The sequence below is a fragment of the Humulus lupulus genome, chromosome 2 (assembly GCF_963169125.1).
Source record: "Humulus lupulus chromosome 2, drHumLupu1.1, whole genome shotgun sequence".
Lineage (NCBI taxonomy): Eukaryota > Viridiplantae > Streptophyta > Magnoliopsida > Rosales > Cannabaceae > Humulus > Humulus lupulus.
This window is the reverse complement of record NC_084794.1, coordinates 5,379,467-5,440,763: the sequence shown is the minus strand read 5'-3', so window position 1 is coordinate 5,440,763 and position 61,297 is coordinate 5,379,467. Positions and strand designations below refer to the sequence as shown.

Genomic DNA, 61,297 nt, shown 5'->3' with positions numbered 1-61,297 from the left:
GGGGTGAGGCAATGATGATGGTTTAATGAGGATGGTGAGGTTTGAGGAGGATGAGGATTAGAGTAGAATGTGATGACGTTTAATGGAGATGGGAGTGGTCTTTAGGGCTGAGGAGAAGAAGAAGAGAGTGGGGATTGTAAGATAGGTTTGTGTTTTGAGAGATGGGTGAGTGAATGGGAAAAATGAAAGAAAAAGGGGGTTTTAGGGATTTCTGGGCGCGTGCCGCGGCAGGGGGTTTTACGTGCCGCGGCACAGAACTCTCGGATTTGGGAGTTCTGAACGTACCGCGGCAGGGCTTTTCTGTGCCGCGGCAGAGGGGTCTTGGCCTGGGGGATGTGCATAACGTGCCGCGGCAGGCAATTTTCTGTGCCGCGACACAGTGGTCTCGGGTTCGGGCCTTCGTATCGTGCCGCGGCAAGGCTTTTATGTGCCGCGGCATGGTGCCTTTTTATGCATTTTCTTACTTCTTTTTTTTTTTTTTTTTTTCACGTTTTTCACGGTTTAAAGAGAGAATCAGAGTACAGAAAAAAAAATTGAAAAAAACTAAATGTTTAACTTAAAAATAAAAATAAAAATAAAGAAAATAACTAAAACTGAAAACAATAAAGATGGCTACGTTTAACGTCGCTAGCTCGACTCAGAACTTCAATCTTCATCAACATAAACTGGGTCTTCAAGGTACATCACATGAACTTGCTCCTCCTTGGCCATTGACTCATAATAAGGCTTCAGTCGCTGGCCATTCACCTTGAAAGACTTCCCCGTGCTTGGGCTTACAACTTCGACCGCTCCATGAGGAAAAACCTTAGTAACAATGAACGGACCTAACCAGCGAGACTTCAACTTCCCAGGAAAGAGTTTAAGGCGAGAGTGATACATGAGGACTTTCTGACCTTCCACAAAGCTCTTCCGAAGAATATGTTTGTCATGAAAAGCTTTGGTTTTCTCCTTATAGATTTTCGCGCTCTCATATGCTTCATTGCGTATTTCTTCTAACTCATGCAATTGAAGCATTCTTTGTTGTCCTACAGCAACCGTGTCCAAGTTACACTTCTTTACAGCCCACCACGCCTTATGCTCTAGCTCCACCGGTAGATGGCAAGGTTTACCATACACCAACCGATAAGGTGACATACCGATAGGTGTTTTATATGCCGTTCGATACGCCCACAAGGCATCATCAAGCCTTGTACTCCAATCTTTCCGGTTTGAATTTACAGTTTTCTCAAGGATCAATTTGATTTCACGATTAGAAACCTCCGCTTGCCCGTTGGCTTGTGGATGATAAGCAGCTGTCACCTTGTGAGTTACACTATAGCGTCGAAACAATGCTTCTATACTCTTGTTGCAAAAATGAGTGCCTCGATCACTAAGTATAGCCTTAGGTGTACCAAAACGCACAAAAATGTTAGAGCGAATGAAATCCACTACTGTTTTTGAATTGTCCGTTCTAGTGGCAATCGCTTCCACCCATTTAGACACATAGTCTGTTACCCACTCGTTGACAACGATCACATGCCTTACAATAAGCATAAGCATCTTTGAAAATTGTGGGCCAATAGAAACCGCTGTCAAATATCTTACGAGCTGTCCTCTTAGGTCCAAAGTGTCCACCACAAGCATAAGCATGACAAAAAGCAAGGATGGAACGAAATTCAGATTCCGGTACACATCTACGAATGATTTGATCAGTACAATACTTCCAAAGATAAGGTTCATCCCATATATAGTGGCGAGCATCATGCTTAATCTTGTTCCGTTGTGCTTGTGTGAGATCACTTGGTAACTCCTTTGAAGCAAGGTAGTTTACAATGTCGGCATACCAAGGAATAACTTCTTGCATGGCAAGGAGTTGCTCATCTGGAAACCGCTCATGCAATGGTAAGAACTCCTCCTCCCGAATCAACCGACTCAAGTGATCAGCCACTAGATTTTCCGAGCCGCTTTTATCTTTTATCTCCAAGTCAAACTCTTGTAACAATAAAATCCACCGAATAAGTCTTGGTTTTGCCTCCTTCTTTGCTAGCAAATATTTAAGAGCAGCATGGTCGGTATATATGATTACTTTCGTCCCAATCAAATAAGAACGGAACTTCTCCAAAGCATAGATAACCGCCAATAGTTCCTTCTCAGTGGTAGAGTAATTTAACTGTGCATCATTTAGAGTTCTAGAAGCATAGTAAATCACATGAGGAAGCTTACCAACCCGCTGCCCTAGGACTGCACCCACTGCATAATCACTAGCGTCACACATAAGCTCAAAAGGCAACTCCCAATTCGGTGGCTGGATAATAGGAGCTGTAGTCAAAGATTCTTTCAATATATTAAAGGCCAGTAGACACTTCTCATCAAACTCAAACTTAACATCCTTTTGGAGGAGCTTGCACAGTGGCGTAGAGATTTTAGAGAAGTCCTTTATAAATCGTCGATAGAAACCCGCATGACCAAGAAACGACCGTATTTCCTTGACACTAGATGGAGGTGGTAAAGACCGAATGAGATCAACTTTGGCCTTGTCCACTTCAATTCCTTTTTCTGAGATAACATGTCCCAAAACAATCCCCTGCTGTACCATAAAATGGCATTTCTCCCAATTCAAAACTAGATTGGTCTCAATGCAGCGTTTGAGAACCAAAGTAAGATTATGCAAGCATTTATCAAATGAATCGCCATATACACTGAAATCATCCATGAATACCTCAATAATGCTCTCAATGTAATCTGAAAAGATACTAACCATACATCTCTGAAATGTAGCAGGAGCGTTGCATAAACCGAATGGCATTCTCCGAAAAGCAAATGTGCCAAAGGGACATGTGAAAGTCGTCTTCTCCTGATCTTCTGGGGCTATGACAATCTGATTATACCCCGAATAACCATCTAAGAAACAGTAATAGGGGTGGCCAGCCAATCTCTCGAGCATCTGATCAATGAATGGTAGGGGGAAGTGATCCTTTCGAGTTGTCGAATTTAGCTTGCGGTAATCAATACACACCCGCCACCCTGTTTGAACTCGAGTTGGAACCAACTCATTCTCATTATTCTTCACCACAGTAATGCCAGACTTCTTGGGTACCACTTGAACTGGACTCACCCATTTACTGTCAGAGATTGGGTAAATCACACCCACACTAAGGAGCTTCAGAATCTCCTTCTTCACAACTTCCATCATTGGTGGGTTTAATCTCCGTTGCGCCTCACGTGTTGGCTTAAACCCTTCTTCAAGTAAGATTCGGTGCATGCACATGGAAGGGCTAATCCCCTTAATATCCGCTATAGACCAACCAATGGCTGTTTTATACTCTCGGAGTACTCTCATTAATTTGTCTTCTTGGCCTTGGTTAAGATTTCTTGCAATTATAACAGGAAGTGTCTCGTTCTTCCCCAAGTAAACATATTTGAGATGCTCCGGAAGAGGCTTCAATTCAAGTGTAGGAGCTTGAATAATTGATGGCTGCAATTTATCATTAGAAATCGGCAAATCAAGAAATGCAACCTTCTTAAAAGTCTTGTCAAAACCACTATTGAGTGTGGTTATGACATCCATGATCTCATGAGACAAATCTTCATCGGTCAACACAAGATGCTCCCTCAACACAACCTCCAAATCATCTTCACTATGCAAATCTAAAACTCGTTGAGAAAGACTATCCAACACATCAATAGAGTAAACAGCGTGCACATCACTTGGATATCTCATAGCTTCAAAAATATTAAATCGAATAGTTTCCCCATCAAATTCCATGGTCAACGTACCGTCATGCACATCAATTTTAGTTCTCGCAGTTTTCATGAATGGCCTTCCCAACAAAATTGGAGTGGAGCATGGAATAGATTCATCTTCCATATCAAGAACATAAAAATCAGCTGGAAACACCAATTCATTAACTTGAACTAAAACATCTTCTATTACACCCCTGGGATAAGCATTCGACCTATCAGCAAGTTGAATAATCACCCCCGTTTCTTCAAGTGGACCGAGATTCAATGAAGCATAAATGGAGAATGGCATGACATTGATAGAGGCTCCCAAATCCAACATACACCGCTCAATTCTTTTATTCCCAATAGTGCAAGGGATAGTAAAAGTACCAGGATCCTTACACTTTGGTGGAAGCTTCTTTTGTAGAACTGCGGAAACATTCTCCCCCACACTAACTTTTTCATTACCCCTCAACTTACGCTTATTAGTGCACAACTCTTTCAGGAACTTGGCATAGCGCGGCACTTGTTTAATAGCATCAAGAAGAGGAATATTCACTTCTACCTTTCGGAATGTATCAAGAATCTCCTTGTCAACCTCTTCCTTTTTTGTCTTTTTCAGTCTGCTTGGGAATGGAGGTGGAATGACAATAGTAGGCTTAGGCCTGAGTTGTGTAGGGGTGGTTGGCTTTGGTGGAACATCATCATTGACTGAGCAATCAACTTGTGGCTTGGATGACAATGTACTGGGCACTGGCGGATTAGGTGGATCATATTGCGTCCCACTACGCAAAGTTACTGCACTAGCATTCTCTTTGGGATTCATCTCAGGTTGTGAAGGCAATTTATTTGACAGATGAGCCTCCAACCGGTTATATGATGCCGCTAATTGTCCCACCTGATTCTCCAAACTCTTGATGGAAGCTTGGGTGGTTTGCTGAAATTGAAGAGTATTTGTGGCAAGAGCATTGATTAAATCCTCAGTAGAAGGTTTAGCATTTGGTGGTGGAGCAGCCTGCGGTGGTTGTGATGGTCTAGGTGCATAATTATTTGGAGACCTCTGTTGTGTAGTGAAACCAGGTGGTCTTGCTGCTGTTGGTTGTGGAGCTAGTTGTTGTTGATTCCCATATCGAAGGTTTGGATGATCACGCCAGCCAGGATTATAGGTTTGTGAAAATGGTTCATAATACATCTGACGTAATTGACCAGGAAAATTTCCTACAGCGTTAACACCCTCAGTTTCTCCCTCGACTAGAGTGGGGCACGTATCAGTAGGGTGCCCCACTACTTGACAGATTCCACATGGCCGCACCTGTTGGCCCAAAGCTAGTTGTTGTACCACTGAAGTCAATTGAGCTATCTGTTGACCAAGTTGATTATCAACAGTAGTTTGCACCTCGTTAACCCTTCTTGAAGTTGACATATGCTCCTGGCGAATACCAAACTGTTGGGAATTAGCTGCCATATTAGAAATCAAGCTCCTGGCTGCTGCAGGAGTCTTGTCCACTAGTGCCCCTCCACTGGCTGCATCAATCATACTTCTGTCCAACGACAGTAATCCCTCATAGAAATATTGAATCAATAGTTGCTCACTGATCTGATGGTGAGGACAACTAGCACACAACCGCTTAAAGCGCTCCCAGTAATCGTAGAGTGATTCTCCCACAGCCTGCCTGATGCCACAAATTTCTTTCCTTATACTCCCCACTTTAGACGCTGGAAAATACCGCTCCAAAAACAAGGTCTTCATAGTGTTCCAGGTCTCCACAGTACCAGGGGGGAGATAATACAGCCACTCCTTTGCTGAATCCTTTAGAGAGAAAGGAAAAGCTCGGAGTTTTATTTGTTCTTCTGTCACTGAGGCTGGCTTCATACTGGAGCATACAATATGGAACTCCTTGAGATGATTATTCGGATCCTCACCAGGCAGCCCATGGAACGATGGCAATAGATGAATGAGGCCCGACTTAAGCTCAAAATTCACATCAAGAGGTGCATATTGAATGCAAAGCGGTTGTTGATCAATATCTGGCGCAGCCAACTCTTTCAATGTCCTATTTTGTGCCATATCTCTGTAAGATGTAATAGAATCGTCTGAATCTGAGTCGTGAGATGGTAAGGGCACTTTCACAGGATCCACTTGATGAGCAAGACGTTGAAAGAGTGGATTATCAGTAATAGTCCGCGAAGTCCGAGAAGAAGATGAAGTAGCAAGATACTGTTTGATTGCCTCCAACCTATTCTGAGTGTCTTCGCCAGACATATAACTCTGAGATGCCAAGAGAAATCAAGTTAGTAAGCGTAAACCAATATGAATAATAAAAAGAATTAAATAGTTCCCCGGCAACGGCGCCAAAAATTTGATGCGTGTCGTATTGCGTACCAAATTTAACAAATATTTTATTTACTCTCAAACCAATTATTTAGTATAACGGCAAATAGAGGTCGAACCCAAGGGAACTATATTCAGTTTATTATTCACAAAAGCTTAACAAAGTTAAATTGGAAAGGGTGGTTTTGGAAAGTAAAAGTAAAAGCAAAAATTAAGAAAACAATTGATAGCAAGAAGAGATTAACAACGATTTTAAAGATGGTTAAGAATTATTCTCCACCTCAGACCGTCATGCAATTATATCAATAATGAATATTATTCCGATTCCCAATTAAACTATTAACCCTACAGATAACGCTTAAGCAGTCAATTATCTCAATCTCCCTATCACAATCAATTACGGCTAAGCGCTCAATAATTAATTCTTTTTACCAAACAACAAACCTATTAAGCATACGATTCATTTAATTTAGTAAAAGCATTAACAACAGTGGAGATAGGTTAATCTAGGCAATAAATCAATGAAGCATTTAATTCATTTAACCTAGGTTCTATTCTTCATCACAATCAACAATGTTTTTGACCACATCATCAATTGCAATTTATCACAAACACTTAGAATCCTAAACTATTAGGTGAATAGAAATTCTAAGATGACAGTAAATAATGCAAGCCCTAATTAGTTGTACACCCTAACAAGGAATCACAATATTTCATACAATAGGCATAGAAGAATAGAAGCAATTTAACATTATGGAAATCAAGAACAATATTCACATCTCAAATCAAACATTCATGTCTGGGTTTTGAATAACCCTTAACCTAAAAGAAACTTAGCCAACAATCATGATTAAAAACATAACCAGAATCAAAGAATAAAAGAGTTTAGAGAAGAAGAAAACTATTGAAAAGGTTGAATGCGATCCTCCTTCTTCTCCTCCGCTCTCTCTGTGTTCCTCCCTCTAAAATCGTGTATCTAAAACTTAATTCACGAATATGACCTAATCCCCCTTTTATTTCCCGTCTAAAAATTAAGAAAAATCGAATTTGGATTTGAATTTTAACGCGTGCCGCGGCATCCATATTTCCTTGCCGCGGCACGAGGCTTCAGATATGCGATATGGGCTTTGCGTGCCGCGGTATGCAACTTTCCTTGCCGCGGCACGAGACTCTCTGTTTCTCTTGTAGCGGCAGGGACTTTTCTCTGTAGCGGCAAGGACCTTTCTGATTTCCCTCGTAGCGGCAGAGACTTTTCCCTGTAGCGGCAAGCTTTCAGATTTCTGTACTTTTGTTCTTTTCTCGATTTTTCTCCTCTTTAACACTTTACTCCAATGGTTAGAATCCTACAAAATCATCATTCAACCAAAAATCATCAAAAATATACAATTATCCTTAAAAATAATAATTTAGATTAAATGAATCAAATTAACAAAACGATTCTAGCTATCCCCAAACACACTACTTATGAACACAAAATCTGATAAGTAGAAAGGTAAACTTTATCCAAAAATATACTTATCATCGTGCCTCCGGCTGATCCCCCTGTTTTGACGCGGAGTCAGACGAAAAAAAAGAAGAAGGCTGTGCAGGATGATTCTTCCGACCCATTTAGCGACACCGTTGCCCTTTCGTTCCCTTCCAATGCTGCGGCCTATAGTGAGATTGGGCCTCACTTAGGAGAAATTGATAAGTTGTTGTGGCCCGAAGATGATCACAGAATGGAGCAGGTTGGTACGGATGGGTCAATTGATACCACTGTTTCTCATTTGTTCCAGGTACGAATATTTCATTTAGTTTTGTTTGTGCCGACTAGCTGATTTCTCTTGTTGTCTTACATTTTCTTTTTTATGTGTCAGGGTTTGCAAGGGGTCATTTGGCTGAAGAAGAAAATCAAGTCCTTAATGGCAACTCTAAAGGAAGTAAGGAGTCAGAGAAATGATCTTCGGGGTGAAGTTAGTCGGCTGAAAGATTCCAAGAAGGAGTCTGATCAACTCATAGCTGATTTGAAGGCTCAACTGGAATCCAAGGAAGCTGATGCCGAGAAGCTGAGAGTGACTCTTGGTCAAGTTGATGATTTGAAAGCCGAGGTTGCTTCGTTGGAGAATCGGATGTTGGTCATTGGGCTGGAGGCTGAGATCCAATGCCGTGGCGTAATGGCTAGTGAGTTTCGGGATGGTAAGGCTGATAGCTGGGATGTTCCCAAATACATTGCTGATCTTGAGGAATTGGAGAAGATGAGGGCTGAAGAGATAACCCGGGCCGAAGAGTTAGCCACTTCTTTTGGCATCATGACTACTAATGATCTGGTTGTGGATGACTGATTCCTCTTCTACTCGTGTTCATTGTCGTGGGATAACAGAGTTTGTCGGGCCTTTTCTAGTTGTTGTATGAACTTTTTCTTATGTAGTATTGTATCCTGATCTAACTGACCTAGTTTTGTTGTATTATGGCTTGTTGTAGCTTCTGTTAGTGTTGTTTAAGTTATTGTATCGGATGCTGATTGGCTGAATGACTTATGGAGTATTAGTGTCTTATTCCCCCAATCTAAGTATAAAGTGACTTAGTCAATTTATATTTAGATTTGTTATTGAACTGTTCGTAGTATATATATAAAGAAAAAATGGTTGTGATAGGGGGCTGCGCTCCGTGGAGCTACCTACATACCCTTTGCAGGGATCAAGCCCAAATGTAGTTCTGACACTTCCTGCATTATAAGTGTCAGTATATTGCTCGAATGAAGATCTTGTGAGAATACTGATGAAAGAAAATGAAAGTAGACTGGGTTAAGTTAAGAGTGATACAGTCTCAAGTGGGTAGCATTCCAGCTGTTGTTGATATCGCGTCCCTCCTTTGTTTGTAGCTTGTATGCTCCATGTCCGACTACCTTTGTGATGAGGTAGGGACCTTCCCATGTCGGGGCGAGCTTACCTGCTCCAGCTTCCTTAGTGTTCTGGAAGACTCTTCGTAGAACCCAATCTCCTACTTTGAATGTCCGAGTGCGGATGTTCTTGTTGTAATGTCTGGCTATGCTCTGTTGATAGGCTGAGACTCTTAAGAGTGCTTTGTCCCTTCTTTCGTCGATGGTGTCGAGTTCATGGCACATGTTTTCCCAATTTTCTTCGTCTGTAGTTAGCTCATATCTGGCTGTCGGAACTTCGCTCTCAGTAGGGATGACTGCCTCCATCCCGTAAGCTAATGAGAATGATGTCTCCCCTGTCGCAGTCCTGGTTGTGGTTCGATAGGACCACAGGACTCCTGGCAACTCGTCAGCCCATCTTCCCTTAGCTTTTTCGAGGCGCTTCTTGATGTTGTTCATGATGGTCTTGTTGGATGACTCTGCCTGTCCATTTGCTTGGGGATACCTTGGTGTCGAGAAGCTGAGCTTGATGTTCCAGAACTTGCAGAAGTCTTGGAAGTCGAAACTGATGAATTGAGAACCATTGTCTGTCACAATTTCCCTTGGTACTCCGTACCTACAGATCACATTCTTCCAAATGAAACCCTTTACTTCTTTGTCTCGGACTTGGTGGAATGAGTCTGCTTCGATCCATTTGCTGAAGTAGTCGGTCACTGCAAGCATGTACATTTTCTGTCCTGGTGCGCTTGGAAGCTTGCCTACTATATCCATCCCCCATTTCATGAATGGCCAAGGGGACGTGATTGAGATGAGACGCTCCGGAGGTTGGTGGGATATCTGAGCGAACCGTTGGCATTTGTCGCATCGTCTGGCATAGTCAGAGGCATCAGCTCGCATGGTTGGCCAGTAGTAGCCTTGTGTTAAGGCACGGTGCGCCAAGCTTCGTCCTCCAGAGTGGTTGCCGCACTCTCCTTCATGCAACTCAGCCAGTACGTATTTGGCCTCTGCAGGGTTAATGCATTTCAAATATGGACCAGAAAATGAACGTTTATATAGTTTACCTTGTATAATAGTGAAGCGGGCTGACTGAGCCTTGACCCGACGTGCTTCGTTCTTATCTTCGGGAAGTATGTCATGTTCTAAGTACTCGACTATTGAAGTCATCCATGTTCGGTTGTTGGAGATGTCATTAACTTGCTCTTCTTCATCTTTCCAGACAGCTGGCCATTGGAGATATACTACAGGTATTGTCTTGGGGTCGGTTGTCTGGATGGAGGATCCAAGGTTTGCTAATGCATCTGCATGGCTGTTCTCCCCTCTTGGTACTTGGTTGATAGTGAACTCGTCGAAGACTGACTGCAACTCTTTAGTCTTGTTGAGGTAGGCAGTCATTTTGTTATCCCGGGCCTGGTAGCTACCTTGCATTTGGTTGACTACCAATTGAGAATCACTGAAGACCACGATCTTTTTTATTCCCATGTCTTTGGCTAGTCCGAGTCCTGCTATCATTGCTTCGTATTCAGCTTCATTGTTGGTAGCTTTGAACCCGCATCGGACTGCTTGTTCGATTATGTCACCTTGGGGTGAAGTCAGGACGAGTCCGAGTCCACTTCCTCTGGTGTTACTTGAGCCGTCTACTTGCAACTTCCAGATTCCGACTGATTGTCCCTCGGTCAGACAACAAAGTTCTTTTTCTGCCTGCACATGCATGTTAGGTGTAAAATCTGCAATGAAATCAGCTAATACCTGAGATTTGAGGGAAGTTCGTGGCTTGTATGTTACTTCGTACTCGCTGAGCTCTACCCCCCCTTGGTAAGTCTGCCTGACAATTCTGGTTTATGGAGGATTGTTTTGAGTGGGAAGGTGGTCAAGACCGTTATTGGATGGCACTGGAAGTATGGGCGTAGCTTCCTTGCTGCGTGGATGAGTGCTAGTGCAAGCTTCTCCAGCTGGCTATATCGGGTTTCTGCATTAAGCAAAGCTTTGCTTACATAGTAGACTGGAGACTGCTTGCCTTCCTCTTCCCGGACTAGGACTGCGCTAACTGCCGTCTCGGATACTGCTAGATAGATGAATAATGTCTCATTGTCTTTTGGCTTTGAGAGGAGAGGCGGGCTGGTCAGGTACTGTTTTAGCTGGCCCAGTGCCTCTTCACATTCAGCTGTCCACTCGAAGGTTTTTGATTTCCTTAGTGTGTTGAAGAAGAGGTGACATCGTTCTGAAGACTTTGAGATGAATCGGCTGAGTGCTGCAATGCGTCCAGTTAGTTTCTGTACGTCTTTTATGCACGTTGGGGAAGGAATCCTTTGGATTGACTCTATCTGTGCTGGGTTTGCCTCGATTCCCCTTTGGGTTACAAGGTACCCAAGGAACTTTCCTGCAGTCACACCAAAAGAACATTTAGTTGGATTCAGTTTCATATTATATTTCCTGAGAATGTCAAAAGATTGTTTTAAATGGTTGATATGGTCCTCTGCAATGAGGGATTTGACGAGCATGTCGTCAATGTAGACTTCCATCGTCTTCCCCAGTAATCCGGCAAACATCTTGTTGACTAGTCTCTGATATGTTGCTCCTGCGTTCTTCAATCCGAATGGCATGACCTTGTAGCAGAATATGCCTAAGTTGGTCATGAAGGCTGTCTTTTCCTGGTCGTCTGGATGCATCAGGATCTGGTTGTATCCTGAGTATGCGTCCATGAAGCTTAGGAGTTCATGACCGGCTGTGGCGTCTACTAGCATGTCTATGTGCGGTAATGGGAACGAGTCTTTTGGACACGCCTTGTTGAGGTCTGTGAAGTCAATGCAAACTCGCCATTTGCCATTCTTTTTTTTCACAATGACTACGTTAGCCAACCAGTCGGGATAATGCACCTCCCTCACGAACCCATTATCAATAAGCTTTTGAACTTCTTCGTTAATGGCTTTGTTCCTTTCAGGGGCAAATTTTCTTCTTTTTTGCTTCCTTGGTGGGTAGTCTGGATCAACCTGCAATTTATGGACAATTATTTCGGGGTCAATTCTAGTCATGTCCGCATGGGACCAAGCAAAACAATCATAATGGGCAGATAAAAAGTCAATGAGCTTAGTTCTGATGTCAGGATCCAATCGTGATCCGATTTGGACTTTGTGATCTGGAAAGTCCGGATGTATCTGGACTTCGTCCAACTCCTCCATGTCTGGTTGGTTCAACTGGGAGTCAGTCAGTCTGTCTTCCTGTAATTGCTATAACTGAGCGGGTTTGGGTTTCATGGTAGTCTGGTAACACGCTCTCGAATCTTTCTGTTGGCCTTTAATTTCTTTTACTCCCCACTTAGTTGGGAACCTTAGAACTTGGTGGTATGTTGAAGGGACTGCCTCCATTTCATGTATCCATGGTCGTCCCAGTATCACGTTGTAAGCAGACGGAGAGTCTACTACCAGGAATCTTGTGCATAGATTGACTCCTTCGGCATAGACAGGTAGCTCGATCTCTCCTAGTGTGTTCTTTTGTTCTCCACTGAAACCGATGAGGATTGTAGTCTTCTTTATAATCTTTGATTCATCTATCCCCATTTCCCTGAGAGCACTTAAAAATAAAATGTTAGCTGAACTACCATTATCAATAAGTATACGTTTAGTAAGACAATTAGCAATGTAAAGTGCAATGACAAGACATCATGATGTGGGTTGAGGAGTCTGGTTGACTCTGTTGTTGAGAAACTGATGGTTTGAGCTGGTAGGTTGATGGTATTCTTCTCTGTCTCGCCGGACTCTCCTTTGACCCAGTTGGTCTGCCTGGCATGTCTTTTGGCTGCTGAATGGGTGACTCCGCTTACCTCAGAGCCACCAGTTATTACGTTCACCGTCCGTTCATGAGTAGGTGGTTTCGGCGGGGTTACTTCTCTTCGGACGACTGACCTGTCTGCCTCCTGCTGGAATGTTCTTTTGCCTTTGTCTGTAAGTAAGTTAGTCAGGTGACCACGCTTTAACAGGTTGGATACTTCGAGTTTTAAGGCAATGCACTCATCCGTTCGGTGACCGTGGTCATTGTGGAATTCACACCATTTTGCTTTGTCTCGCTGGTCAGACGGAGTCCTCATCCTTTCCGCCCATTTCACTTTGTCTCCGAGTCCTTTCAGTACGCCAACGACTTCAGCTGGTGAAATTGAAAGATTGTATTCTGGTATCTTTGGTCCATCTCGCAGACGTGTCTCGGACGACCGGTTGTACTCCCTCCTTCTGTTCTCTGATCTGTTGGGATACGGGTATGGCTCGGATCGTCTATCACTCTGCCGTCTGCCTGCCCTCGAGTCTCTTCGAGTGTCTTTCCTCGGAGAAGAGTGATAATAGTTAACTTCATCCTCCTCCCACTTGATCTGTGCCCAGGCTTTGGCGAGAACGTCTTCCATCGTCTTGCAAGGATACTTGGTAAGTTCTTTGTATAGGTCTGAGTCGTACCGGAGTCCCTTGCGGAAGGCTGAGATGGCTGTGTCCTGATTACAATGGGTTATAGAAACCTTTTCTTTGTTGAAGCGGCCTACGTACTCTCGTAAAGGCTCACCCCGTCGTTGAACTATGATGTAGAGGTCTTCTGCAGACTTTTCAAGTTTCCTGCTACTAGCAAACTGCTCAACAAAAGTGTCAGTCAATTGTGCAAAAGTAGAAATAGAATTATTAGGTAAATTAGTATACCACTGGAGGGCTGGTCCAATCAGACTAGAACCAAACCCCTTACACATGCATGCTTCCCTCATATCACGTGGGATGGCAACGGTGAACATCCTCTGCCTATACTGTGCGATGTGATCATCCGGGTCAGACGTCCCGTCAAACATCTTCATATTTGGGAAGTTGAACTTCTTTGGCATTTCCACTAGTGCAATGTCGTCTACGAATGGAGAGTCTGCATAACAGCTTGCTGCACTCTTCTTAATCGGAGCCGGCATCCCAGGAATCCGTTGAATGAGCGCCTCCATCTCAGCTAACTTTCGAGCCAACTCAGGATCTTGGATTGGAAATGAGCTTGTGGTTGCTCGGCGGATTGGCTCGCTCAAGACTGGGTGATTAAATCCGATTGCCTGTTGCTCAGGTATATTCTGACCAGCTCCAATGATGATCTGGCTGGCTCCAATGGTAGGCTGACTAGCACTTGGAACCTGCTGCTGTCCGGGTCCAGTGGCTGGCTGACTGGCTCCTGGAATCTGTTGCTGTCCGGGTCCAGTGGCTGGCTGACTGGCTCCTGGAATCTGTTGCTGTCCAGCTGCACCGGCTGGCTGGCTGATTCCCGGAATCTGCTGTGATCCGGGCGCAGATGAATGTCCATGTTCAGTCATGGTTACCTGTTCGCCTGTATTGACAACATAATTTTGAATGTTAGACATGGTGGGTGGAGTTTGATAATTCCTTACCGAGGGTGATGGAACTGTCTGATTCGGTCCATCACTGTTAGAGATAGGAGTGAGGTCTCCCAGAGGTTGCATAGGGCTGACTGGGCCTCGGAAGCGGGATGGCTGAGCCTCGGTGGCTTGAGAGGACATGGCCTCCATTCGTACGAGCAGGTCAGCATTTTCAGCTTCGAGCCTCCTCATTTTCTCGCGTTCTTCATTCATCTGGGCAGTAAGAGCAGCGAGTTGAGCAGACAGATCGGGTGTCTCAGTCACGTCTGACATGGCTCTCAAGTGAACTTTTTGATCTCTTTGTCGATTGTTTGATTGCTAGGGCCCCACGGTGGGCGCCAAATTGTAGAGGTGATTTCCTACAATTGATTAGATGGGCACCAGCAACCTGTCAATAACAAAAAGAAGAGAGACGAGAGTTCAATTGGGAGCACCGGTGGGGTGTCAGCCAAAGGGACTCCGACGCTCAAGTCAGTCGGGTTGTAACGAGAGCTAATAGAAAGTAATAAAATTAAGATATAAATAGTCGAAATGATGATGGATGAAGGAGTCGTAAAATGGTCAGAGTGACGGTGGCGATGACGGAGGAGTCAAGCGACTAGGTCAGGTCCAATCAGACTGACTAATTAGTCTTGCTTGACTGGATTGCTCAGAAATAGAGTAGCCTTCGTTTCAATTAGAGAGTAAAGAAAGTTCAGTGATTATTTGATGCCTTTTCTCAACCTCTGATGGTCTTATTTATTGTCCTCCTTCTCGTTCCGTCCTCCTCCGTCTTTCTCCTTCGTTTGACTCGCTCCAAGTGGTTTTATTCCGAGATTCTTGGCGAACGTGATGGGAGCCTTGACAGTTTCAAGGTCCCTGGCTGACTGAGTGTATCCGAATTCGGGTCCGGGTATGGTTTTGGGTAATTGGATGGTACTTTGTATATGCGAGCCTATTTTACATGGGCTTTGGGCCTTCTTGGCTAGTTAGATAGCTTATTGGGCTGACTGACTGCTTGTTGGACTATTATTTTTCAAGTATACGAATTTTGTCCACTACATTGTCCGTTAACTATTTTTTAGTTTTATAAAATTGAATAATTTTTTGGTAGAAAATCTAAAAATTGAATATGTAATATATATATATATTTTATTTTTTGTATAATAATAATTGAAGTGAAAATATTTTTTTATTTATTTGTTGTAATTTTTATTTGATCAATGATTTTTTTCAGCAAATATATTGTAAATTAGAATTAAATTATATTCTGTTATATAATTTTATAATTAATTATTTTACTAAATTTATATAGATAAAAATTTTAAAAAGTAGATTGACTTGTAAAAATGACAAAAGAAAAAAAATCAAGACTATAAGAAAAATAGCAAGAATTTTTTTTTTTTTTTAAATAGTAAGATTATACTGAAAACATTAAGGGGCTAATTGGTAATTAATTCAAAAATATACTTTTAGAAAATTATTTTCAAATCAAATGATTTGAAAATAAAGAAAACAACAATTTGTTGTTTTCTCTTTTGCTGAAGGATTTTAACTTAGTTTTCAAAAACGGTTTTTTTTATTTTCTAAAACAAGTGTACCAATCAAGTTTTCATTGCTGTTTTCACTTTTTAAAATAAGAAAATGATAAAACTGATTTTGAATCCCCTACCAATCACACCCTTAACTACTCAAAACAAATACCCTTAAGAGTGTTGATATGTGGTATTTTAACACCACATGAGATGATACTCTAGGGTTGGTTAGCGATACTGCATAATACTTATTAAATTTAAATATGTGAGACTCAATATTAGATTGTACCAATAACAATAGCAGTATATCACTATCTTATGATGTTGGTCATCACTGAGTGCCCCTTAGCAATAACCTAGTCAAAACAATCAAAATGAACGACTAAGCAACACACAATCTCTATAATGGTTTGATTATAAACAAGGCTTAAATTCAGTCTTTCTCCTTGAGGATCTTTCACTGTCAAAAGCAAAATTCTACACAAACACCTCGATGAACCACTTTTTTGAAGCTATTCTATGCTCTCTTGCTCACAAACATTTTTATCTCTTTTTCGAACTTTCTATAGAAGTGACAACTCTCTCTAATCTTATCAATTTTCGAGAATGCCTCCGAGTCACTAATATTTATAATGCAACAAAGTGAGCAAAGTTTATAAAAATAAAAAGAGGTGTAAAACAATAAAAAATAACTTTCTAAGTGAGGAAAGATTCCTAAAGATTTGAGTGATTATATCCCACAATACCTTTGAAATAGAGCATGATGAAGAGATTGAAGGCCTTGACAAAACATATTGTCAATGAAGATATATGTGTAGATACGTTGTATTGGACTAGTTTGGTAGATTTGTAGCTTTGGTGTAAATTTTTTAATAAAATGTGATGGTCATTACATACTAGACTAGATTTATTATATGCTCTTTCAACTGTGTCTTCATTTTCTGCCTAAAAAAATAAATGAAATGGGATAGTTTCTACTCTCTTTTGTACACTATTGAGATAAGTAGGGATGCACATTTTCTCTATGGGGATGGAGTCCCGTGAGGACCCGTCCCTAATGGGGCGGGGAATTCCCGTCTAAATTGGGAACAGGACGGGGATGGAGATAATTTTCAATCCCCGAATATTAAATAGGGCGGAGATATTACTCCCCGCCTCGACAGATCCTGCTTAAATTTTTATATATTTTTGTAATATTTTATATGTATTTTATATATTTCTTTATTTGTTATTATAGTATATCAATAACTTTTTTAATATTTTAAATAATAAATATTGTGCAATATTTTAATAAACATATAATTTACGAGTTTTATTTTAAAAAATTTATTAATATTTTTTTTTAAATAAATAGGTTCTCCGTGGAGATTCTCCACCCCGCCCCCGACAAAGAATAAACAGGAATGAGGCAGGAACAGAGATTAAAAATATAAATAAAGACAGGGACGGGGGAGCACTCCCCGTCAATTTCCCGCCCCATATGCATCACTAGATATAAGATTTGAACTCACTCTTTCACACGTGTCAAATTTGAGATACAAAAATTATATAAATAATTTAAATTAAACAAAAAAGTATACCCGAATAAACTAATTAGTTTTGTTAGATATAATAAACAAAAACAACTGCAGTGGTTATAAACAAACAAAAAAAAAAGCAGTGAAGGCTACTGAAATAGACATAAAAGTTTATTATGAAAATCATTCCATATAAATTAAACCTCGTAGTTTTTCTAATTGTTTAATGCAACTAAATAACCAAATAATAAACTAATTGATTATGTTTGAACCTTGTAAGCTACTCTAATAAACAATTTTGTTTCAATAACTTAACAAGCACCACAAAAATATTGTTAGAATGTTTTTATTTAAAATAAAATAGATAAATACATTTCAAGTTTTTTTTTTTTTTTTCGTTTTTCTTGCTGAATTGTTTAGTATATTTTACTGAAACTAAACATTTAATTTATTTTTTACAAAATAGTATGACAAACATGACCATTTACTACAATATTTTATTCATAAAAAGAAAATTATATATTAAAGACATTTTTTTTTACACAACAACTGGAGTTTTTTAAGTGTGAATGGGAAAAACACTAATTAATGATATAATATTTTAATACACCTCAATCAATTTAGTTACTATAAATATACCACATTATCATAATTTATATAGTCTATTTTTTATATTTATATTAAAAAATAAATATTAAAAAAGAATCTCAATAATATAAATTACAAAGCGGTATAATATAGTATTAATAATGTAATATGAATTCATTGTATTAATATAGTATTTCTTAGTATAAATGTAATCCATAGTGTAATATTCCCTTATATAAAAAAGAATAGAAGAGAGAATTAAAAAAAAAAACTTACAACAGTTATTCTATTCAAGAATAATATATGATCATTTCAATTTAGTAACATTTTTTTTTACTAGTTCATTGTAAAATAATTTAGCTATTTTGGAGTTATTTTAGAGGACTATTTTAGATTAACTAATAATAGAAGCTTATCAATTGTAAGAAAAGAAAAAAAAAAACTTCAGACATAAGTTTCAGTAAAAAAAAAAAATCACGGGGTTAAACAAATATATTCCTTTATAAATATGTCGAGTGACTTATTTTGTAATGTGATATAATGTAATAAAAATTTATTCGCTAATAAAAGGAGTAATAGAAATATTGTGATTAAAAAGAAAAATTAGAGAAATTTACATTTTAGTATGAATTAGAAAAAAATTATTAATTTTATGTAAAAAAAAATATTCCTTTAATATTTTTATTTTTTCCATTTTTACCACATACGTAAATATATATAGTCTATGTTGAATCTAAAAAAAGTAAAAATTATACTAAAAATTCATTAAATTTGAAAAAAAAAATAAAAAAAACTCTAAAAAAAATTACAAGGCCATCCCTGTGGCCCATTTTGATTGAGATGTTGAATCGTGTAACTGGGCCTAATGGGAAGCCCGCGAGTTTAAAGGCATTAAGAACTCAAACGTACAAAATTGACGTGTGATGAGTTTTATGATATACATTAGCCCAAAGTTGTACCTTTGAAAGATCCGACGGTTCTCGTTGCAACTTGCATGAATCAATAGCTTATGATAGATATCGGTATTCCAATATACTATTTGTAGGGTTTATATATTTTTTGAACACGTGTTTTGTCTTATTACCTGTCTATACCTTATGTTTTGACAAATTAATTTTTAGACTCTGTATTTTGTAAAATAGTTTAAATAGACACATAAACTCAATTTTAATGAAGACAAAAATTGAATATAACAATACAGTTGTTAGACAAAATAATTTTATTTTTGTTTTAAATTGTTAGTTTAATGAATTATTTATAATTTTAACTCATAAAACTTTGACCAAAATCAAGTTTAGGGTTCTATTTGAATCATTTTACTAAACACATGGTCCAAAAAGTTATTTGTCAAAACACAAGATTCAAACAGATAATTGAACAAAACACATAGTCCAAAAATGTATAAACCCTTATTTTTATTATGAAAAACAGGTTTTCTATCCTCAAATTATGGTTTTTGTAGAGTTGTGGAGTTTTGCCTTCCGAATTTTTGGCATGTCAAAAGCCTCTCAAACTATAACAACTATTGAAAATATATTCCTTTTGTTATATTCTATTAATTTTTTATACAATTTGATGATATGGTCATATGTCGCAAACATAATTACAGTACAAGAATCTATTTAACTAACTAAAACTAATCAAAATTATGTTTATTGGTACTAAACATACTAACATTAGCTCTAAGTAAATAGATGCAAGAGAATGAGAAGGTAGATAGACACCTTTTGCATGCCTTGGATGAAAATGTTAGCTAATCTTAGTTTGTGATAAATACTTTCTTTCAGAAAACTACTTAAGGGCTTGTTTGGATACAATTATATAACTACTAGAGTAGTAATTACATATCTGAGTAATTACACTTTATTTTAAAATACAAAATGTGTTTGAATGTCAAGTGGTAATTATTTATGAATTCATATTGTCATGTTTTGATAAAATAGTTAGTAATTATACAGAAAAATAATATTATGTAATAAATACTATTTGAATTTGATAATAAATAGTAATTACACTCATTCTCATGTGTCTGTGAGAATTAAAAAGTTGTTATTGAGACTCATTAATTACCTCAAATTACATAGTTACTCTGTAATTATATGGTCAAACAAACATGCTAAATCGAGTAATTGCTCCGAATTATACCAAAATCTAATTAAAAAGTAGCTTTCCATACACAATCTTAACAAAAAAAAAATGATTTTTACATAAAATACTAATTTTTTTCTAAAAAATTACGTTTTTACATTCAAACATTTTTTTTCTTCAATTTTACGGTTTTAAGGAATTTTTTTTTTTTTTTTTGTTTCCAAGTTGTTTTTAGTTATTTTTTTGTGTTTTCACGTTATTTTTAGGTTTTTTTTTTATGTTTAGTTGATTCAGTGAGTTGTTTTCAAGTTATTTTTTAGTTGTTTTTTCTAAAAACTGTATTTTCGTAATTATGAAATTTTGAAAATCATATTTTTTTTAACTTGAGTGCGTATTTTTGAAAGAAAAAAAATAGGAAATGTAAGAAAGTAAAAAAAAAATAATAACAAAAAAAAAATGTGTATTTAAACAAAATTCTAAAAAAAATGGTTTATAACATAAAATGGTTTTTACATAAAAAAAAAGGTCTATGAAATCGAAACGTGTTAGAAGGCCGTGGCCCATCAAGGACCACTTGAAGTAAAAAGGGTTAGAAAGCCCAAATCACGTTATGGAATATATGTGGGCCTTTGCCACACTTCATGGCTGACGAAAGAATGACAAGACATTTGAGATATGTCGAAAAATGACAAGATAAAACACATGTCTTCGTAAAATCAAAAACCTAGGAAGCAACTATGATTGGAAGTAGGGGTGAGCATCTAGACCGGTGAACCGCGGTGACCGATCGCACTGCACCACACTACACTGCAAACCGCGATGTCAAAAGTGTAATGGTTTGGTATAGTTTGTATCTTAGCTAAACCGCACGGTGCAATGCAGTGCGCTGTTTGGCGGTGTAAAATTCTGGTTTGCGCCACACCGCACCGCATATTTACAAATATGTTAAAAAAATTAAACTTTACATATAAACCATTTTTTAGTAACCTAATATGAAACTAGGAGCCCATTTAAATTAGGGTATAACATTATTCTCTAACACATCATACACGACAATAACTCATTCCTCTCATTTGCACCTCCTCCTTATCACCATCTCTATCTCACGCATATTTTTAACACACTTACACCGTGGAAAACCACCCAAACAACACTGCAAAAAATGGTCTGGTTTGGTCTGTTTGGTGCTACAAATTACATCGTACGGTGTGTTCTAGCTACTACACCGCACTTGTGGCGTGATATATTAAAAAGTGTTCAAATTGCCCAAACCACACCGTGCACACCCCTAATTGGAAGGAGCAAGAAATAAAGAAAATGAGATTTGTATTGAGCAAGAGAATGGGAGGCATGTTTTTAAAAAATGAGAATTGATTATTGTTCTATGGGGGATGATACCCGTTGGTACCGGATTCAAAGATGATATTTTTTAAAAAAAGCCCAAAGACATAAAAAGGGTACAAAATCAAACCATGTTAGAAGGCCGTAGCCCATTAAGTAGACAAGCCCATATCTCGTTGGGTGGGCCTTTGCCATAATTGCCTATAAGAAAGGATGGTTGTTATTTAGGTACAGTATATGTCAGAAAACGTAAATGATAATATGTTTGCATTTAAAATGACATGACATGACAACACGACATGCATATATTTAGTTATTTTAGTTTTTTTTTTAAAGGAAAATCTTTCAAAAAATGATAAAATCAATAATGTCTTTTTTAATAGAATAGGGCATATTTACAAACTTGTATAGTTATATAATCTTTTGATCTTCATTGTGTATTTATTTTCTTAATAACTTATAAAAATAAACTTTTTTTGCTATTTTTCTCACTTGCATAGTTATAATTCTACTTTTTTTAATATAATAATGTATATTATAAATATAAAATGCATCACACTAACTTTTAGAAAAATATTAAATAATTTACGATATTAAAAGTTAAATACTTACTATAACTACAATATATATTATTATATATAAAAATTATAATGATCAAAATATAAAAACACAAGAAATACAACTATAGTCCACGATTCTACCAAATAATATTTCTATACAATAATAATATCATTTATGTGACAATAATAATACGAGGAAGTATTATTAGCTGTTGTAAACTACACACAAATTTTGTCAAAACAAAAAACTTAACACACAAAAAAATAGGGTTTATACATTTTTCGATTATGTGTTTTGTCAAATTATTTGTGTTGGACCTATATTTTGACAAATTATTTTTTGAATCCTATTTTTTGTAAAATTGTTCAAATAGACGCCTAAACTCGACTTTGATAAACAAAAAATTAAGTATAACAACACATTTGTTATATAAAATGGTTGTGCTTTTATTTTGAGCTGTTAGTTTGTTGAATTATTTGTAATTTTAGTTCAAAAAAACTTTGATCCAAATTAAATTTAGAGATATATTTAAATTACTTTACAAAACATAAAATTTAAAAAATTAATTTGTCTAAACACAAATTACAATCAAATAATTTGACAAAATACCCAAAAGTACAATCCCATACACCATGTATTTGTTAAAAATAAAATAAATAAATATATAAGAAAAAGTAACATCAACATATTTTTTTTATTTAAATTAGCCAAAGACCACTACTACCAGTACGTGGGTTCAAAAGCCTATGCCACTACCCAAAAAAAAAATTTCAACGTATAAAGATTGATTGACTGCTTACCGCACTATAATCATATTTTTCCCTCTAAATCCGCAAACCCAAGCCCATCTCCATTCTAATAACGCGCCAAAACCCCAATTACTCTCCACGCGCCGCCACTGCTTCTCCTTCCTATCGTCTTCTCCGATCGAAGAAGCCAAGGTAAATTCATTATCTTTGAGTCTTTCTCTCTTTGCATTACTCTGTTCATTTTATTTGTATGAAAAACCGGTTACCGGAACCCATTGTCAATCCGGATCGGATCTGGATTTGCAATTATCATGCCTCGCCGGGTCGCTCTGTTTGGGATTTTAATTTATTGGAATTTATTCTTCTCATTTTCTGCGATGCGGATCTGGGTCCGGTCTGCCCCAACACCACTTCCATCGTTGGGTTTGAATCCGAATTCAATATGGTTCAATACCAACTTAGAGATTCTCTTGAGGTAATCGGCGATCGTTCGTTTAGGGTTTTCTGATTTCGATATGGGTTCGGGGACGAAGTTCTACTGGTGAGGTGCAATTGGTTCCGATTTCGAAAACCTCACCGCTGGGTTTCTTGTCTCTGATCAGAAGTTGCATGGGTCGTATTAGAATTCCTCCTTTATTGTGCATTTGGGGAACATTGTGAACTGGGATGGCATCCAAGTCCTTGCTGTATGGGATCGATAACTCTCATCTCATGTGGCTTTTTCTTTGGAATTTTGTCGTTTTGAGTGTCAAATCGGTGCTGTGCTGTTCGTATCCGTATTCACAATACACGCAATGGGTTGGGGCGTTTGAATTTAAGTGTTCTGAATTGCCGGGGGGTGTATTGTGCGATCATTAGTTTTCATCATTAGAAATTTTGTGGCTGATATTGCAAACTAAACTTAGATGTCAAGGAGAGTAATAAACTCTGATGATTTTGATACATGCAAAAACGAAAGTCAGACGTGTGTTTCAAGAACATTTATTAATTTTATCGGTAGACCTATGGCCTGCATGTTATAAATTATTACTTCTCTGATTCAAATCAAGTTTATTGGTTTTCTTATGATTAATGGTTAATACGTTCAATGCCCCCACATACATTACTGGATCATAACTTGCTCTTTTTTTTCGTTTATAATACAGGATATGAGTAGTTTGGTTGAGAGGCTTCGTGTTAGATCAGCGAGAAGGCCTATTTATAATCTTGATGATTCAGATGACAATATTGATGTTGTTCCTGGGAAGAGTGGGACAACTCAGGAGAAGTTTGAAAAGATAGTTAGGAGTGATCCGGTTTGTTTCTACTCTTAGTTCTATTATGTTTGTGTTCTTTGACCTGAAAAAACTTGGATATAGTTTATGCATGAGTTGGAAGGTTTCATAGAACTGAAGTGGCATCAAGGAAAACACTCTTTCTCATTTAGTTCAAATTCACACCTGAGACGATTTTTGTTGAATATTTGTGTACTTTTTTTTTTCAATGTTATTATTTCTGAAAGGTGGTGCTTTAATTTTTGCAAACTGTTTGGTTTTTAGTTTTGGGTATATGTATATGCTTATGTATGTTATCTGCCCTCCAAATAGAAAGAGGATTCATGCCAAGCTTGTGGAGAAAATGGGACTCTACTGTGCTGTGAAACATGTAAATATGCATATCATTCCAAGTGCTTGCTTCGGCCACTTGAAACCTCTATTCCTGGAGACTGGAGATGCTCTGAATGTGTATGGTTTCTTATCTGAATCTATTTTTCATTCATTTCAAATGATTTTGCAAGTGACATGCTTTGGTGATAATAGAGTTTAAATAATTATGTTTGCAGGTTAGCCCTCTTAATGATATTGATAAGATATTGGATTATGAACTGCGCCCTACGTTTGCTGATGATAGTGACGGGTCAAAGTTACATTGCACATGGTAATTTTATTTTTTATGTTCTGCAGCTGTTTTATAGTCAATCCTAATTTCTTTTGGGTATCTAATTCAGTGGAAGCGTAATGACTTGTACTAAATACTTAACAGTGTAAATTTTTTCACAAATCACAATTTTTTATTTTACTGAACTCTTTTTATATTTCATTCTGTTTTATTTATTATTATTGTTTTTTTATTAGATATTTTTTTTTTATTGTTATTATTTTTTTCCGTCTGAATCCTGTCATTTACATCTGGGTAACAATCTTTTTTGTACAGGGTGCCAGGGAAAGAGTTCCTTAAAGCCTTCAAGACACATCCACGTCCAAATACTAAAGTAACCCGTTTCCATGGTCAAATCCCATTGAATAACAACTCTGAGGATGACTTTGTTTCGAAAAGACCTGAGTGGACGACTGTTGACCGGGTCATCGCTTGCAGGTTTATGTTTTGGCATACTTCCTTTGCTGTTTTATTCTCATTTACTCCCACTCTTGAAACCGTTAATTTATATGAGCTTTGCTGCTTTTGGTGCTTTGAAATTTAAGAAATCTGAGAAGATAATTCTAGAGGCATATGAAGTCAATTAGTTTATGCCAAATTGCAGTTTTTAATTGGTTCAAAATGTACCACACATTTAGAGCGTGGATTGGGTTAATGAAATTATATATATTTCGGTGATTACTAGGATAACTTGCTGCTTTCTATGCTTTTGAAAAAGTTTAATGTTTTTAGGTTGACTGATAGTATGATATAAATGTTGCAGGGGCTTTATCAGCATGCCTCGCGGACTCGCTCTGTTTGGGGTTTTATTGGAATTTATCCTTCTCATTCTCAGTGGTGTGGTTTCGGGTCTGTCCTGTCCCAACACCAGTTCTGTCGTTGGGTTTGAATCTGAATTCAATATGGTTCAACACCAACTTAGAGGTTCTCTTAAGGTAATGGACGATTGTTCGTTTAGGGTTTCTAATTTCGATATGATCTCGGGGACGGAGGTCTTCTGGTGGGGTGCAAACGGTTCTGATTTAAAAAATCTGACTGCTGGGTTTGTTGTCTCCGATCAGAAGTTGAATGAGACCTATAAGAATTCCTCCTTTGTTGTGAATTTGGGGAAGAATGTGACCTGGGATGGGATCCAAGTCCTTGCTGTATGGGATCGTCCTACGGCATCGAATTTTGGGCATATTGTGCTGAAAAACGTGAGTAGTAATGAGTCACAGTCGGATGGTAGCGGTTCTGGGACTGGGTTGGGTCGGGGTCATGTAGAACCCACCATGTTTGAGAACTGTAAAGTTTTGTCCGACAACTATAGGGTTAGGTGGACATTGAACACTGATGAGAATTTGATTGATATTGGGTTGGAGGCGGCAACTGGGATGATGAATTACATGGCATTTGGGTGGGCAAACCCGAAGTCGAGTTCTAATCTCATGCTCGGAGCAGATGTGGTGGTAACTGGTTTCATGGAGGATGGGTTACCATTTGCAGATGACTTTTACATTTCTGAGTATAGCGATTGTTTGGTTGACAGCGATGGTTCTGCTCATGGGGTTTGTCCTGATTCAATTTATAAAGGGTCGGACAATACTGCTTCGGTGAATAATACAAAGTTGGTTTATGGGCATAGGAAGGATGGGGTTTCGTTCATACGGTACCAGAGACCTTTGAAATCAGATGATCAGAAGTATGATTTACCAGTGAACCATACAGAAAATATGGCGGTCATTTGGGCAATGGGGAAGATAAAGCCGCCTGATTCCATCCGGCAGTACTATCTTCCTCAAAATCATGGGGGACCTCGGCTTGTTACTTTTGGGCATTTGACGTTGAATATCTCAGAACAGGTTAATGACTGTGTGGGCCCTTTGGATGCAGAAGACAAGGAAGATCAAGATGTAGTTACTGCTGATGGAAATGCTGATCTAGTGGTCACTTCCGGCCCAGCATTGCATTATCCGAATCCTCCACACCCTTCAAAGGTTTTATACATTAACAAGAAAGAGGCTCCAGTACTAAGGGTAGAAAGAGGGGTACCGGTAAAATTTTCAATACAAGCTGGGCATGATGTGGCACTTTACATTACTTCAGATCCAATTGGTGGGAATGCAACGTTGAGAAATATGACTGAGACTGTTTATGCAGGAGGAGCTGAAGCTGAAGGAGTTCAAGCCAGTCCAACAGAATTAGTATGGTTACCAGACAGGAATACACCTAACCAAGTTTACTATCAGTCCTTGTTTCAGCAGAAAATGGGTTGGAGGGTTCAGGTAGTTGATGGAGGTCTTCCAGATATGTATAATAACAGTGTTTTCTTGGATGATCAGCAAGTTACTTTCTTTTGGACTTTATCCAAAGATTCAATTTCAATTGCTGCTCGTGCTGAGAAAAAGAGTGGTTATCTGGCCATAGGATTTGGCAGTGAAATGGTAAACAGCTATGCTTATGTGGCTTGGATTGATAATGTTGGCAGTGGGAGAGTGAACACTTATTGGATTGATGGAACTGACGCCTCTAGTGTGCATCCAACCGAAGAAAATTTAACTTATGTGAGTTGCAAGTCAGAAAATGGCATTATTACTTTGGAGTTCACGCGACCTTTAAGACCATCGTGTGCTCGTAAAAATGATCCAGTTTGTAAAAACATCATTGATCCTACTACTCCTCTCAAAGTTATTTGGGCTATGGGTGCCGGTTGGACAGATGGATCTTTAACAGAGAGGAATATGCACTCTGTTATGAGCAGCAGACCTGTAAGAGTGTTGCTCATGCGTGGTTCTGCAGAAGCAGAACAGGACTTGCGACCAGTGTTAGCTGTACATGGATTCATGATGTTTCTTGCTTGGGGTATTTTGCTTCCTGGTGGAGCAGTTGCAGCAAGATACTTAAAACATGTAAAGGGTGATGGTTGGTACAAGATTCATGTTTACTTACAGTACTCGGGTTTGTCAATTGTCATGCTTGCCCTTCTCTTTGCTGTGGCTGAGCTTCGAGCTTTCCATGTTGGTTCATTACATGTGAAGTTTGGAATTATTGCAATATTTCTGGCTTGTGTGCAACCAGTGAATGCATTTTTAAGGCCTAAAAAACCAGTTAATGGTGAAGAGGTATCCCCAAAAAGGCGTCTCTGGGAGTACTTACATGTGAATGTGGGAAGATCTGCTATTGTTGCAGGTATTGCTGCACTTTTCACTGGCATGAAGCATTTAGGCGATAGATATGGCGAAAATGTACATGGACTCAATTTAGCTTTAATAGGGTGGTTCTTGTTTGGAGCATTGATGGTCGTGTATTTAGAGTACGGTGAAAGACGAAAGAGGAGAGAGAGAGTTTCTGGAAGAGGCAGTTGGGTGCTTGGTAACCCTGAAGAAGACGATTCTCTTGATCTGTTAAGCCCGAATGGGAGATTTGCAGAAAAAGAGTCTCAAATGTCGGGGAGAAGGGAAGTTCAGCTTGCACCTTTGAACAAATAGATATGGTCGATGCACACCATCTTCATCAATTTTGGAACTTTTCGCCCTATCGAGATTCGATGGAGGAAAACATGTCTGTTTTTCGCTCGACAGACTTTCTTTTTCATGGTCAGATAAGTTTTTTGTTGCGGTGATCATCATTACTTTTGTCAGCAACCATTAATTAGTCTTGAAGAGTATTAATCCCCCTCGGTTTATAGACATATAGTTTTGTATACTTGACACAATTGTATCATTTTCTCTGCAGCCATGTAGGTTATATTATAGCTTTAGGTAATCATACATGATTTTGTCATATACTACTTTTCATGCCCTTGACAATGAGCTGCTCTAGGTAATATCTGAGTTCTTTCCCTTCTTCCCCTGTAAATTATGCTCAGTGAAAAACTGTAATTTTAATCTACTACATTGGATTTTATGACACTATCTAATAATGGCATTTTCGTTTTATTACTTCTGGGAGGGACTCTAAATTGTCATAGTAATGGTGGCTTTCATTGGCTTGTCAATTTAGCTATCGGGGTACCCGTCCCTAACCCTCGGAGATGAGGGTTAACGGTGGACGGGGTGGGGCAGGGGTCCCCTGTCCCAAACCTGCCTTATATATATATATTTTATTTTTAGTTTTAACAAACATTATGAAAAATATATAATACAATAATTTATTTTATATAAAACAAATAGTAATTTTTTGAAATTATTTGAAATTTTTTTCTTAAGCAGTGTCACTCTGATTCTTTTCCTTCATTTAATAGTGTTTTAGGACCATTTTTGAAATAATAGGTTGACATTTTCAGAGAAGCATTTGGAATTTATTGTGGGTTTTGAAAAAGAGTCCCTACTTTACTTAATGCCTTTGACTATCTTTTTCGAGGTGGGTGTGGTTGATTTTTTAGGACTTATTTCTTGGTCAACTTTTTTGACCAGATCCAAAATAGTTTAATGATTACAAGTTTACAACAATACAAATGAAACATGAATGAGTAATATTAATAATGTGTTATTAAATTTAATTAATAATTTTTTTAATTGAAATCACATTATTTTGAATTTTGTGCTAAAATTAATTACATACGAAATATTGTATGAAGATGTACAATTTGTATGCATATTTATGTCTCTCTCTAGCATTATATATTGAATATATTATATAAAACTTTTATTGTGGTTTATTAATTTTGCTTTCTTTTCAAAAAAAAATTATTATGACTTGTACATTTTGTTTCATAAAAAACAGTAGTATTAAGCCATTGATGTTTTGGTCCGACTAATAAGAATCTATTAAATATTACTATGAATTCAGAAATAAAGATATGATCATTTTTTCAACTAATTAAATTAATTTAAAATAAAATTCATTATTTTTAAAACGCAATTTCGCGTATTCTATAATATTATATATATTTTTTTAATGTATAGTTGGTTTTGGTACATGTGTCATGTTGAAGTTCTTATAGTATCCTATCCAAAAATCTTAATTTTATAATAAAAAAAATTAGAAATTGTATTCTTGAATCTCAAGGTTGTATTTATAAATAAAAAATTATAAGACTTTAAAATAAATAAAAATATAAAAAACTAATTGTCGGTGATGGTAATAAAATTAACTGACCATGGTAGAATATTCTTTGTTAATCCATCCGATATCATTTATTTGCATGTTTATACTCTTTCTAAGTTTATTATCAACTAAATAATGATTTGCATAATAATATTTCTATAAAACAGTATAATTTAATTAAAAAATATGTATCATTTTTGTAATTTAATTAGAAAAATAACTTTGATTCAAAACGCTCTCATGTCTAATACTTAAAGTTTAAGTTAGTGTAAATTTTACGCTAAAATAGTGAATCTTTTTTTTTCCTCCAACCCCATTACACTAAATTTTACATAATTTTTTTTAGCAATGATAACTTCATTGATAAAAAACATAATTTTGTACAATCTAGAAAGTCTAAATATTCCGAAAAAAATTAGAGACATTTTTTAACTAAACAAGTTGTTTTTCTATCCTAAGAGCATGAACAAATAACCATGAAACGACGAATCATGTATTATGGACACTCCTGTAAATTTGGATAACAAACTTGTTATAACTTCTAACAAAGACCCAAAATCATTGTAAAATGCAGCTCTCTAGGTAAGAGTAGACACAACTATTAAACAATATGCACCCACAACATCCACTGAAAGATCTAGCCAAAGAATGTGCCACCATCTACTACATACATTATGATTGTATAACTGAGAAACAACTTACAAAATAAAATTATCATACAAATAAAAACAACATTAGTTAATGAAATTGAATTAATTATAAAATTTAATGGACAATAATACTAAATACTACGACAATTAGAAAATTATCAATTATAATGGACACAAGAAAAAAAATTATCTATGAAGTACAACTATTGCCAATGACATCTTTAAAGCCACACCTTCTCCTTGGATAACTAAATGACCTACAAAAAATACCAAAATATAATATTGGTATGAGCATTAATCTTTGAATAATGAAATAAAGAGAAAACAATAATTTAATTAAATAATAATGATAACAATAATTTAAAATTAAATATTTCACCCTATAATTACAATAAAAATTAAAAATTAAAATTTATCTGTTATTAGTGCTTCATACTTCAACATTTATAATAGTCTTCACTAATGTTGAGAACTCACTAAAACAAGATTTAACATAACAAAATACAAAACCAAATATAAATAATAACTAACATAATAACATTAAATAACACAATAATATCAATAACAAAATATCTAAGTTATAGCATATTAGGATTGATGTTGTTTGAAATGAATTATATAAAGCATAAAAAAAATTAGAACCAACTTTTAATTGTAAAATTAAATGTAAAATGTGAAAGAACCAACTATTCAGTGTATTAAAAATTGAAGTTAAATAAAAAATTTGTAAATATTAATATTGTTGACCCTCAATTTGGTCAACGACACAGAGTCACAAAAAATGATATGAATAAAAGAACTGAATCCAAGGATGTAAAATGACACAAGGATTTTATAGTGGTTCGGCCCTAAAAATTGGTAATAACCTACGTCCACTTACTGTTTTTATTGATATAGAACTCCAAAACTTGCGATCAACAAACCAGAGTTCACCGAGTTTCACAAGTCTCAAAGATAGATACAAGTATTGTGTATATACTCACTATTTCTCTCTGAATACCAAATGTTGCGTGTGAAATAAATGAATCATATGAGTCATATTTATAGGCTCATGAATGTACATATGAGCCTATGTGTTGTACTTAGCATAACAAAATAATAACTTAAATAATGATATTTATATTTAAATTAATAAAGATCTTTGCAATATCTAACTTATAACTACATTTGAGTGTTTGTCTCGGTCCCATGAGTAACTCTGGTCGTATGCTTTTGTATACTTTCTTTTCTTGCTACTCAACATATTCTTTGCGCCTATTGAGCAGCTTAATTTCTTCTTGATAGTCTGGTCGTCGGTCGACCAGTCCTTCATTAATAGTCAGTATGTGCCTCTTTAACATGCCACATCATCATGCAAATATTTAGGGAAGCAAATATATATTATATTTTAACATTAATATAATTAGGTAAAAGCAAAAAATCGGTGCCAAGCACTATCATCTGAAATAAATAAATAAAAATTACAATATCAAACAAATAATTTTAAAAAAAAAATATTATTAAATGATAGAACTAAACATAATACAAATGAAATAGATTTTATTAAAAAATAATAATAATTGGCATAACATCAACACGTATACATCTACAGTCATCACTTGATTTCCAATTTTTTTAAAAGTTTTATATTTATATTATAAAAAGTCCTATTTTTTTAAGAAAATTACAGTTAAACCCCGCCTAAAATATATAAAAAATAAAATCTCTAAGCCCCTTAAAATAAATAAAAAAATAGTCCTCACACTAGAAATTCTGACTCCGTCCTTGTACTATAGTTATATTATTATTTAAAAATATTATTATAAATATTACTCTAATTATACAAATTCATAGATTAATACTATAAAACACTTTAGAGTTTTACTTTAAAAAAAAAAAAATCATATGTGCAAAGCATATACTCGTAATTACATCAAACGATAAAAATTAGTAATTACGCGACTTAAATAACACAATGGCATCATATTCTAATTTTGAAATGTAAACCATTAGAAAAGTATCAAATAGGGGGCGTACGCGCTTTTACCTTTTATTTTGTTTATTCACACACCTACATTTGATGCTCCCACGTTTTCAAATAAAGAAGCTAACAAATATTGATTATTATTTATTTTAGTATGAACTAGTTGTCATCACATGGATAAATAAACATGAGAATTGTTAAGGGTTGTTATCGGTATTTAACACTACAAGGAGGTGACATATTGTTATTGGTACAATCCAATATTAAATCGGACTTATTTGAAGTTAGTAAGTATTATAGTGTATCGCTAACCAATCATAGAATGACACCTCATGTGTTGTGTTGTTGGACTATACCAAATAACAATTAATCATAAACATAATTACTACTAACAACATTTTAATTAAAGGGTAGTTGGCAAAATAGCTTTTTTTTCAGGTCACTTCACACAAGGGCGGAGCCCGAATTTATGGTGAGCGGGGTCTAATCTTAATTTAAATATGTATTTTTAAAAATTTGAGCAATTATAACAAAACTATTAATATATTTAAAATTTACTAAAAAATAAAAAAATTAAGTGGGAGCGACGAAGGGCTTCTCCACCCGTTACTCTAAAGTGGCTTCTGCTTTACACATTAATTTTTTTTATAAAATATTCTTTTAGACACTCCCAACACTTTTCCATAATTGTAAAAAATTCTAAATAATCTATCTAATTTGCTAAATATAATAACAAAATAACATGTTTTTAAAGATTATTTTTCAATCAAACCAAATAATTATATTTAATATTTGTTTATCACATTACTATAACTTCTCTTTGCTATTTAATTTATTTTCTTCACCGTACACCTAATTAAAAGACATAAAAGTCTTATATTCACACTTGTTGGTCTCTCATTTCTGACAAGTTTTTTCTATATGATTCAAGATATTTCTCAACTACTTGCATTATCTAGAATATTTATGATCATGAATCTGAAACTAAGTTTGCCTTTCCTTTATTCTGTAATAATATAGCTGAAAATATTGACACGTGTCAATAAGATATATTATTTATGTATGTATACATTTAAATGTTCACTACACGTGTATCGTGGCTTGCTCATCAACGAACATATCATCACAATATCAATTTTTAAAAAAAAAAACTATTTTAGTTGAAGGAAAAGAAAAAAAAAATTAAGGAGAGATATTTTAAGTATTTATTTGTGACATGATCAATCTAAATTCAAATACACTTGGAATAAATTCCAATATTGAGAACATTCAACTCATCGGCAAACCTAACCACACTTATAATTAACCAAGGACAGATCCACACAGATCTGAGTTTGGACTGTCTGCCCTACTTGAAAATTTAATATATTATCTTATTTATTTTACATTGATTTTATCTAACTAAATTTTGAATATTGTTATCACACATCATGTGGTATTGCTATATTATTATTAGTATGATTTTAAATTATATATTAATTAAGATTTGATTTGAAATTCAATCATGATATCTTATTATCTTATAATAATATTAATTTTTTTAGTACTTGAAAGGAGAGGAGGTGCTACACGTGTCAGTTCCCTTCTTTGGGCACTACCATAAAACCTCCAACACTGCTTAAAAATATCTGCTAAGACTTTAGCAATAGGCCGCTCCCACCAACAATGAAGTGTGTCACCTGAACCCCATCAACGGACTAGTGATACAGGGATCTTGAGTCAAAGGACAAAGAAAGAGGGTTGATGCTCTCATGACACTCATTTAAGACTTCAAAGGAGCCACCTGTGTCGGTTCCTTTCTTTGGGCACTACCATATAAAAGCTCCAACCCTGCCTAAAAATATCCGCCAAGATTCTAGTAATAGGTCGCCCCTAGCAACAATGAAGTGTGTCACCTGAACACCATCAATGGACTAGTGCTACAGGAATCCTGAGTCAAAGGACAATGACTGAGGGCTGACGCTCTCATAGCTCTCATTTAAGACTCCAAAGGGCCACCCGTGTCGGGTCCCTTCTTTGGGCACTACCATAAAAGCTCCAACCCTGCTTAAAATATCTGATAAGATTCTAGCAATAGGTCGCTCCCATCAACAATGAAGTGTGTCACCGGAACCCCATCAACGGACTAGTGATACAGGGATCTTGAGTCAAAAGACAAAGAAAGAGGGCTGATGCTCTCATAACACTCATTTAAGACTTCAAAGGAGCCACCTGTGTCGGTTCCTTTCTTTGGGCACTACCATCTAAAAGCTCCAACCCTACCTAAAAATATCCGCCAAGATTCTAGCAATAGGTCACTCCCACCAACAATGAAATGTGTCACCTAAACCCCATCAACCAACTAGTGCTACAGGGATCCTGAGTCAACGGACAAGGAAAGAGGGCTGACGCTCTCATAACACTCATTTAAGACTCCAAAGGAGCCACCTGTGTCGGTTCCCTTCTTTGGGCACGACCATATAAAAGCTCCAACCCTACCTAAAAATATCCGCCAAGATTCTAGCAATAGGTCGCTCCCACCAACAATGAAGTGTGTCACCTAAACCCCATCAACCAACTAGTGCTACAGAAATCCTGAGTCAAAGGACAAGGAAAGAGGGCTGACGCTCTCTTAACACTCATTTAAGACTCTAAAGGAGCCACCTGTGTCGGTTCCCTTCTTTGGGCACTACCATATAAAAACTCCAACCCGCTCTCATAACATTCATTTAAGACTCCAAAGGAGCCACCTTGGTTTGAACCCTTGACCTCCAAATCTTTAGGCATGCCACTCTACCACTAATCCACTTGGTTGTTGGTATACCAATATTCCTCGTTTTGCCATCAAGATGGATCTACATAAATAGTAAAAGGGGTCCAAAACTTTGGATTTTTGTTTATATATATATAGTGTCTTTTAATCAAAATTTCATTTTTTTTTTCAAAAATTATACATTTAACCTTTCTCAAAAATTTTTTTACCTCTTTCAATCTTTTTCAGCAATTTCTCAAATATATAGAATCCAAAATAATATTATACAGCTATATTATATATATTTTTATATGCTTAGAGAGACAGGTGGTCCACTTTTTTTTTTTTTTGGACAAGGACACTTCCTAACAAACAAAATGTATTAAATGCAATTATCATACGTACAACAAAATAATAATAACAAAAATAATAAGTATGTGGCGATGAGTAGTGTTGGATTGGATGAATAATTTAAGAAGCTATATATAAATTTATATATATATAGCTAGGTGTCACTTCTGTTAAACTAATCTCAACTTTAGACAAGCCACATAACTCTTTCGTGGTTACACATCATCATCCACGTGTATCATCACCCCACTAAATTCCCATCCTTTTCTATTATTATTATTATTTTTTTTTTTCTAAATTATTTGTATATAAATATATTTGTATGTTAGATTTATTCTTTTGTGTTGTTAGTTGATGAGTCATCACAGTTGGCACACACATTCCCAAAAAAAAATTATCCTAATCATACACCATTTCTTTAAGTTAATACTATCTTAATTAGATATTTTACATTAGTTTGGGTGCGTTTGACGTGTTCCTATTGTATTGTATTTTAATGAATGAGTAATTTATAAAAATGACTTATTTTTTGAAATTATTTTACATTTTGATTTAGTTTTGATATTTTTTTGTAAAATGAACTTTGTCTAAAATTTCGTTCAGCTATCTAAAAATTTCGACTAACTATCTGATTTTTTTATCACCTATCTAAAAATATTCGGTCACATATATCGAATATCGAAAATCATTTTACATAAAATTATTAAAAATATGTCAAAATATAAAATAATTTAAAAAAATATATGATTTTTGTCCAGTAACTCGTAATAAATTGTGTTCAATACTGAGTATTTACTTTTAAAACATAATTTATTATAATACAAAATAATACGCAATACGACATAATAAGCTGTACCATATCAAATCACTCGTTAAAAAAGTCAACAGACCCGTGACCGCTGACGTGGCAACACATACCTCGACAGTTTCGAGCCAAACTAAATTTAGTTTAGTTTACTCTCTTATCCGATCCAAATCTGAGCTGTACATGACACATTGACACGAATTTTGCCTTTTCTTAAAAAACAATTAATCATTCGAATTTTTTTAAAGACTATTCCTCCTTCAGCTCATATCACGTGATCAAAAGACGCCAAATCGGACGGTTGAAAAAGAGCGTGCTTTCCACGTAGCTTTCTGTCGCGTGTACTGAATTTCGACAACACACGTTGTACGAAAAGTCATTTTTAACGTGGGATCGTTAATTATTAATTATTTATTAAGCCACCAATATTGGTTACATCGAAGCACAACCATGTTCCGAGAAGCACCCGATTAAGAAAGAACAAGAAGAAGAATTTTAAAAAAGAACATAATAATAATAAGAATATCCAAAAGAATATAACTCTAGAATTTGAAGCAAATAAAGAATATTCTTAACTCAGATCCCATTAACCGAACACATATAAATACCCCCCAAAACCACAAACCATTTGCCTCAAAAAAACAAATCTCAAAAATACCAACTTTATCTCTCTTTTTCTCTTTTCCCATTTTTTTTAAAAGAGGTATTACCTCTATTCTTTTTTCTTCTTCTTCCTTCTTTTTTTGGGTTTGAGAATGGCTCTCAAGGCTGTACACGTCTCAGACGTACCTAACCTAGATCAAGTCCCTCAAAATGCCTCATTCTCTCTCTACTCAACTCGTCTTCCCAAAGGTAATAGTAACGATCGAAATCTTCTGCTCATCGCCATTGTCGAAAGCTTTGACTTTTCTTTTTTCGAAATCTTGAAATCTCTCTGATCTGAAAATATGTCTCTGGTTTTGGATCGATAGGTGTGGAGATGGGTAGAGGAAGCTTAAACGCGCCGAAATTTGCTGTGATAGGGCATCGAGGGCATGGAATGAACGTGTTGCAGTCCTCTGATAGAAAAATGAAAGCTTTTAAAGAAAACTCCATTGTTTCTTTCAACAAAGCTGCCTCTTTCCCCATTGATTTCGTCGAGTTTGATGTTCAGGTAAAAAAAAATTTCATATTTATTGTTTTGTCAAATGTCCAAATTCATCGGAACTTGAATTAGGGTCACGTGATTGTTTTGTCGCCGCGTACGGTCGGTTTTCTTTTGTTTGGGAAGTCTAATGTTAAAAAGTCTACCGAGTAGGGTATATTAGTAATTTCAGTTCTTTGTTCTGGTACTGATAAAAAGTTTTGTTTTTTTTTTTCTTGGGGTGTGATTGAAAATGAAAAAGAAAAACACAACATTTGTGTGAACCGACATATGGTTGTGTTTTTTGTAGGTGACCAAGGATGATTACCCGGTTATTTTCCATGACAACTTTATACTCTCCAGTGAAAAAGTAAGTTTTTTTCAAAATTACCAACAATAGTAATAGTTGTTGAATTGAGGTAAAGTTTGGATTTTTATGAACTGGGTTTGGTGATTTCACAGGGGATTGTTTTGGAGAAGAGAGTTACAGAGCTGAGTCTCTCGGAGTTTCTCTGTTATGGGCCTCAAAAAGAGGTGGGAAAAGAAGGAAAACCTTTGCTTAGGAAAAGCAAAGATGGGAAAATCACAGAGTGGAATGTTGAAACTGATGACTCTCTTTGTACACTCCAAGAGGCTTTCGAACAAGTCGAGCCCTCTTTGGGTTTTAACATAGAATTGAAATTCGATGACAGTGTTGTGTACGAACAAGACCATCTCATACATATTCTTCAAGCCATTTTACATGTGGTGTTTGGTAATGCCAAAGACAGAGCTATAATCTTCTCAAGTTTCCAACCTGATGCAGCTCTTCTGATCAAGAAATTACAAGACAGATACCCGGTATGAGAAAAATCCAAAAATTAAAACATGGGTTTTGATTTTTGTTTAGTTTTGTGAAATGGGTTTGTTTTAGAATTACTAATTTTTTATTTTTTTTGGATTATTTCAGGTCTATTTTTTGACCAATGGAGGAACAGAGATTTTCTATGATGTTAGGAGAAATTCCTTGGAGGAAGCCATGAAAGTGTGCTTGGAAGGTGGTTTGGATGGGATTGTATCAGAAGTTAAAGGGGTTTTCAGAAATCCAGGAGCTGTGCCCAAAATCAAAGACCATAAACTCTCACTCCTAACATATGGAAAATTGAAGTAAGCCTAAAATAGAATTGTCAACACCAAATAGCTTGACTTTTCTCCTAAATAACTATTTATTAACTTTTTTTTTAATTATTAATGCAGTAATGTAAGTGAAGCTGTGTACATGCAACAACTAATGGGAATAGATGGAGTTATAGTAGATTTGGTCCAAGAAATTACAGAGGCAGTTTTTGATATGATGAAACCAACAAATATTGAAGAAGAGAGCCTTTCTCAAGGGGATGATGAGAACATAAAGCTCAAAACAAAGCCACAATTTTCTCAGAAAGAGCTTTCTTTTCTCTTGAAGCTCATCCCTGAGTTGATACAGATTTAATATAATTTGACCTTTTTTTTTTTAAATAAACTTCTAATTGTTCCACTTTGTTTTGTGGTCAAAGTAGTGTTGGATTGGAGGAGTTTGACACGCCAATATACTCATATGATGTTGTACATAATTTTATCGTAGTCAGTTTCCTCTTTAAGTCAATATAAAAATTATCCAAGTTGATTTTCAAATGTTTTGCTAACTTTTTTTTTAATAATATTTTGGTTTTGATATTACTTTTCAATCTTACCTTATTGGTCAGTTGCTCTTGCATGACTTTCTTATGTCATGAATGATTTCATTTTTATGGATTTCGAGTGAAAAAATTTGTTTGGAGGCATATGCTCGAAATGTGCGGTTTATGAATAGTATAATATAGAACATTCCTACTTTGGAAAATTTTTATATTATTGTTTTTTAGTGAAAATTGCTCATAAGTAGTTAAGAAGAAAATGTTTAAAATCAGGTAGGTTTGTAAAAAAAATTAAAATAATTCCTCCAACCACATAAATAAAAAGTGTTTTAGGTATGTATCCTTATTGCATTCATGTGGAAATATAGAAAAATTTATGATGATAGCTTGATAATTGCTTTCTTTATTAGATGCTTTAATATCCATGTTCTATTATTTATCAATTGAATGCATTTTTTTATGATTTTTTAAAAAAAAAATCACAAACCAAACGTCACAATCATAAGTTTGTTTGTTAGAGCAAATCCAACACAGCTGTTATTTCCGTACTTGCATCCAACAAACTAGGGGTAATCATTTAACTCGCCAAACTCAAAAACCCGACCAATTTGAGCCCCAAAAACCCGATTTTGCAAAAAATTCAAAAATTTCGGGGGAATCCGAATTGATCCAAACCCAATTGAATTTGGGTTTAGTATTTTAATGGTGTGCGGGTTCGGGTGAAACCCGAAATGCGATAGGGACCCGAAATTATGTTTTGAAATTATATTTTTATAGATTTTTGTTTTATAATTTGTGTGAAATAAAGCAGTTGTCTAACAAAAAATAATTCAAAAATTATGCTTTTGAATGTTGGCATGTTGCTCTAAATTATTTTATTTTGGTAAAAAATTACACGACAAAAGTTAAAAAAAAACTCAAAAAATTGTAAAAAAATGGCATTTTTGTAAAATGCTATCAAAGCCCATTCAAGGCCCAAACCCGAACTCCAGGATATTTCCCACCCGAACTTGACCAAACTCGACCTAACCCCACCCGAAACTCGAAATCCGAAAATACCCGAAATCTAAAAATGTACCATTTTCATGCACCCGAACTCGCACAACCCGAAAATCCGTTCGATGTGCATCCCTATGCAACATTATTATTAATATTTTATAAATTTATATAAATTGAGCTATAAATTTAGTTAGTTTATGTTATGTTGTATTTTTAAATTGTGAATCATATAGATGTAATTGATATTTTTTTAATTTTAATAAAAAATTATAATATTTACTAATAAGAAAATGAAGAAACATCTAACAAAAATACATTACAAAGTTAAAATTAAACACACCAAACATAATTAGTATAATTTAATTAGTCTTTCAAATATGTGTTATTTTTTAGAGTTGAATAAATGTAATTTTTTTAATGTAACGTAATATTTATTTCTGAAAATTTAATATGCTATTTTAATTTAGTAAGTTTTAATAATAAAAAATATTAATGTAAAATAATTGAAAATAATATCTTTACTGAAATAATTAATAATAATATTTTTACTAAAATAATTAATTGGAAGTAATAATAAATTTGAATTAGTAAAATGATATAATAAGAAAGATAATATTCTATTTAATTAGTAAAATAATAAATAGAATAAATAACATTTTTGTTCTCGAATTATGATCACTGTATGATCGTGCCCACGAATGATTCGCAATGTTAAAAATTCCATCCGAACTATGCACATTATTAAAATATGGTATTTCTATTAGATTTCGTCTTAAGTGGCTAACAAATTGATGATTTGACACTATTATGTGTAGAATAATTAACAATTTTGCCCCTCGAACTTTGAGCACTACCAAATAATACCTATTTTATTAAAAAAATTAATTTTTTTTTCTAAATATAATAATTAAATCCTTAAAAAACTAAAACATTTAATTAATAACAAATAACTTTTTTTAGTTTTAGTTTTTCTTTTCTTTTACAATATAAAATTAATCTATTTTAGAATGAAAATTTAAAATAAATACTAAAACAAAGAAAAAATGAAGAACAAATGGATTAATAAAAAAAAAACTTTAATTTAAGAGGAGGAGGACGAATGGGAACAAATTTTGTTTTATGATTTATTTTTAACTTTTATTTTAAGATATATTTATTTTTTATTATAAAATAAAAGAAAAAGTTAAAAAAAAGTTATTTGTTATTAAATTTTCGAGTATTTGAAAATTTATTTAATTAATTTGAAACTTGAAGTATTTTTTATTTTCTTAATTTTTTAAAATGATTTTTTAATATTTTTTAAGGATATAATTATTATTTTTAAGAAAAAAAATTAAATTAGTTTTAATAAAAAATGCACAATTTGGTAGTGATCAAAGTTTTGATGACAAAATTGATAATTATTCTATACATTATAGTGCCACATCAACAGGCAAAATGTCACATTATCAATCCGTTATCCACCTAGGATAAAATATAACAGAAGTCCCATATTTCAGTAATATGCATAATTCGGGGTAAATTTTTAACACCGCGAATTATTAAAGGGGCACAATTATATAATTATCATAGTTCGGGGACAGAAATATTATTTATTATTTACTTTTTTGTGTAACTTTTAATATTGTAGTTGGAATAGAAAATAAATATGGTATTAAAATTCTACCATTTTTAGTGTCGGCAAAATGCATTTTGTGGATGAAGTTGCCCATAGTCATCACAATCATAGTTTCTTTTTTCTTCGTGAAAGTTTCAAAAAACGTAAAAGTTTATTCTTCTTTGTTCTTTGTTGTTATCGTAAATTTATGTTTTTTTTATTATTATTATAATGGAAACTGTAAAGGCTAGTTATAAAATATCACCAACTGAATAAAAATCAGTTAAAAATATTACTGATTAATTAAAACATGAAATGTCAATTGCTAGTATTTTTTTTTTGGACAAAGCTAGTAATATTTTTAATAAAATATCAACGTTTAAAAATCAAAGTTAAGAAATAATGAAAAATTCTACAATGTACTCCTTATTCTTAGATGTACCAGTAATGTTTTGTTTTCAATACGTGATGATTTTCGGCTTATTTTTTTTTTTATGATTTTATTAGAGAATTTTACAAATTTTTAGGAAATTTTGAATACTTGATTGTTCTTTTATGCTCATGAAAAATATTATGTTTGAACTCTATTTTTTATACTGTAAATTATTCATAATTTATTGAAAATTTACAAAAAAAAACTTTAAATAATTATAATATACACTATTATATATATATATATAAAATTACACCAAAAATCATTCCTAATCAAAAAAATACCCAAAAATATGGCATGAAAATGAAATGTCAACGGTATAGAAAAAAAAAAACTATAAACGAGAATATTAAAGAAAATGGTAGGTAACTATTTGGTACTCTGTATTTTTGTAAAGTATTATTTTTGTACCCTATGATTATAATAATGTTTATTTGATACCCTATATTTTAAAATCATACATATTTTGTAGCTTAAACTCAAATATAATTAATAAAATTTTACCAATTTAATCAAAATGCTATCAATTATATGATTTCCAAATTCAAATTTAATTGTTTAATTACATATAATTGATGACAGTTTGGTCATATTGATAAAATTTTATTTATCAAATCTGAGTATAGAGTACCAAATATGTATGATTTTAAAATACAGGGTACCATATGAGCATTATTGAAAAAAGAAAATATTAAAATAATATTTTACAAAAACACAGGATAACAATATAGAAAATTATTACTCATGAAATGTCAAACAATCCCTTCCGTTCCTCCTTCATTTTCTTTCCTTATTTCTCTTTAGAGCAACACTTGTTAGAAAATCCTTTTTACATAATACACTAAATTTCACTAAAATTTTATATTTTACGGTTTTGCCTATTTTTTATCTTTTGTGCTATTTTTTAGTTGTTTATGTGTTGTTTTTTTTAGTTTTTTAGGTTTATGTTTATTTGTTTTCATGTTATTTTTTAGTTGTTTAAGTTTATGTATAGTTGTTATGTTGCACTGTTGAAATATAATTGGTTTTTAGTTATTTTCTAATATATTTTGATTTTTTTTAAAATGTGTTAGTATATAATGAGTTGAATTCTAGTTATTGTCCAATTATTATTTTTTAAGTTATATTTAAATGTGTTAGTATGAAATGAATTGATATCTAGTTGTTGTACAATAATTTTTTTTTTAATTATTTTTTGAAACTTAAGGTAGTATTTTTTAAAATTAAAATTAAAATACTAAAAAAAAGTAAAAATATATATATATATTTATGAAAAACTTTTTTCTGGATCCCGGGTACAGTGTTTATTTCGAAATAATTACAACATTATCTGGGTCGTGAACATCCATTAACAGCCCACTGAAAATGTTATCGGGCTAGTGGCCCAATGGGCTTAAGTTGCAATTCAATATGAGACCCTCCTTGCGAAATTACACTAGTTAGTCCACTTTCTTTCTCATGATTTAATACACATTTTAGATTCAGTAACTAAATAGCCTTTAAAATTAATAGATCTTTACCATAATCACTTTTACCATTTATTGTACTATTTTTTTGTTTGGGAAATTCACAAATATACATTAAATTTAAAAAATATATATGAAAAATACGTTAGATTACAAAAATATGGAATTTTTATAAAAAAACACGTATGGGCAAAAGTGTAAATACATAGTACAGTGAAATACAACTTTTTTTGTTAATAGTCGTTACAAATTTGTAAATATGTGTTACAGATGCGTAAACCAGTTACATAAAAATATTTTTATAAACAACATTTACAAATATATAACCAAGTTTTACAAATTTGTAAATAAGTTTTACATTTGTGTAGACAACATTTACAAAGTAATTCGTTGCTAAATTTTTTTATTTTTGTAACAATGGTTTACATAATTAATTTTATAACTAAAAAAATTTATATTTGTGACTAATATTTTTAAAAGTAAGTTGTAAATTTAGTTAACATACTTGTAACAAAAATATATAAAACTAAGTTTGTAACTAAAAGATATAATTTTATTTTATAATTAGTATATGCAAAAATGTTAAATTGCATTAAACAAATAACATATATTTAAAAAAAAAAATTGTAACTACTAATAAAGAAATATATTATATTAATTAAATATATAATATTTTATGTATGCATAAATATTTATTTAATCTTAATAATTATATTCATTTTAAATATTTATAAGTAAAAAAAATTTCTTTGTAATTATTATTATTATTAGCATACCAAAAATATGTATGAATTAATTACTAAAGAGAAAAAAAAAATACTAAAGGGTAGAGAATAAAAAGAAAAAAGTAAGATGTTATCATATTATATTGATTAAATATATAATATTTTATGTAGCATATATATATAAATATTTATTTTTTTGTTTAAGATTTATAACTGTATAGCTGAAGGGATGCATAATTGTGTGGGTGTGAGAGAGCCTGAAAGTTAATATAGAAAACTAGAGTTTATACTGTAAATTTGTAATTATTTTATATAACCGTATATTTAAAAAAAAATTATTAAACACCGTACAGTTTGTAATTAATTTTTGTTTTTGCAATTACTGTTTTTTATATAGGATTTAAGCTTTTTTAGAACCTGTGTTTTGGTTCATTATCTGTTTGGATCCTGTATTTTGATAAATTACTTTTTAGACCCTGTATTTTCTAAAATAATTCAAATAGACCCATAAACCTGATTTTGATCAAAAATTTTTGAACTAAAATCACAAATAGTTCATCAGACAAACAACTCAAAATAAAATTATAGTCATTTTGCTTAAGAACTGTGTTGTTATATTCAATTTTTTGTTTATCAAAATCAGGTTTATGTGCCTATTTGAATCATTTTACAAAACACAAGATCCAAAAAATAATTTGTCAAAATACAGGATCCAAACAAGTAATGAGTTAAAACACAAGGTGGATGAACCATTTTATATATAATATACATTTTTTTATCTGAACTATTATATATGATCAGAGTAGAGTAGGACAAAAGCGTAAAAACAAACCAACATTTTTTTTTTGTTTTTATTTTAATTCTATTTTTTTTTAAAAAAAAACTTGTAGAACAATATATGTCATTTTTCACTCTTGCATAAAATATATATTATATATACAAAATAAAAAGGAATATTTACACCTAATCCTAGTTTTACAACTTATTTACAATTTTAACGTAACATATTTTATTTACATATATATACCGGATATCAAATACCGTTCTAAAAATAAATGATTTCATTCGTATCAAAGTCTAAGCCACATAAATTTTTCTTCACCATTAATTGATTATGAAATATATCTTGATAACTCTTTAATCTCTAACCCTTTATATATACTTTAGAGTCCAGTCAAATCAAGAATAAAAACATATGTGCCAATTCATGACTAAAAGAGTGATTTAACTCATCATAACAATGACATTTTATATGTTATTTATACATAATAATTTTATATCATCGATACAACAAAAAAAAAGTTATTTGTGTCAGTTTCTAACCGTCACTATTGAGTTTTTGTGTCAATTTTATATGTGACGCGGAATCCCATGACGCGGAATCCCATGACGCAAACCAGGCTAACATTTGCGTCAGTGGGACACTGTCACAAACATGGCATTTGTGGCAGTGCCTCACTGACGCAAAAAAAAAAAGCTTTAAACTGCAACCCCGTGTACCCAGCCATCCTATGCGACCCCAGCCCCCCTATACCCAGTCCCCAGCCAGCCACCCCTCAACCCCCGCGACCCTAGCCACCCCCATGACCCCTGCGAACCCAGTTAGAGAAAAAAATCAAGAGGAGAGTTTTTGGGTTTTGGTTTTTCAAACAATAATCTTCAAAATAAAAAATCTATACAAAAAAAAAAAAAAAACTACGTATAAGATTCATAAACATATTATATTCATCAATTTAACCTTAAAATTACAAAAAAATGAAAAAAAAAACTCACCAAAATGGGTTGAGAAATTCGGAGACGCCGCTGGTTGTTGGGAGAAAACCTAAGTTTTCGAATTTGGGAGAATAAGGGGCTCGGGGACGATGGCTGAGATTTATAACTGAGCGCACCGTTTGCGTCAGTTGCCCACTGATGCTAACAGCGTGTTTGTGTTAGTGGGGCACTCACGCAAACGATTAAGCAAAACACGCCAATTAACAGTGCATTAACGGCGTCAATTGGCCACTGGCGCAAACTTCGCCAATTAAGAGCGTCAGTGTTATCACTGACGCAAATGCCCCTATATTTGTGGCAGTGCTCAACTGCCACAAATGCTGATTCTCAGTCAACGACGTCAATCAAGTGTATTTTTTTTTTTATCTTCTATTAATTATACAATAATAATTATACATCAATATATTATATATATGTTATTTATTAATTATTAATGATAATTATATATTTTTTGAGAACATAAATTATATTTATCTTTATTTTGGCAAACACACAATAAAATTTTGGTTGTCAAAATTAAAAAATAATCAAACTAATGTGTCACCACTAATATTTACATATAAATTACAAGAGTGACCAAAAAATGTATGCCTTTTAATTTTACATATAAAAGTTATTATGTAGTATACTAAATGATAGTATTTCTAGTAAGCTATATGGTAACTTGTTTTACTATTTGTGTATTTTTTTTTTATAATTCTAAAGTAACTTTTAAGTTTCTTTTATACTCGATTAGTAAAAAAATGTAATAGTTCACATCTAAATATTATGGGGGACTAAAAAGTGTATTATATTTTTTATTTTATAAGTAACTATGCAATATACTAAATAGTATCATTTGCTAATAACCTATTCATGGTAACTTGTGAACTATAAGAGTAACTTTTTATGCTATATCATATCTAATTAGTTTCTAAAATAAGTTTGAAGGTAATGTAAAAGTGTCTTAAATAATAAGGCACTACAATATAACTTAAAAGTAAAAGTAACTAATTGGTTCATTTAAAAAAAAACTAATTAGCATCTAAAGATAGTCATTATTTTCAACAAATAGGCTTGAAAGTAACCAAAATGTATCTAAACTAATTTGAAACAATATGATCTATAAATGAAACTTTTTTATATATAAAAAAAGTAATCAATTGGTATCTTATCGACATGATAAGTAACCAACAATGTTACTTTTGTAAACTCAAAAAAAAAAAAAATTAGGATTATGAGATTTTTTCCATTTCAAATATATTATTTTAGAATTTCGGTATTTTTTTATGACGTGCCAGTGTATTTTTGTAAATAAAATTTATTAAGGTATTTTTGTAAATATTTTACGTGTAAATATATATGAAAAAATCCCAAATAAAAATAGGGAATTTTTAAAAAATATGGCTTTTATACAATTAATGTGCAAAAATATGGGAATTAAACTTTTCTTAATTTGTATGAGAAAATTTATTAAAGAATAAGTTAAAGTATGGAAAACACAATTAGTAGCTAACTAAAATATGGAAATACCACATTTTTCTATTATAATTGTGTTTATTTTATTATGAAGGTAATTTTATTTTATTTTTTAATTTTTTAATTTTTTCCTTCATTTTTTTATTATTTTTCAGTTTTTTTTTCCATACTTATTTTTTCCTTTTTCTATTTTTTTCTACCATTTTTTTCTTTCAATTTCTCCATTCTTTTTCTTCTTATTTTCATTTTCATGCATTTATTAATTTTTTTTCCTTTCATTTATATTATTTTGTTTTTTTTTCATATTTTTTCTTTTTTTTTTTCATTCTATTTTTTCTTCATTTTTGTATTTATTATTTTCTCTTTCTATTTTTTTTTTATTTTTTCACACATATGAGCTTTTTTTCTTCTTCTATTTTTTTTTTCAAATTTCTACCAATTTTTTCATTCATTTTTTTTCTTTACATTTTTCTTCTTCTTTTCATTCTTATTTATTCATCTATTTTTTTTTTTTCATTCATCATTTCTTTTGTTTTTTTTTCATTTTTGTACTTATTCTTTTCTCATTCCATTTTTTTTTTCATTTTTTTCACACATATATTTTAACATTACATAGTTATTTTACTATTTTTTTATTATTATCTTTTATTATTGTAATTTTGTTTATATTTTTTTCCACTATATGTAAAAAAAAATTCAAATCAATTTTTTCAGCATTTTCTTTTTACTGTAACACTTATAGGAATACCAAAATTTGGAAAGAAAACTAATAAAAATATGAAAACGTGAATGGGTAACTGGTTACCTTCATGTTCTTTGTGTGTATATTTCTGGGGGTAACTGGTTACCTTCATATTCTGATGTGTGTATATTTATGGTTTCTTTATGGTAACTGGTTACATATGTTACTAAAATTATAGTTACTTCTTCTTCCTTTTTTAATGAAGTGTTCTTCCTCTTTTTTTTTTCTTTTTCAAATTTGATATTTCTTTTCATATTTAATATGAGTAACTCGTCACCCCTCTTAGGTAACTGGTTACCCATTTTATGGCAGAAAGTTACTCATCTCAGGATAATTGGTTACCACTGGTTACCCCTCCTGGTGCATGTTATTTAACCTAGCTCTAAGATTTTTTTTTACATAACTGTCAAAGATCAATAAAGTAATTGGTTACCTTACCCAGAATTTGAAAAAAAAAACGTACAATCTAAAAAAACATGTTTATAATAAATAAAAAATAATTTTAAAAACAATTCATATTACAAAAAAAATTTTGCAAAACAACCAAAGAAAAAATTAATATAAAAAAACAAATAAGCTAAAAAAATAATAATCAAATTTCAAACATACCCTTCCAAATTAATAAAACTTGATTAAGAGTAAAACTATGACATAAATTAACTTTTTTCCATTTCAGGTATATTATTTTAGAATTTCGGTATTTTTTTATAACGTGGCAATGCATTTTTGTAAATAAAATTTGTTAAGGTATTTTTGTAAATATTTTATATTTTACGTATATATATATATATATGAAAAAATCCCAAATAAAAATATATATTAAACAAATATGTTAACCAATCAAGTAATATACTGATCAAACAAGCATATATACATACGCAAACATAAATATATTAGAAACAAAAATAAATATACAAAAAATAAACAATAGATATCCGAGAGACAAACATAGATAATACCAAAGACAAAAATAAATATATTCACCAAACAAACAGAGTATACCTACAGAAAAAATACTAGTCAAACAAACAAACAAGCAAATATATAATACAGTAGAGACAAAAATAGATTTATCAACCAAATAATAAACAAATATACTTAAAAAAAAATAGATATACCAAAAGGAAAAATAGATATATCAACAACATTAGTAAGCATATATACTTAAAAAAAATACTAACTAAATAAATAAACAAGTAGATATGCGAAATGCCTAAAATTAGATATATCAAAAGCAAACATAGATATACTTGACCTAAAGCAAAAAATAAATATACTGATTAAACAAATAAATAAATTAGTCAAATATAAATCTCAATATCTAAAAGATTTAAATCTTCATTTTTTTAATGGTTATGGTAGAGAGATGATATATATATTTTTCAATTAAAAATAGAGTACTTTATCAATTAAATAATTTAAAATGGGGACATTTTTCTATTTTTCTTTTGTACATGAGGGGCTATATGCTATTAGTGTAATTTAATATCGAGTCCCACTTATTTGAATTTAATAAATATTATAGAGTATCGTTAACCAATTATGAGGTGTCACTTTATGTGGTGTTGGACATCTTAAGATGCCAAATAACAATACTTTTTTTGTTATGAATTGATTTGTTTGAAAGATAATAAGTGAATGAAGAAAGATACAAAAGTGTACTCTGCCTAAGACAACATGTAACTAATTCTAAAATGACAACAGCAAATGAAAAAAGAGAGGGAGCACAATGTGAAAAGAGCGTTATAAAAGTTAGCTCATCAAATTAAATGAATAATTTATAACTTAAATATTTAGAAAACAAAATACTTACATTTATATTAAAAAAATAATAAATAAGACAGCAAAAGAGGAAACGATTATAACAGTGTTCACCGAAAGAAGTTGTATAAACAAGAAGAATATTTTATAGGGTTTATATTTTTTTTTGGACCTTGTGTTTTGTCTCATTATTTGTTTAGATTTTGTGTTTTGACAAATTACTTTTTGGACTCTATGTTTTTTAAAATAGTTAAAATAGAACCCTAAACTCAAATTTGATAATGAAAAAATTGAATATAACAACACAGTTTTTAAGCAGAATGATTTTATTTTTGTTCTGAATTGTTAGTTTGGTAAATTATTTGTGATTTTATTTGAGAAATCATTGACCAAAATTGAGTGTAGGGTTCTATTTTAATAATTTTACAAAACATAAGGTCTAAAAAGTAATTTATTAAAATATAAAATTTAAACAAGTAATAAGATAAAACACAGATTCAAAAAAATATAAACCTTATTTTATATTTATTAGAGGAAGACAGACAAATTGGAAAAGTGAAAGCTAATATTAACTCAATAAAGGATATATAATTATTACAGTAATTAAGAACAATAATGTGATCCATAAAGCCAACTTGTTCTCTAAATTTATATATGTAATCTTAGTTTAGAAAAGCTATTAAATATAACTTCTTTATTGTCAAATATGAAGTAATTATTAAAATAGAATTTTGTAATATTATTTTATAATATATATTTCTGTTTATGCGTGTTGAGTATATGAGAAAGATAATTTATCATTTTAAAAAGTAGTAAAATATCTAAATATTCTAAAATGAATGATCAAAATATGAAAATAATAGAATAATATTAACCCTTCAAAATATAAAATGATTGACAGCCAAAATAAATCAATACATGGCCCTGGTTGGGCACCGTTTGAGCTTTTGGATTTTGTAGAAGCACTTTTTTAAGAAGCATTTTCTATCAGCTTCTCTAAAAAGGTATTTTAAAAGTAATAAATACTTTTTATTTTTAAATCCAATCAGTTCTTACAAGGGTTTTTATAGCTAAATAATACTGGTGCATTTGAAAAGTTAATGTGTAATTAGAATTGAGTGTAATTCAAGTAATTGTTCGATTTGACGTGTTTGTCTAATTATATAATTACACATTAATTATCTAATTAAGGAACTCCAATTACACTATCAAATTCTCATAGTCCGTATGAGAATTGAATGTAATTACTAATTACTATCAATTTTAAATAGTATTTATTACATAATATTATTTTTCTATATAATTACTAACTATTCTGCCAAACATGATAAGTAATTACCACTTGACATTCAAACACATATTGTATTGTAAAATATAATGTAATTGCTCCGATATGTAATTATTACCTTACTAATTATACGTCATAGTAATTACATACTTATTTCCAAACACACTCTACATAAAATGCTTTTTGGAAAGCTGCGCCAACCTTCCCCATAAAATTGTAATGTGAAATGATATAGAAAAACACCTAAAGTTTCTTCAATATAATTTGAAAAATAGCTATTTTATAAAAATGACTTTATTTAACATTATTACATCAGTTGAAAGAATTTCTTTTTGGAAATAATACAAAAAGATCTCATTTGTTAATGTGAAATTCCATTTTGAACCATCTATTTTGAAAGTTTATAAAAAAATCCTTCTAATTATTATCTCTTCTATATAATAAGTGTGTAGATAACAGAAATTCTTGGTTTTAATGGTTTTTTATTTATTTTTTAATATTAATTTTAACGGAATATTTTTATATTTATCGGTAGTTTGTAAACACTTAAACTTAAATAAAATAAAATAAAAAATTAAAATAAGATATTTTTGAGATATTTTACAATAATAATTATTTTAAAATAATAAATAATTAAATAAATTAAAATATGATATTATTGAGATATTTTACAATGATAATTGTTTTAAAATAATAAATAATTAAACAAACTAAAATATGATATTTTTGAGATATTTTACAATAATAATTATTTAAAAATAATAAAATCATACGTTTTATAACCTAAATAAAATTTAATTAAACTTAAACTCACTTATTAGAATAATATCATATTAAACATATAATACAATCTACTGTGAATTAGCAACAAATTATTTTTTTAAAAAAACTAGCAAGAAACTTAAATTTAAAATCCACTTATAATATTTAATATTACATTAAACATATAATATATAATATCTTGTTGTCACTCCCAAATTCAAAAACTATAACAAACATAAAGTTAAACAAAAATAAATAAATTATTTAATTAAAATAAAATATTTATTTGAAATGTATATGAAATTAATATAAATTTAATAAAAATAATTAATAAATTTTATAAATAAAACTAAGCAAACATGCATATTACGTGTTACTTATATCTAATAATAGTAAAATTATAGATTGGACACAATTTTAGTCAAATTTGTCCAAAAAGACTAAAATATCCTCAGTTTTAAAAATTAATTATTTTAATTTATATCTAATTATTTTAATAATTAAAAAAACTTAATAAATTTTTTAAATAAAAAATATTTATTACAGTAAACTTAAACTCTAAATTAAATTCCAGACGGAAAAAAAAACAAAAACATAACAAAGTTTAAAACAAATCTAAAAATAATTAAAATTAATATTATACACATGTTTTTAATATAATCCATCTCGCTCTTGAGTTTATCACTTCATTGATTATCAAATTCAAGCCATTTTTTTAATTGAACTTATAATTTTATTTTATTTTACATTTTTAAAATGAATAATTACTAAAACTGAAGGTATTTTAGTCTTTGTGTTTTATAAATCGACCAAAATCATGTCCAGTTGTTATATTTTACCATTTTAATAGTTAGATAGGCCCATTTATAATTTCCTAAAACAAAGGGTCAAAAGTAGAAATTAATCTTAACATAGGGACCTTTTTTGTATTATCCCTTTTTTTTCAAGAAAAAATAATATTTCTGTACTTCACTGTCATACTTGTTAAATATATTATTTTACAATGAAATTTTAAACATAGATTTTACATGTCTATTTAATTATCTCTCAACGACATGAAAACGATAAAACGACAGCAGAGTTTTGAACTACGACAAACTAAAGAACAAGCACAAGAACTTCATAAAAATACAAAATAGAAAGAAAAAAAAATCAGTAAATCATGAATTTTGGAACTGAACAAATCTGGATTATGTATATATATATGTGGGATAGGGCTTCCCTATATTCTCAATGTTTACAACTCGTGAACAGTTTTCGGCGCAACTTTTTTTTATGACCGTGTATATTGTAGCTATTTAGAATATTCTGCAAATTTTTAGAAAATTCCGAATAGTATACAGTACCAAAAATTAGGCTCAAACATATTGTTTTCCACGCGCATAAAAAAAATTAGTCATCCGTGCAATAACATATATGAACCTAGTTTTCGGTATTGTAAACTATTCAGAATTTTCTGAAAATTTGCAATATGTTCTAAATAGCTATAATATACACAGTTATAAAAGAAAGTCGCACCGAAAACTGTTCACAGGTCAAGAAATACTGAGAACCCTACCGATAGGACTTAAAATGAAGCCCTTATAAAAAAAATTATCCTCTATATATATATATAATTTTAATAGACCAACAACTCACAGAAAAGTCAAAAAATTACAACTTATTTTAACAACAGATTATAGAAAACAAAAATATAATTAGGAACAAGACAAAAAGCATATTAAAAGGAAATTTTAAAATAATAATAATAATAGAAGTAATAATAATAGAAGAAGAAGGAATAATAGAGTAAAAAAAATAAGAACGACAAAAAGACAACAAAAAAGAATTTATTTAGAATAAGAAAACAAGTGAAAAACGACAACAATATTATTGAACCTTCTTGATCCCTAGCTCTTCATTTTGAAGGGTAGTTGTTTTTAGTCCCTAATTATAACTATAATTAACTACTATAACTAACTATTAATTAACTCATATTCTTGCTTAAATGATAAGTGATAAGATACCAACTTAACATATATTAATAATAATAATATTCTCAGTAGCTTTTTTCACATCAAAGAAACCCTAGATATTTTTATAATTCATATATGCATGAATAGAATAATCTACTTTTTGTGTTTTCTTTGTAAATTTCAATTTATGACTTTAAACATAATAAACACGAGAGTATTTGATTCTTTCAAGTGAAGTGCCCTCTTACTCTTACGTGACTTGTTGGAACAAATTATCAGGGCATCATATATTAAATTGCATATATTATTAATTATAAAATTGAGTAATAATATATGTTTGCTTATAAAATATGCACAATGATTAGTTTAAAAATATCTGTAATGGATGTATTATTTTAATAATTTAAATATTTTTTTATTATAAAATACTATACTTAAAAAATATTAAATATTTATGCTGCCGTTTTTCTAAATATAACTATTACTTTATAAACATATTTATAAATTTAAAATATCTATATATATGATTGATTTTTTTTTTCTTCATGAAATGCATCATTTTATGTCCATATGTTTTGTTTTGCGATACTTATATTAAAATTTAGGATATTTAATAATTTTTCTGCTAAACTATAATTTTTTGTAGAGTTTTCTCTAAAAAATTTTAACCGATAAAATTCTCCGAAACTATGACAAACATTGCAAACATACTTCTTCTATTGTATTTCATTCATTTTTTAAATAGTTTGATGATGTAGCATCGATGTAGCGCTAATATAGCTATTCAAAAGTAGAGGCAGAAAATACATACATAGATAGTGGTGTAATAATAAATTTTGGGAATAAGAATTTACATTTTTAAAGCTACTATTTATATGTTTAGCATGAATAAATTTAATTTTACTTGACTTTTAGTTAGATAAATAGACTCTCATATTATAACTATGTTTGTAACCCATTGGCTGACCCACATGAAGACTAGGGTAGGCTAATCCCCGCACTGATTTTTTTTTTCAAAATAAAACTTTAATATTATTTTACAATTTAGTATTTATTTTATGTAAAATTTTGACATTTATACCCTATAAATTTTGCAATTTAGTACTTTTTATATAAATTTTGATACTTATGTCCTCTAAATTTTACAATTTACTACTTTTTATGTATATTTTGATATTTGTGCACCCTCTAAATATTTTTAAATTTTTTTGAGAAAATTTTTGCAATTGCGAAAAAATTGGGGGAGTAAAAATTTACAAAAACCATAAATCAAATGGAAAAATTGAAATTTACCCTAAAATTTAATACAGGACAAGGTTGGTTAAATTTGTTTAGAATTTTAATAACCATAAACCTTGTCCAATCAATCTAATCATCTAAATTTGAGATAACAAAACATTTGATTAAATTCTCCAATCGATGGCCTCATGATTTTATGAAATTGGAAGTTGTGTTTGAATTGCCATAACTTCTGTCAACAGTAATTTCAAGTCGTACAGTAATTTTCATGAATTGTAGCTACATATAGGTTAGGTTCTGAAAACTGTCTAATATATAGAGAGAGACTAATCGCCAAAAAAAGACAGCTAGTGAGGTCAAATCCTGGTCAAACTTAAATTTTTTTTATCTCTTTCTCTCGAAACTTACCCTCTTTACCCTATCCAATCCCAATACGTTATTCTACTACTTATGAGCCCTGCACTACTCAATCATAGGTCACTTCAACCCTATATGCCTACACTTTTTTCCAGTCAAATTTTAGGTTTATTAGGGACAAAGAAAAAATAATTAACAATTTTGACATGATATTTTTATAACTGGATTACAAAATATCAAATATAGTACTAGAAAAAAGGACAAAATCAAATCAAACAAAATTTATTTATCAAGCTATAGCAATGGCAAAAACAAAATGGAATATTATTTTACTTTTTATTTTAGTATTTAATAATAAAATTATATGTATATTATTTTATATATAAGATAAAATAATAAAAAATATAATTTTTGGTTGAAATACAAAAAAAAATATGGTGTTAAAATTTTTTAATTTTAGTGTTGGTATAACACTATATATATAAATAGTATTATGAGTTGGAAATAATACAATGAAAAAGTTTGGCAATTTTAAAAAAAAATAATTATGATAATTTATATTAGTTTATTCATCGTTGGTGTTCTTATCATTATAAGGTCATTACATACAAATATATATATATATATTTATATTCGTATATATATATGTGAATTATGAGTGACTTGGATTTTTTCCATATTATTTATTTATATATTTTTATTAAATAGTTTTTTTTCTTTTTTGAATTATTGATTCTTTCGATATTTGTCTTGCAAATGTTCTTTCGAAGAATTTCGATGGTAATCATGGTATTTATATATATATATATATTTATATATAGGCATAACAAAATTAAATAGTTACAATAGTTGAAATTCTTCATATAGCAGGAAACTTTTACAATGCTAAAAAAATTTAAGATGTAATATTATTAAAAATAGGCTATAAATAAAATAATAATAAGACGTCTTAGGTAATTCATAAGATGATATCAATAAAAGTAGGGTTTATACTTTTATGGATTCTGTATTTTTTCTCATTATTTGTTTGGACCATGTGTTTTGACAAATTACTTTTTGAACCCTATGTTTTGTAAAATGGTTAAAATAAAACTCTAAATCCAATTTTGGACAATATTTTTTCAACTAAAATCACAAATAATTTACCAAACTTAAAATTCAGAACAAAAATAAAATCATTCTGCTTTAAAACTGTGTTGTTATATTCAATTGTTTCTTCATCAAAATTGAGTTTATGGTTCTATTTTAATCATTTTACAAAATATAGGGTCTAAAAAGTAATTTGTCAAAACACAGAGTCCAAACATGTAATGAGAAAAAATACAGGATCCAAAAAGATATAAACCCATAAAAATATATAACTTTTTTTTTTTTTTTGGAAAGAAGAATATTCAAATATGAAATATTGAGCTTGAAGACAACACTTCTTAGAATCTCATTCTAAGTCTAATTAATATTCAAGTATTGGAATATATATAATTTTTTTTACAAATCAACATGAGATAGTGCCTAATACTGTACTATGCTTAGAATCTACCTCATGAGTTCTTACGCCAAGTAATAACACTTAGTAAATTATCTCATAATTACTTGATTAATTATCATTTGAGTCGATTTTCTTCATTTAATATTATTACATTATCTTCTTAAGAAACGAAAAGACAATTACTTGTTGCTTGATTTAACAGGGTTTAGACTTGACTCCCTAATGATCCAACATATAATAATCAATGATTACTCGCATCAAAACTTGCTATGATTTAACACAAATTCACCACTGCATGGAAACATTAATTACAAGCAATTATTGTTAATTTAATTTAGAAGTAACAACAAGCACTTTTTTATTAGAAAGGAAAAAAAACAAAATTATGATCCCTTAACATCCAATATAATAATAATGTGTGCATGTAAAATAAACATACTTTATTAAAGAAAAGGAATAGTCCTATATAAAGAACCATGTTGCATTATATAAGTACGTAATAGACAATAATATCTAGAGGTGTTTATCAAAATATATTTTGTTTTTGATAATTATTTTTAGGAAATTTTGTGGTGAAAATTAATAAGTAGTTTAAAAAGTTGCACATAAATCACTAAGTAATCTAAAATATTGCAATTAAGTCACTAAGTAAATTTTTTAGCAAAAATCGATAAGTAGTCTAAAATGTTACACTTAACTCAATAAGTAATTTTTTGTTGTTGCAAAAGTCATCTGTTTACATCAATTTTATTTTAGTTTTAATTAATTAATAAATATAAAAAATATATTTATAATTTTGAAAAATGATTTAAAATATATTTTAAAAATTAAAATAATTTAAAATTTATAACACGAAAAAATTATTAATTAAACTAACTAATTACTGATTTTCACATTTTTTTTATTTTATAAAATGACATTACATACATACTTCACACACACCATCATGAAAATAATCCACTTTATACGAGGAAAGTTATTTTATAAAATATTATAAAAATAATACCATATTGTTAACATAAAAAGATATATATTTTCACTAATTAATATTAGAAAGAAAAAAAGTATCACATTGTTATGTGTAGAAATTTATTACATATCATTACTTTATATGCAATGTACATGCATAGGTTCTATGAGCCTAACCAACCTACCTCTAGGTTTGGGGAATTGGACAATAATTTTTTTGAGTTTTGTAAAATGCATTAAAAAAAATAAAAAGATGTAATAATAAATATAATTAAGAAAGAAATTAAAATGAAGGGATTAAAGTGAAATAATAATAATAATAATAATAAATGAATGAATAATGATATAGTCGAATCTGGCATCTGCAATTGTGATTTGTGTATTCCAAGAAGAAAGAACAGAACCCCCCACGACATGGAGCATTCTGTACAATTTTTGTTATAATAATAATTAATTTCTTCTTTCAATTTTACCATTTTTTTGGGAAACATTTTTAATTCTCTCTCTTTCTCTCTCCATGCCACTTTTACATAAAATATGTATGCGTTCAATACACGCTTCTTCAGGTACGGTGTGTTCTGTTCTTCCACTTTCACATCTTAAAACGCACAAAAAGTTTTTTTTTTATTATTTAATTTAATTTTTGTGGATAATTGTAAACAAAATTATGTAATAGGTTCATGATCGATCATTATTATTAGTTCATTACCATTATCATCATGGTTGACTTACCCCATTATTTGAAATAAATCAATGGTTGTGTTTAGTTTTTATTTTCTTTTTCTTTTTCAAATTGATGTCTTCGTTGGCCTTGGCCATTATTTTTGGTGGAAAATATATTTTAATTTACGTTATATTTATCCATTAAGAAGAGGAATATATAATGAAGGGCAAATATTAGGTTCTTGCTTTTATTTTTCTCAAATACGTGATCGATTGTTGTGTTTTATTAAATGATAATTTTGATTATGTGTTTTACGAAATTAATCACTAACGATTACTTTTTTTTGCTTTTCTTAACTTATCGCATCACTAACAACTCGAGAATTGATTTTATAATTAAAAATATTTTAATCAAAATCGAGTCTAAAGTATTATTTTGATCAATTTTATAAAATATACGGTCTGGATTGTCGTTTAACAAAACACGTGGGCTGATCGCATATTCGAGAAAAATAGAGGGACCAAAATTGTATTTTTGCTATAATAAAATATAGTATATATGGACACATATATATGTATAGCATTAAATCTATAATTGATTTTCTTGTCCCCAAAGAAAATTTAATAATTGATTTTGTTACTCGACTTATTTATTCGATACACTATGCACTACTTACATATTTTTTAGAATGGTATTTTTTTTATTTTCAATAATTAACATAAATATTGTCATATAATTTTGTATTTTGGAATCACTATTTTGTTCAAACTATCCTATATATTTCAAATAAGTTTAATAAAATTAATTGATATATTTGTTTTGTTATAATAAAATTTATTTGTTGAAAAAATTTATAATGTCAGTTCATCTATAAAACTAAATAACTTAAAGAAAAAAAGTGAAATTTTATAGCAAAATAAATTTGTCGTCCACTTTAAGAGTATATAATGCCAATCCATAAACAACCTCATCAATTGTAAAATAAATAAAATTAGTTAAATGTATTTAGTATAACCTATGACGTTCATAGAATTAGCTCTTTTAAGATGATTTTATAAATTTTGTAAAATTAAAAAACATATATAATAAACAAAGCGTAATTTTTCACTGTTTTAATGAAAAACATATAATATTATATAATAAAAATTAATGAATTATATTTTTCATTGGTACAAATTAGTTTATTTCTAATTTGATAAATTTAAAACCAAGATAGTTATTATTACTAGGTGGGAATATACTCATTTGGTACCCTATATTTTTGCAAAGTATCATTTTAGTGCCGTATGTTTTCAATAATGCTCATATGGTACCCTGTATTTTAAAATCGTACATATTTGATACCCTAAACTCAGATTTGATAGATAAAATTTTGTCAATTTAATCAAACTGCTGTTAATTATGTAAGATACAAATTTAAATTTAATTATATAATTACATATAACTGATGACAATTTGATCATATTGACAAAATTTTATTTATCAAATCTGAGTTTAGGGTACTAAATATGTACGGTTTTAAAATATAGAGTACCATATGAGCATTATTGAAAACAGAAGGTACTAAAATAATACTTTATAAAAATACAGAGTACCAAATAAGTATATTTCCAGACACGATTTATACAAACTGAAAATCTTTCTAGAAGAGCTATATTTTTAGTAATAGATTTACAAAACATGATCCTTATATATACTTAGATTTTTATGATGAAAAATACTATGTTTACATGTACTTTTTTTTGTATGGAGTTCTTCAAAATAGTCATAATATTGAATTGAATAGAAAGAAAAAAAATGTTGAGTGTAAAATATAATTAGGAAAAGGACTAAGAAAAGTCAAAAGAGACATAATTAGAAGAGAGAATTAATAAGAAAGAAAAGGATTAATTAAGCAAATTTTTATATATAAAACAGTGCACACAACGTGGCACACATGGTCTCCCATCACACACTACACGAGTTCTTCCTTGTTGACCAAAGCGTGGGGTCAGTTTTGTCCTTTTTCATGTTCCACTCTACACGTTTCTAAAAAAAACCAAACACCAAACCAAAGACCGTCAAACACTCTCACACACTCTAATTTTAACTTATGTTTGTTCTTTTCTCTTCTTTTCTTTTCTTTTTCTCCAAACAAAAAAAACCAAAAAACAAAAATTAGTAAAATGAAAAGGTTTCCTAGTTGGATTAGAACTCCAATTTTATAACTTTCTTACCGGTTTTTCCATTGTCTTTCAACTTATTATTCCTTTTCCAAACTTTCCCATTTGTCATTTACTCTTATATTTTGAGTTTTTATGACTTATAATAATTAATTATAGTACATGTAGAAAGTTTCTTATTTGAATTTAATGGTCAAGAAAAGGTTTCCGAGTTGTCCTATACTAACGCTTGGAAACTTTTTGCCTCTCTCTCTCTCTCTCTCTCTATATATATATATTTATAACAAATGCCTTTTCTTCAAGCCATGACCATTAACCCTTGCTTGTTTGAATCTTCATCTCTCTCTCTTTTTCTTCTTATTCTTTCGTTTCATAACATATATTCTTCTTGACATGGGTTTGCTTTTGCTTCAATTTTACATCTTCTTTTGACTTAAAATCTCTCTTCTTCTATATATATTTGGATTCACAAGAGTGTCTTCTCTGGTGGGTTTTCGATATTAAGCATGGAAAAGCAAAATTTTGGTACCAATGGTGGCTATAAATTGCCTATTGGATACCGATTTTGCCCCACAGATGAAGAACTTTTACTACACTACTTGAAGAGGAAGG

General features: G+C 31.6%; 5 protein-coding genes across 5 annotated transcripts in view; 3 read left to right on the top strand and 2 right to left on the bottom strand.

Moving 5' to 3' along the window:
• Positions 1 to 645: 645 nt before the first annotated feature.
• LOC133820038 (uncharacterized) lies at positions 646 to 1,134 on the bottom strand. The gene has a single exon (XM_062253434.1). It carries the CDS (start codon positions 1,132 to 1,134, stop codon positions 646 to 648), a length of 489 nt encoding a protein of 162 aa, XP_062109418.1.
• A 340-nt stretch (positions 1,135 to 1,474) lies between these two features.
• Positions 1,475 to 5,965, bottom strand: LOC133820037 (uncharacterized). The gene has a single exon (XM_062253433.1). It carries the CDS (start codon positions 5,963 to 5,965, stop codon positions 1,475 to 1,477), a length of 4,491 nt encoding a protein of 1,496 aa, XP_062109417.1.
• Positions 5,966 to 22,623: 16,658 nt separating this feature from the next.
• LOC133817021 (cytochrome b561, DM13 and DOMON domain-containing protein At5g54830) lies at positions 22,624 to 28,463 on the top strand. Its single transcript, XM_062249401.1, has 6 exons — positions 22,624 to 22,818; positions 23,772 to 23,921; positions 24,213 to 24,350; positions 24,449 to 24,543; positions 24,820 to 24,981; positions 25,307 to 28,463. Exons 2-6 carry the CDS (start codon positions 23,775 to 23,777, stop codon positions 28,008 to 28,010), a joined length of 3,246 nt encoding a protein of 1,081 aa, XP_062105385.1. The 5' UTR covers positions 22,624 to 22,818; positions 23,772 to 23,774; the 3' UTR covers positions 28,011 to 28,463.
• An 8,238-nt stretch (positions 28,464 to 36,701) lies between these two features.
• On the top strand, positions 36,702 to 38,847 carry LOC133817022 (glycerophosphodiester phosphodiesterase GDPD1, chloroplastic-like). The gene is made up of 6 exons (XM_062249402.1): positions 36,702 to 36,923; positions 37,043 to 37,224; positions 37,505 to 37,564; positions 37,657 to 38,034; positions 38,144 to 38,340; positions 38,431 to 38,847. Exons 1-6 carry the CDS (start codon positions 36,827 to 36,829, stop codon positions 38,663 to 38,665), a joined length of 1,149 nt encoding a protein of 382 aa, XP_062105386.1. The 5' UTR covers positions 36,702 to 36,826; the 3' UTR covers positions 38,666 to 38,847.
• A 22,126-nt stretch (positions 38,848 to 60,973) lies between these two features.
• Positions 60,974 to 61,297, top strand: part of LOC133817020 (NAC domain-containing protein 83-like) — a 1,339-nt gene continuing 1,015 nt past the window's right edge. The window contains exon 1 of the mRNA XM_062249400.1: positions 60,974 to 61,297. This exon is cut by the window's right edge and continues 75 nt beyond it. Within this exon, the coding sequence (XP_062105384.1) occupies positions 61,192 to 61,297 (106 nt within the window). The 5' untranslated portion in view covers positions 60,974 to 61,191.

Coding starts and splice junctions, on each gene's coding strand:
- LOC133820037 (XM_062253433.1), bottom strand. CDS start 5,965: ATGTCTGGCGAAGACACTCAGAATAGGTTGGAGGCAATCAAACAGTAT.
- LOC133817021 (XM_062249401.1), top strand. CDS start 23,775: ATGAGTAGTTTGGTTGAGAGGCTTCGTGTTAGATCAGCGAGAAGGCCT. Junction 23,922..24,212: donor AGATAGTTAGGAGTGATCCG/GTTTGTTTCTAC, acceptor CCCTCCAAATAG/AAAGAGGATTCATGCCAAGC. Junction 24,544..24,819: donor TCAAAGTTACATTGCACATG/GTAATTTTATTT, acceptor TTTTTTGTACAG/GGTGCCAGGGAAAGAGTTCC.
- LOC133820038 (XM_062253434.1), bottom strand. CDS start 1,134: ATGTCACCTTATCGGTTGGTGTATGGTAAACCTTGCCATCTACCGGTG.
- LOC133817022 (XM_062249402.1), top strand. CDS start 36,827: ATGGCTCTCAAGGCTGTACACGTCTCAGACGTACCTAACCTAGATCAA. Junction 36,924..37,042: donor CTCAACTCGTCTTCCCAAAG/GTAATAGTAACG, acceptor TTGGATCGATAG/GTGTGGAGATGGGTAGAGGA. Junction 38,035..38,143: donor AATTACAAGACAGATACCCG/GTATGAGAAAAA, acceptor GGATTATTTCAG/GTCTATTTTTTGACCAATGG.